This window comes from Haemaphysalis longicornis, unplaced genomic scaffold, assembly GCF_048455015.1.
Source record: "Haemaphysalis longicornis isolate Haplotype H1 unplaced genomic scaffold, Haemaphysalis longicornis Haplotype H1 scaffold_5, whole genome shotgun sequence".
Lineage (NCBI taxonomy): Eukaryota > Metazoa > Arthropoda > Arachnida > Ixodida > Ixodidae > Haemaphysalis > Haemaphysalis longicornis.
In genome coordinates, this window is record NW_027526385.1 from 150,415,758 (window position 1) to 150,487,846 (window position 72,089).

The 72,089-nt window shown below is 46.7% G+C and overlaps 1 protein-coding gene across 1 annotated transcript; it reads left to right on the plus strand.

Annotated features, from left to right (window-relative positions):
• The first annotated feature begins 2,855 nt into the window (after window positions 1-2,855).
• Window positions 2,856-58,747, plus strand: LOC144139447 (uncharacterized). The gene is made up of 12 exons (XM_077671785.1): window positions 2,856-3,009; window positions 7,712-8,015; window positions 12,662-12,766; window positions 14,233-14,394; window positions 19,385-19,459; window positions 21,530-21,607; window positions 23,265-23,360; window positions 29,569-29,640; window positions 34,412-34,489; window positions 50,817-50,876; window positions 53,362-53,417; window positions 58,559-58,747. Exons 2-11 carry the CDS (start codon window positions 7,767-7,769, stop codon window positions 53,386-53,388), a joined length of 1,002 nt encoding a protein of 333 aa, XP_077527911.1. The 5' UTR covers window positions 2,856-3,009; window positions 7,712-7,766; the 3' UTR covers window positions 53,389-53,417; window positions 58,559-58,747.
• Window positions 58,748-72,089: the final 13,342 nt, after the last annotated feature.

Here is a 72,089-nt window from a genome sequence, read left to right on the forward strand (position 1 = left end):
CGTTCACGGGTTCTGGTGGATTGCAGTGAATGAAGGTTACTATTACCTGGCCAGTGGAGTTTGTTGGTTTTTCGGGGGATTACGATTCTTCTACCTGCAGTAAGGACTTACTTGGCAGGCCCTGAGTGCGGTCGAATTAAGGTTTCTTTTCTAATAGAAATTTCAGATGACGCGTTGAGATGTATTCAGACTTAGGTTTTAATTTGCTGTTTTCAAAGATCATGGAGCCGTTCTTCTCAAAATGGTTCTTTCTCCATAGCTGCCATTCATGGTATCAATTTTTTCCTTTTTAACGTATCGTGAAAGATTTAGAGCGCTTGAGTATGTTTGCTTGGGAATGGCAGCATCGCCCCTCACCTTCTCGATGATTGCTGAACGTTCAAAAAAAGCAACTTCGTTGAGAGCAAGGAGGTCCGCGGCATCGCAATATTGTTTCCTGTTAAAAGCAACACTCAAGACGAATTCAGTGGACAAGACACGCACCCACTTTAAACAATTACAGAAATGCGACATATCGCGCAGTTTGCTGTTGTTTCCTTCCCGTGGTGACATCGAGTTAAAGTAAGTGGATCGGTCGCCGACGTCGATGCCCGTAGAGATGGTCCGATGAAACGACGAGTCGCTGGCTCGTTGGCCGATGGCACGTAGCCGACGACGGTCTACTCCAAGTAGACTCAAAATATACAATATGTACATTTTATTTACATTACGTATTTACAATTGATGGCTCATGATCACAAAAAAGGCGTCGGGCAAGGCCCGCGTCAAGCGGGAGCTCGCCGCTCTGCACCTCTCCTCTCTCTTTGTCTCTCTCTGTCCAACCTCTAAAACATCAAACTCTCGGTTTTACCAACAAAACCCCGCCCACAAACGGGACGTCACAACTTGCGAGTGAGGATGACTCATTAATTAGCCCCTACTAGGCCACTGACTGGCCATCGTGACAAACAAAGCTAGGTGGATTCCAAATAGTCACGTGACCCACCTCTCGCACTCTTATACAGAAACCCAAAGGTATTCCGCAAAGCCCAAATATAACAGAAATGAAAACCAACCAACTAAAAGCAGACCCAACTCCGGGAATGGGCTCTCGGGCGACACGTCCCAAAGTATTGTCATACCGTGCACGCATATGTTTGTGCTCCGCGCCGCCAGAATTCCTTTCCTTTGTTAACACGTGGAGCGCCTAACAAAGCCTGGTAGCCTAAATAATTCACGCACCCCAGCCGCCGAGTAACCAGGCTCAGACGCCTGAGGAACTGATACTTCGCCCAGTAACTCTGAGCAGTGCAACTGTCCCAGACTGAACGTCTGGTGATTTCTTCATAAGTCTGACCCAATGTTTGACCCCTTGATCGACCTTCAGCTCCCGTCTGCTTCGGGTACGAATAGCAAGGAAATCCTTCTTAGAAAGCTTACATCGCTTTCAGCTATAATGGAGTTACCGACGCCTTTGTATGCGTCGTCTCCGGACCCGCTCGTGGGATGGAGACAAAAGCGCGGCGAATAACAAAATCCTCTGCGGTTTCTCCTTACGCCCCTCGCGCCTACCTCAGCACGGCAGGCGGGGAAACAAACAGAATCAGGTAAACTCAGCTAACCCTAGCGGAAGATATCTAGTTGCCGAGCGGTTTTAATTATTAAGTGAGGGGCCCAAACTTAATACATGGGTTTGTACGGATGGTACACGTGGGTAAGTCGCGTGTCTGCGTGTCTCTCAGATCGCTTTTCTGCTATTAACACCACACATGAGAAAGCCAAGGAATGACGCCAGGCACAGCAATATCTTGGGTCTGATTCTTTGGAAAACACGAAAAATGGACAAACCGGTTGGCAGCGTAAACACATATATGGTGCAAAAGCAACGTACATTTCTGCTTAGAAAGCATCGTCGAATACCCCACAACTGGTATGTGCTATGGCGTGGGAGTTGCTACCACTTTATTGGCCTTCAGGAAATGGACAACACATTCGCTGAAAAAGTAAAGATTTTGGGGAACCGTCCAAACTAGTCCTACGCTAAAGGCGTTTGTTTGATTGGTGCGTGCCCCGGTATGCATCGACCTTACAAAGCGCTGTATAATAAAACAGTCAAAGTATCTGTTCTCCTTTTGCTGCGCATCTCTTAATAGCAGCAACTTTGATTATTAGCCGGCTTTTGCCTGAAGTAATGACTTGAGGTGTTAGGATATAATCTTTACTGCACCCTTACTTGAAAAGAATCCGTATTACACAGGGTACTGCTGGACGGGGTTACAAGACAAAACCATATTCTGCGACTAATGGGCGGTCTTAGAATAACGTTAGGTCAACTTACAGCTGGGCCTTTTGGCACCCGGAGCAACGTCAAACTCGTACGTAGAATTACGAGTGCCGTTTGCCAATGTCACCTCAAAAAGCTACGTGAGCTTAACATGAGGTTGACGCATGCCCGTGTAGCTCTATCACTACTAAGGTAAAAGCTTTGCGGAAGCGAGTTACAAATTAAAAATCCGCAAGACTTCGCCGGCAGAGGGCAGGTGGCTGTGGTTTCTCGCTAAAATACAGGAGTGAGACGAAAAAAACATGCCGAATGCCACCAGGTGTCGGTCGCGTGCAAGTCGCACGATACACAGCAATATACCATTTATAAGAAAACTTGTACTGTGCTATAACCCTATGTGAAAACTCGCAAAAAATATTACAGCACTCAACATTTTGTTTCGACAGGACGAAACATTTGTTCAACCATCTTATGCCGAAAGGTGTAAGAATGGGGCGTATGCGTTACTCTGGAGTTATCACGGGCGTGCATCACGCGGGTGCGTTTGATAAGAGATTACGCGGTACGACCCACAGGTGTATCTACTGTTCGCAGAAAAACAGTGTGACTTTAGACCCTGTGCGCGTGACCGCTTCGCATAGTAAGGGCCTCTTGTGCACGAGTGCATACATTTCAAACACCTAAACACCACTAATACGGCCGGCGGAGTTTTCGGTTGCCATCATTTCCTTTGCTCCATTTTGAAGGTAAATTGCATTTTATTTCACGTTATTTTTTAGGAGTGCTGATAGGGAAGGTCCGCCCATTGTTTTGTTGTTTCGTTTTTTTTGGGGCGGTTGCAGGTTGCCAACAACCAGATAAAAAAACGCAAAATGTGTTCAAACTTGAGCTTGTCACTCTGCGCGGCACATCAATGTGTTATATTTATACCTTCAGTAACATAAATCGCCGATGCAGTAATAAACGAAAGAGGTGCTGAGCTCATATTGCCTTGCTGTAATTTTTATAAGTTTTCACAATATCTGTGCTACACTATTGTGGTATAAATAGGTCACGGTTTTCGATGCTGTACAGCCACAGGTAAAATGGTGACGCCACTGCATAACATTTCTGCGCAGCAATAAATTAACACAGACCGGTACATTATTTGCTTCTACTAACTATACATGATACGGGTAAATGCGAAAAAATTCACGTCTGAAGAGTTTGAAAAGCTATCAAAGTGCCTGAAAAGGAGCGCGTACAACGTTAATAATGCAGCATATTCAACGGTAAAGCCACTTTGCAACTACTAGCAATAGTATCCGCCCCTGCCCGACTTTTCAATTAAACTGGTTTAGCACATATAAAATATGTAGCAGAAACGTGCACATTGCATTTTACGCATCGGGAAACCTTGCATATATCGGCTAAGACCATAATGACATATTACCGCGCATGCGAGACAATAAGAAAAGAACCTGTAGCCTTCGCCACCTAAACTGTGCATTCAAACATTATATGTGGTAACTCTTACCGGTGTCCATAGACAGAATTGGGCATAGCAAGGTTTACAAAAAAACCAACTTTCTCGGGGAGGCTCTGTAGCTATTGAATTTTAGTAGATGGCCCTGAAAACAATTTTTCTACTGTAGTTAGCTGCTAAAGCGACCGCATCATTTTGCCGAGGTTCATTTAGTTTGCGTACTTAGTTCACCCAAACTTTGTAAACGAGTGATTTTTATTTTCTTTATATGCGTAGGGAGTCTAGCAATATTAAGCTCGCCGTGGAGTTTTAAGCACTTAATAATTCCGGTTATCTATCAAAAGATGGGCTTTCAGGGTAGGAGCATGGTTAGAGGTAAAAAAACTGGGGGACGATTACGATACTCTTTAATGAAAGCTTGGAACGCAGGTGTCCCGGTTGCCTCGCTCATTCTTCACAAAAACCTTGCTGAGACTATAGTGTCTTGTGATTGTATAGGCAGAGGGTTTGTATTAGAAAGAAAATGCTGACTGGTGCCGGAGCGGAGAATCTGTCTCGTGCGAAACGTTTCGCATCTGCTACCGCTAAGAAAGGGGAGGGCGGTGCGACTGCCAGGATAATCAAGTGAGCGTGGTCCACGGCAGTGCAGCAGACCGACCTCCTCTCGTGCGGTGCTTTGTTTCAAAATATGGTAATGGTGGACGCGCTCGCCGCATAACTTAGTGATCAACTCATCGGCTAACACATGATGGCGCACGCTCATCAGGCGCTATCTCATAGCGGGTTCCCGCCGCGGGATACGCCTTCGGCGGCACCCCCGACCCGGTACAGAGAAACAACAGGAGGGGAAGAATAAGTGCTGCGTTAGAAGAGCTGCATATGGAATTTTATTAGAGGTGCTGTGTAATCCCATGCACTTCGATCCATGCGGACGTGTGACGCTCACGGCAATCATCTGGACACAGCACCTGCGCACAAGTCAAGTCGCCGTTTTGGAGTTTGGAATTTGCAAATACCACAGGTCGCTATCCGTACTATTTACACAGGGGCATCCTCCCCGCTCGGGTATGTTTACTATCAGAATGTTGGGGAAGAGAAAACGTTCAGTTTATAACCCAGCACCTGCTGTTGTTAGTTCTCAACGTCAGCTTTGACGCTGTCGCTAGGTCTTCCAGGCGCAGCAACTACGTTTTCTATGCCTTTCACCGCTGACAATATACGTTTAGGTCTCAGGATGTACAATGTGATAGCGTTACTTTGAAACCGAGGGAGCATTTTGGAACGCAGGTCCTTCGTTTACGATGTGTTCCTTCGTAGCACTAAATGTCAGCGAAGAGTGTAAGACAAGCATCAACGGTTTTGAATCTCCATGACGCAAGAAAGAGAGACGCCCCCTAAGATGGTGCGCTTCTATGTGGGCATGCAAGGTTGCGGCTGCTTTGTGTTCGTTATTTTGGGCAAAAAGGCGGCACTCTGAGTGCATCAAAGTGTTCTTCGCTAATGTCGTTGCTGGTCGGAAAGACTTGCTTTCGCTAAGAGGGAGAGGGAGGTAGAAATAGGTGACCTTATGTTCAGCAAGAAATGAACAAGTTTGTATTTAAGGCGCAGCGCAACAGACAGGACAAAACGGAGACAATGCACGCACGCGAGCTTCTTATCGATCAAATCATGTTATTGCGTCGGGGCGCCAAGTTTATACATCCTGGTAGAACACCACAACGCGGAAAAAGGAAAGCAGTAAAGAAGGAAGGAAAGCTTTTTTCATGCCGGCCTGATTCTGCCCCTTCCTCCTCTTCGATTCCCACCCGCCAACCGCCGCTCCACTAGCTCCACCGGGCCAACTTCGCTGCTACCGGCGCACAGCCAGCGCAGTTATGCTGACCATCGTACGCCGCTTGGGCGGAAACGAAGCCAGCACGAAGATCACTCGAAAACTTTAGACCATTTTAATTTAACGTACGTAGAAGTTCCACATACGTAGAACTGTCACGGGTGACCAGCGCGCATCCTTACACAGCAAAGGGCCGACAGGGGCCTTACGGACGTACGTGAGATTCCACTTTTGTAGCGTGAGCTACACTGGCCGTGGTTGAGCAGTTCAGCGTGGCTCCTGGAGAGCCGTGCTGCGCAGGCGCGAGGACCAGTGACGTCACACGGCGCACAGAACGTTGATCGATGCCCGGCGTCTCTCACACACCCCACGCACCCAGCGTCCTCGCCGACCTCGGTTCCGCACGTGGCGGCCCGGTCCACTTAATGATCATGCGACGGGTGGCCGGGTGTGGAACCGATGGCTCGTCCGTCGCCGCAACACCGGCGTGCGCCTGTGGAGCCAGCTTAAGTCTGGGGCGATTGGTGACGCTGCGTAGGAGCCGCTTGACAAATATACATGTGACACATAATGCGCATGCCGTGTGTGTGTGTAATTGAAGCTGCAGTAAGTATTATAATCAAGATAATCCTAGACAACCAGGAAGGCTAAGAATAACCAGCTCAACTTTAGCTCGCACTTCGTATAGCCTGGTTTAGCCGAGCTAAGCCAGTGCAAATTTTTTACGTTGTGGTATTCACGTTGCTTCCGTACGTATAGCTGACAAAAAATGGCGGGGCCATGCCTTCGTGCTACGAAAAGAAAACGGCTTCGTCGATGATCCCTCGGTGCGATGACATGTTCGAAGCAGTTCATTTCGCCTGAATTCAATTTGCCCATTCGTACCTTCACCAGAAGTTTAAATCGAAAACAGGTTTTGTTTTTCAGATAGGAGAGCGATTTTTCACCTCTTAAGCCTGACGAAGTGGCGTTTGTCGTAATCATGGTGAAAGGTTTGGTACACAACGAGAGGCTATGAGGTGAAAAACCCGGGTCTCAAACGACGGGAGAGGGGCCGCCATCTCTGCTGTTTCTTTAGTCTTCCACCACAAGTGCAAGCTGCGCCAATTTGTCGAGAATGATCCTCTTAGCTTGAGCTGAAATAATATATATTCGCTATGCACATACCGAATTATAATGGGAAATGAGGGACTCTTTGAATTAAGACAAAAATAACGGTAGGCCGACAAGAAAGCAGTGCAAAGCAAAAACGTAAATCTGGTAGCTCATGTATACTTCTTGAAACAGATATACTTTTTTTATTTTTTTAAACAAAACAAGAAAATGGAGGAAAAAAATTACCCATTTGCTTTTCATGGCTTTGTGAAACTTCCTACCTATATTTCTGCATTCATTCAACGAGCCCCTCATTTCTCATGATGATTCGCTACATGCATAGAGAGGATTTTTGCTCTGGCAGTCTCGGGGCCATAGGTAGCTTAAGAGGGTTCAATGCTGGTCGACCGCTCGAACATGCTCTACACGCTGGAGTCATGGCCCGGGGCTCAAAAGAAAGGTCTCCTTCACCCCGGGTGGTCGGAGGGGCGCTGGCTACCACCGCCAAGCACAGGAAATAATTACCTTGAGATAAATACCCAAGACAGTGGAGGGGAGAAAAGCTCCGCCGGCGCCGTAGTGGTGATCGCACCAGACGCGTATTCTGGAGGTTGTGGGTTCAGATCCCACCCGGCGAGCACTTTCGCTCCACTTCATTTCTTCCTTTAAAAATATATCTGCCTCAATAAGAATAAAATGACCTGAGAAGTTGGCGGGGGAGAAACGTGGGGCAGTTCAGTGGCAGGGGTGGCAGAAGGCTATCGAATTTCGATTCTATGTGCACTGAAGCGAACAAATAAACGGCCTCATCATGCGGCATCCAGTCCTGCTCCCGGTGCCACGCTGCAAGTGCACGCGCAGCGTGTGTATCACATAGACAGCAGGAAGGTGTAGATTTGGCTCCGGTTACCTTCGTGAGAAACCAGAGCTCTCCTGCACTGTGTTGCGCTTCATAGGACTTCCAAAACGGAGAGCAGAGGATACCTTGGAATATCTCTTTTTTGTATGAACATGTCCTTGACAAACCTGCAACAACATCTGCGTTCCCTTTCTTTAGGACTTCCACGGCTCTGCAGCAGCAAAGGCGAGGAATACATCAGTGCTACGAGGTGATGTTCAAGATGGCTGCTGACATGAAATACCAGCTGAAGGACTTCAAGGGCTTGTCAGACGGTGTTCTTATTCCGTTCGAAGAGAAGGTGAAGCAGGAGCTCCTGTGCTGCACGTGCAATGCTGCTTCACCCATGGGCCTTAAAGACGGCAAAGGCCACACGTTCTGCCTGCGCTGTGCTCGGGTGCACACAGACAGTTCCAACAAGTTTACATGCTCCCTTTGTGGATGGCAAGGTCAACTGAACTACGTGAGTGGCTGGAATGCTTTCGTCTGCTTTATTCATTGAATTAGTAGTAGTTGTACGAAACGTCAGTGAGCTATAAAGTAGGAGTGGCTCCCTTGTCCGGGAATCCAAGTGATGACCAGGCTACCTATGTCCTAGATGCCAGAAGTTGCTGGACATTGAAGTTGTGGCTGGTGATCAGGTTCTCCCACCACTCAGGGAAGGGGAAGTTAGGAAGGAAAGGGTGGGAGGTTGGGTTTCTGCGCACAGGCTAATAAAATGTGGACTGGTGTGCCAGCCTTGGAGCAAATAGTGAATTGGGCGGAAAATTGAGTGGGAAACATGTAGTGTAGCCGAATGGGATGAACGAAGGTATTTGTTTGGATGCGGCTAAGAGTCCTTTCTACTTATCTGGACAGCTTGGAGTGAGGTTGAGGTTAATCTTGTTTGTCGAGCCAATAGTGCTGTGCTATGTCCTGAACTGTGACCAATGGTGTGGAGTCCACATGTTCTTCTAGGGCCTGGGAGATAGCGAAGGCGCGCGACGTGCGCTCACTTCAGGTTGATAAGCCGTAGTAGGCCTAGCAGAAAGTTCCAACTTGGTCCCAGGATATTTCATCACAAGTAATGTCGAGACGAGCTAAATAGCTAAAATGCAGCGTCCACATCTGTCGGGGAATTTGCCGGTTCTGCTGGAGCCAGAGTGAAAAGGGAGGAACCATCTAGTCCAATGATAAAGGCAAAAAATCGGCGAGCCAATGGGAGGAGCGATCAAACTCAGGAGCCCCCTAGCGGCCTCCTTGTGTACTTGAAGCATCTAGACCTCACAACTGCTGTAACAGACAAAGATGTTAGGTGCCACATTTGAATTACTGCAAATGCAATACCTAGCACTGTAAATGCAAGACATAGCACCTTCCTCAACGCGCCAGTAAAATATCCCGCATCAACTACGCGTTGATAGTTCACAAGCATGACATGGGCTGCAAAGTTTGCAATGTATTATGCAAAATAAGGCAGAAATGTAACAGCAAATGTGGGTATTAAAAACAAAGCAGTATATCACTGAACACTCGTTTGGTGTAATGAAATTTGGGGACATAATGCAAAACACTCATAAGAAACGCCGTCGTGACACGGGAACACGCTAACGTTTAAGTGGTAATTATAATGACCCAAATCCCAGAACACATAGCTACGCCAGAAGCATAGTGGCTACAGCGGTTTATTATGTTTCTTTCTGTACATTGAGAGATCAGAAACCGCTGAATTGCGCGAAACCCTGTCGGTTACGAACACATTTACATACTTTTCCATATGTTCTTGTCAGCTTGGAGATTTATCCATAGCCATGTTGGCTGGGTGCTTGAGCCATCAGGTTTATCGTCACTCCAGGCATGAAAATTTGCAAAATAGTCTCAAAGCATAGCCAAACAAGGGTGTTACTTTCCATAACAATATCAAAGTATTGAAGGCTAGCGTATTTTGAATGAGCACGAGGTCGCGGGTTCAATTCCCGGCTGCCGCGGCCGCTTCTCTGATGGAGGCGAAAAGCAAAAACGCCCGTGTGTTCGAGATTTCGGCGCACATTGAAGATCCCCAGGTGGTCAAAATTAATCCGGAGCCCTCCACTACGGCGCGCCTCATCGCCTGCGTTGCGTCGGCGCGTTAAACCGTACAATCAATCAATCAGCGTATCTTGAAGCCTGATGAATAAATTTGTGAATTTTGAACTTCTCACGCGTCTTCCTTTTATGTACGCAAAGATTCAAGCTTGTTAGTAGTGCGGGCTGAGTAATTTGTTAAGGAAACGAAAGCAGGGATGTGCATCGCTGCACTGCGTGGATTACAAACAGAAGAACAGTATACGCTGTTGCAGTGTTCAGTAAACCAAGGATAGTCAGTATCAATAGTATACGATAACAACTGAGAAAGTTTAGCTGCGCATGTATAGCCCCTGTCACGCCAAGGAAAAATAAAAAAGAATGTGTAATTTGCGTTTCAAGTGGTTTCTTGATGGGAAACGTGTGACTCCTCAAGGTGCACTACTGCATATGCACGCCCCCAATGCGGAGAAAAAATCCCGCCATCTCCACGAAGTGAATGATGATGACAGAGGTGAAGCTAAAATGCTTATCGGCGAAACCGTGAAACATTGTTATAGGTCTTCTTGACGGCGCGCACCTTCTAAATGAGTGAAGGACATACGGCGCGTTCGTAGCCATGCTCGCGTCTTGGTTTGTAGCGCAGTGGGAATTGCGCCATGTACCTCCCGTAGCGGCCAGAGAGTCGTGGGATCGCAACCGGGCGCCGCTGCGTCCAGACCACCACTCCTCGTTTGCAAAGCTTGAGATTTCCCATCAAGCCCGTCGACGACGTCGATGTTTGTGGTGATTATGTAGGGCTTGTTTGGGACGATGAGAGTCTCCATGGGTAAGTTGGCGAATTGGGTGTGTGACATTTTAGCCACCTTGGCCGTCACCTTCTGCAGAGCGTCTTGTGTCGCGCAGCCCCGGTACGTGTCTTCAGCTCGCAAGCGACAAACGACCACCTCTTCTTCTTCCTCTCCTCCTTGTTGGGTAGCAACGAACGCGTTGAACGTTTTGACCTCTTCAACCAATCTTTAGTTGGCCAATCCCTAGGGGGATCCTGCAACAATCATCATCGTGGTGCCGTGTACAACAGCAATGAGGGACGGGACAGTGCCCTAGAGAGAGGAGCTTCGCCCCTAAAAACTCAGTGTAGGAACTTGTCGGACGGTTTCAATGGTGGCCAGCGGAGACACCGAGTCAACAAGGCTAGCTAACACCTTCTGCCTAAAGGCGGGACTTGAATTAGACACTTGAATTTAAATTGACAGTCTGAAATCTATTTCACACAAGCTATGTTTTGTGTCTAAGTTCTGTGGCTCTTTTCGCAACTACTCTTGCCTGTTGCAGCTTGGCTGTCGCTCTTTCTCCTATGTTCGCGGGTGCAAATGTCGCTAGATGTGCGGTGACTTTCCTGATGGCTACTTTCAGTAGTTATTAATTTGGCGCCGAATTATATTTGATGCCCGTCACGTCCAGAAATGATGCCCGCACCGCTGGCGAAGATACACCGGTGGACCGACAAATGTTGACCATCGCCTCGGCGGAAAGGGTCAACTAGTGCGCCAATTCACCAAACACCACTGCAGTTGTAAAACAAAGTCTGCCGTATTGTAACCGTACTCATTTGGCCCTACGGTTCCAGTGCCGGCCCGCCCCCTTGGGACCTTTACCGCGGGCCTAGACGTGCTCCAGACACGATGCGATGGTCGTCCAGTGCCTGAATTCCGAACGTGCGGCGGGCACGTGCGACACCACCACCTTGCATTTATGCACTCGCAAACTACCAAAACCCCCGTGGGTCAGCATTGGGGGAGTACATACCGCGGCGACAGGCGTTAAGGCGCGCTTTGCCTCTCAGTCAGCTTCGCTCTTTTAGCAGATATCACAACTGGGTTTAGTTTTTTTTCTGAACAGTCAAGTGTTCATCTAAGCTATTGCAGCATCCAATTATCGCTTATGGGGCAGCCGCTAAAGTGTGGAAGTACTTCTTCAGGTTCTGTTGTTTATGGGGGTGCTTTCGTCTTTAGTATACCGGTGGTATTTAGGAGCAAACGCAAAAAGGCAAAACGTATACCAGAATATTTTGTATTTGGTTAGCTTTTTTTTTACTACCCACCATGGTGGATAATTGGCTAAGGCGTTGTGCTGCTAGCACGAGGGCGCAGGGTCGATTTCCTGTCACGGCAGCCGCTTTTCTGGTGGAGGCGGAAAGGAAAAACGCGCGTGTGTGCAAGATTTCGGCGCATGTTAAAGAACCCCAAGTGATCAACACTAACCCGCCGCCCTCCACTACGGCGCATCTCATCGCCGGCGTCACGTCGGCGCGATAAACCCTACAATAAAGAAACGAAACAATTAGGTTTCTTTACTGAAGGTTTCAAACCTTTGAACGCCAAGGGTATTACAATTACAAACAAAGAGGTTAACTTGGCCTTGTTGTTTGTCCTACATCTAGACAGATTGAACACTGACCATGACGAGTCCCCTGATCCGTTGTCCTTTGAGGAAAATTGTGAGCTCGAGAGCAGTGACAATTTACCAAGCCACAAGCAGCATTTCTCACTTGAACTACTGTAGCCAAAAAGTAATAACAGGTAACTTAACCGAAGTCTTGCTTTCTAGCGCTTACACACATAGGTCTTCGCTACTACGGTGATCGCATTTCAGTGCTATTTGCACGAAATTTCATCTGGAGGCATATCCAGCTACAGTTTACGCACTCTGCCAAACCTATGGTTTTCTGGTATATAACAATGGTGCTAAAGCTTTGACCTCAAAGTTGTATATTAGCTTGAGAGGAGAAACGCAGAAAATATTTCCCGGGCACTCAAGTTTCCATCCGGTTTTTGAACGCAAAAGCCTCGCGACACTTACCAACGTTTCTACTACTGCATGAGAATAACCTAAAAAGGAGCCTCCAAATAGATCAAAGCTCACTGCTTTTAAGGGGCATATGTTGCGGAGCTACAGTCATAACTTGGCATGGTTGTTGCTTCTATTTTACATTATTTACTAGCAAAGCTATAAGGCTTGTGTAGGCAGTTAAGACAACTGTCCTGGTTCGTTTTGATTTTGCAGATGACAACCAACACGGAGGAGTGGGGCACGTTAGAACAACTGGCAGCTGCTTGTCCTAACGTAGACACAGTATGCTCATATAAAGGTGCCTTCAAAGACGTTCTGGTAAGTTGTCGTTTGGTGGTTTTTCTGCAGTAATATTCTTCGTGTGTGATTTTAAAAGGATAAATTGCATACACAAACTTAAACTACATAATACCTACTTCTGAATACCTACCCGAAAAGTACAACAAGCGCCTCAAAATAGTTCACAAAGTTTAGAAGTAAAATATAGATCACTGCTATAGGAACCATAGCCTAAAAGGCCGCTGTAATTGCTTGGTGAGTGTTAGATCTTCTTCGTTCCTCTAGTTCACTGCATATTTATCAGCATAGCATTATTTCTAACCATTCACAAATATCACATTTTTACTATCGCCCTAGAAAAAGGATTACGAAATAGTACGTTGGATGAAAGTTTGATTGGTAAAACGTTTGTATCGACATTAACAACAGGATAATCTTAAACGTCTTTCTTGTTGTAAACAATGAGGGAATATGGTCGTGCCCTCAACCCACAACTACTTTGAGATATTGGCCGTCTGTTTCTTTCGGTGTAAAAAAATAGGACTTTGCTGAGAGGCGGTGTGAATGTCTTAGTTTCGAATAAATTGTGCGACTGGTTGAGCTATTTTTTAAACAGCAGTAGCAATTTACAAAAAGCTGTGCCACAGCTGATGCATTGAAGGAAAGAGGTAACTCCTCGCTTAGTTTCTTGTTCAAAGGTTATGCGTTGTACACCTGTGCGTGGTCACCCCGTTGCTTTTTTAACAAGTAGTGGTGGCTCTTGATGACGACGGGGATGGTGTTGGGCAGCAGACCTCTGCACTTAAATCTACTGGAGAGTAAATCTGCAAGGACTAATCTTGGTGTATCAAATGTTGAGCGATTCTCAAGCTAGTAAAAATGCCCAAGGTCTACCCATTGGAAGAGCTTAGCAATTGAAGATGAAGTTCATGATTTGCAGAATGTCTTGCAGAAAAAAAAATGTCCATGCGAGTTTTGATTTCAGCGTTAATGACTGCTCCAAGCTATAAGCTCGTAGCTACTAAATGTTACTGAAATCAATGGAAGCAAAACCATTATTCGCTTTGAATTTGCTTCAAATCCAAAAATCATCATTCGTTCATTCCCAATTTAAATGTAAAATGAAACAAATGACTTTTTGCCTACATCACGGTTCCTAGGTAAAGAGCACGCAACCGAGCGGCCATGCCTGTATGTACAAAATAATAAACTTTTGATTGTTTGTGAGAGTTTTGTAAATTCGTCATTCTGGAATTACTGAATTGAAATTGCGGACGTTTGCAAGATTTATGAGTCTGAAAATTTTATGACGTGGACAAGTTTTTATAAATTATGTTTTCCTTCAGAGCTACAGAAATAACAGCGTGTTAGGGCTTATGCTAAAACCAGGTAAATTAGTGCAAGTGCTTTTGTTTTCATAGCTACCCTGATGCAGCAATTAAGGTGAAAAAATTCTGCTGGTGTCCCGATTTCCCATTGCGCCTATTTTGCTTTTGCCTGTGCAGCTGCATTACAAGGAGTGCGGTCTGAGAGGCAAAGTGGCGTGCTCGCTTTGCGGATACCTGCATGACCGCAAGGAACTGGCTGATCACATGAGAGACTTGTGCGAAAAAAGGGTGCTGGAATGTATTTTCTGTCACAAGGATGTGGAAGCCTGGGAGAAAGAGGTGAGGTGGACTGAATCAGCAGGGTGATTTTTTGTCAGTGGGAAAGAGTTGAATTGCCTGTTTAAGGCTTTAGGACCTCAAAATGATTCCCCGCAGGCCTAGCTGAGTGGCGTGTTATTGGTTGCTTAAAGGGCTGCATGTCAGCAGTAGTAGTATGACACGCCCGAAGTAACCCATAAAAATGAACCAGGAAAAATTTTTTGCAAGTATGTTTTTTTTCAGATAAAGGAAAACAGGATCACCTAAAACAGTGTACCTCGAAGTGTTTTGTTTGGCAAGGTGGTTAGACTGAATGAACAATAAGTTAGCTCCAGCGACGTTGCTTGGGATACCCAGAAACCAGTATCAATCCTGACAACCATGACCCTAAATCACAATGTAAAGTGCTTTAATGATTTATCCAGCCTAAATAATGTAACCAACGTAAACCAGCTTCAGAATGTAAACACCTTAAATTATGTTTGATATGGTGTTCCGCTTTCTTCATGTGCAAGTGCAAGTAAAGATAAAGGAATGCTATTTTTAGCATCATTCCGGTTCGTGCAGCAACAAGTAGCCTATTTGTAGTGCTTTAGAATGCAACGTTTTCCTTTGAGCTGATACGTGTACTTCGAGTTTATGCCAAAGGAAGGCCCTAACAGCCCATGTTCTGGAAAAACGCGGATTTCGCTAGAAGGACAGTCATTCTGGTTTGACTGACGAAAAAGTTGGTCAAGGCAGTCACCGATGGGATGTCGGATTAGGCACCGCTCTTAATCTTCCTGCAAACGTTCAGCTTTACCTACAATGCTGTTCAGAAAAAAATGGAAATGACTGTGGGGTGGGAGCTAGTAACATATGCGCTTGAGTGCTGAACTTAAAACTTCAATCACAAAGCGTTTGAAGCAAATACATTGCCCATAAACACCCATACAAGAATATGCATGTTCTTTCTTCAGTTCAAACGCTCAGTTCAAGTCATCTGCTGGACCTTGTAATAAAATTCGAGCCATAAATGTCGGCAGCTTTCATTTTTGCTCCTTTGGGACAGAGAATAAGCTTTTCGTTTGTTGATTTAAAGATTCTGCAGATATATGCCCATATGTGCAGGCAGCTTATGCAAATGTGAAGACATGCTAACCAATTTGTGTTTTGGTTCCTGTGAGGGCACAAAATTTGAGTAGTGGCGATCACGTACAGCGTTACTCTTACCCTTACTCTTGGAGTGCTGACACATGTTTCGCCAAAAAGTTCATTTACCACGGTGACGATTGCTGAATGTTAATGACGCAAAACCAGCGAGAGATAAATAGTTATCAAAAAGAGGTGCGAAGATCAGGTAAGGCGATTTTCAACACTGTGTCCCGGGGTACTAGAAAAATGTGCTTGAATTTTTATGCCGTGACCGTGAACAGCAAAAGTGACCGTGTTTGTGCACCAGTTCGTTCAATATAGCACAACGGCTTGCTCAGGGAGACGGGATATACTCATGTTGGGCTGCTTCAATGCCTACAAAGTTGCTGGTCTTCAGGGCTTAAAAGGCCAGGGGCGTTTTGTCTTCGTCGTGTGATTTGTTCATTCGCCGACGGCGAAGTGTCTACCGTTTCGAAGGTTGCAGTGGTGAAAAATTAACTGAAAAGCTTTCATCCAGACAGAAGCTTTATAGCGAAAGTAGGCACACGTTCAGCAGTGGGTTGCTTGCAGAGTTGGGACGGGGACCAGCAGGTAATATTGACAACGGGGGAGTGAAATACTGCGGAAATTTACGAAGGACGGAATTCATCTACACCTGAATTGCTTCACATTTCTTCGCCTACGTGTCCTTATAGTCTGTGTAGCGCGTAAAAGACTGCGCTCGGTTGCCGTGTGGCAAATAATATTGTGTGCCCGGACATTACGTAAAAATGGTCCTGTTTTAACCAAAGTTGGCCGTGTCATCCTTATGCTAGCAGGTACTGTGTATTGTAGTGATGTGGCTGAGTAGCTGAGGTGTTGCACTGCTGAGCCAGAGAACGCGGGTGCGATTCCAGCCGTGGTGGTGGCTTTTCTGATTGAGGCGGAAACCGAAAACGCATGTGTCTCGACTTATCTCACGATAAAAATGACCATGCAGTCAAAAATAATGCGGAAACCTACACTACGCGCACCTTATAGTTTAGGCGCCGCTTTGGCGCGTTAAACTCGACATTCAATCAATTCTACTGATGTGCAGTGTTAAAGTCACTCTGACTCAGGCTTTGGGCATCGCATATAAGCGCGCCCTGTCTGCACACACTATTTGCACAAAAAGAATAGAGACAAATACGTGTGCACTAAAGTGATGACAGTCTTGCTTGAAACCCCACCTGCCTTTGCTCTGCCTATTTCACTTTGGACGCACTTGTAATCTTGGTAGTAACACCAGTGAATTGCTGAAGCAGAATACAAGAAAGACCCTTTTTCATTCCACGGTGCCTTGGTACACGGCCCAAAAGCATTGCTGCTGGACACCAGTTGCGCAGTGTTGTAGTGCCTTTTTAGATGACATGATAATGCTTTCTCGTAGCATTATGGCACTTTTTGATGGAAATATATTTACGATGCGTGCAGCAACATTTTGGACGCAGGATGAAGTGTCTACATCAGGCTAACCCGCAATATACCACTGCAAACAAGGAAAGGTTCCGGTATAGGCAGGAGCAGGAGATTCAAATGACGAAGGAAAGAATACTCAGAGAAGTTCGTGAGGGCTGCGTTGAGACGCAACCGGTGGTAAAGTGCTTCAAGCTTACGTGGAATCCGCTCTAGTAGCCTCATTTTGAGTCAAGGGTCTATATGGTGCAGGAAAGGGTGCCGAGTTTCAGGACAAGACCAGAGGCGGTTTCGCTCCTCTAAGGCAAGCTCCTTCGCTAGCGCTGCATACTCGTGTTTTGTGAAAAAAATCTTTCTTACATTTAGCAGCTGTAAGCCTCTGCGAGCTGCCTCATCCGCTTCTCGTTGCCGAGAATGCCGCAATGTGGAGGCATCCATTGTAGGGTCACTCGGCGACCGGCGACGTAGGCGAGATGGTGCAGGTACGTGACGTCGCGGGATACATGCTCGTGAACGCTGAAGCAGCTGGCACACCGTAGCGTTTCCAACACCGCCTTCGAATCCGTGAATATGGCCCCTTCTCGTGGGTGGCGAAGAATGTAGCGCAGGGCTTGTTTAAGTACAGGGAGCTCGGCAGACGTGGATGAGGTTGTTCGTTCCAGGCGGTAGGACAAGGCTTTGCCGGTCTAGGAAATGGAGACGCCGGAAGAACTACCGTGACGCGTAGTTGGGACGTATAGCCATCGCCTCGGTCTAACTGCAAATCCGAATTGCAATAATTGTGGATTGCCCGAAAAAGTAGAGCACGTCCTTATAGAGTATCCGGCGTACATGCAAGAAAAACGCCTCAACAACGCGTCTGTATTTTTCAAAGGTCTCCTTGTACCCTGGCCCTCTCCATCATCCCAGAGAAAAGTGTTGGTGGCTTTATTTGACCATTTACACTGAATCGGCGTCACAGAGATAATTCAGAACTTTATCTGTCAGATCATGTGGACTTTTACTTCACCAGGCAAAGCTTCGTGCTTACTTTTTCTTTTAACCTCGTCTTTTTTCCCCTTTCTTCTGCCCTACTTCTACTTCTTCTAGGGCCTTTGCTCCCTTCTCCGGATCCCCGCAGACTAGCATGTAGGCGGGAACATGCCGGTACACCTCTCTGCCTTCATCTAATAAAGACCTCTGTCTCTCTCTCTTTCTCCCTCTTTCTCAGAGTAGTTTTAGGTCTTGGAATTCGGCCGACACGCTCTGTCAAAGCAAGGAGACGCAACCTCTTCATAGTAAAAGATGAAGTTTGTGGCCAAGCACGCCAAGCATGCGCAATGGCGCTCCCAGTTCCTATCGGACAGGAGCGGACCGTGAAAAACGATCAGCTAAAACTCGCTATTGACAAAGCTTAGGTCCGCACTTCCGCTGCTGCCTACCTTTACGTCTTTTACATTTTCGTCCCTTGCAAATACTTTCCAAAACATAAGCCCAGTTTCATCCAGTGTGAAATCTGGTGAATTAGAGGGTTTGTTTTCTTCTGTCGCTCGAACGCCAGCGGGCGCCCTGTTAAGAACGGCAGCGCCATCGTCGCGAAAATTCTATGGTTGGCGCAAAAGAATCACGAGCTAAACGTAAGCGCCCGAAGCAGGCACCCGTTCCGTCCCGCTTTGGGAAGGCCAAGTTCCGCCTCCATGAGACCAATCGGTCATCTGTGGGTGGGCTGGAAAACATTTCTGCAAGGCTACCGCCAGGTCTGGTAACGTGCTCCGACCCCCGGATAAAGCACGACGATCTGCAGACGCACAAAAAGGCTCGATATACAACAGTTTCACTCTTATTAGACGCCTCTTTCCCCAGTAACAACAGGAAAGCCTATACACTATTTAGCAGGACCACGTTTCTGGTCATATGATCGACAAATGTTTGTTCTGATTTAATAATGATGTCGGTCTTTTGCATTTAGAAAACTCAAAAAGGACATCCTTGCTCGTTAGTAGAAAGTTCGTATGATGGTATAAAATTATTTGATACAGTGGCGCCGGAGTGGTGACAAAGCTTAGACATGCTTATGGTTCAGCAGTATGAACAGTAGACCTGCACTTTACCCGCGCTTTGAAATTCCGGCATTACAATTTAAGCCTGCTGTGCCTTTGGCCCGATATACCCTCGAAACGTCAGAGCTGAAATATTAGATGTCCCGAGTTGAGCAGGAAGTATTAAGACTAAGTATTCAGCAAAGTTTTGTCTACCAATTGCTTGTTTGACTGTGTAAGATAATATGTAAAGACAGCTGCAAAAGAAATGGGCAAAATATAATTTAGCATTAAAAAAGTGCGGGATTTATGCATTGTAAATGTATGTCAGTGCATCCTTTTCTGCGTCTGCACATTTTATGAGTAAGTGGAATGTTTTCTAAGCCAGCTTTGGTAACTTCAGCAAATTTAATGGCTCGCAGAAACACGAGGCAGACTGCCGCGAACGGCCAGCATCGTGCGAGCATTGCCATCAAAAGTTCAAAACTATTGCTGAGGTAAGCCTATTTCTGTTGAACCTGCTTTTTCAATGGATTGCGTATCCGAAGCTACGGAATATAGGAACGAGAAACACAACGTTCGACTTGCTTTACATCAAAGAGAAAGGTGCGAAAACACCCTTTGTCTGCGTACCTGAAAGCTTGAAAAATCACCTCGGGTGCCGGAGTTTGCCCTGAACTGAAAATAAGTAACCCAGCGCTAAAACGCAAGCAAAATCTATCTTTTGCCACGAGTAAGAATCGGGCACCGCATGTATCACACTTTGAGCATGCACGACCTCTGTCAAGATCTGTCTTCTTCTTGAAAAGCTGAGAAGCTTACACCCGCAATACACTATCTGATGCACAAGAAGGTGCTTTAAGAGCGGATCGTATAACCTTTTACCTGTATCCCCCCTCGTGCGCCTCCCTCCGATCCTGCTAAAATAAATAAGCCTCTGCGGCCCCAGCCAACTCTTTGTAGCGGCTAAAACTGACCTGTGAACTTGAACAGTATCTAGTTTTTTCATCAAACGACTTTAATGAGCTATTTTTTAATCGATAAGAATCATTCATCTTTACAAAGGATACATGAAAGAACGCCAGTTCTCCACCTTTGTGCTATGACGCGCACATAAACCTTTAGGGACACGGAGCCAATAACATCCTAGCACGGGAAAGCTAAGTCGGCAGCGATGGGGATTTAGTATAAAACAAGCACAAATTTTAGTCTCAACACTTCTTATACATTTTATTATGAAGGAAAATCTACACTACTATTTTACCTGACACTGAAGACTCAATTGCATGATTATTACGCATTGTTTTAACCTAAGAATTCCACTTTTCAGAGCTTTGTTCACTCTTGCTTTACAAGAAACGATGCTTTGCTTTAACAAATTGTTCTAGCTGGCGGTTCTCTCTTTTGTGTCCCGTTTATAATTCTCTGGGGTTAGATCAGAAGTTGTTACTGCGAAATGTAGTAAAACCTACACTGTCCCTCAAGCCAGGACTGTTCTGTCTCCAAGGGGAAGGTGAACGAAATACCACTGGGGTTTCATGTTTGTCATACCGCTGCGAAACGGACATGTTTCTTATTTTGGGGCGCCTGTAAAATCGGTTGTTCAGTAATTGTAAACCAGATGAAATCTACACAGTTGTGCATTGTTAAAGTCCGCAAAGCAGGCGTTAACAATCTAACAGAGTAAGGTAAGAGTTAACTAAGTGATGGCAGAACAAAAAAATCGGCAGGGCAGGATGCAGATTGAAATCGTGGGAGCACCATATATAACCATCTAAGGCAAAAACCTATGGTCCTAATGCTTCGTGGAACGTAATAAAATTTAAAATTTTGTACACAAACTCTGTGCTAAAGAAAATCGGGACGGGAGGTTGGAAGCGCATGGCGCGAGAGAAAAACAGCAGGACTGCCGGAGGAATTTGAGAAAGCGCGACGCACCGCGAAGCATGCTGAGCGCATTTTAAACGTTGGCTGGTCGCCTGTCAGCTTCTACACACGTAGCTGCGAGTTATGACGCACGAGGCGTTCGTCGCAGGGGGCTAAGGCTGATAAACTACACCCCGGTTGAGAAGCGAAGGTAGCCCAAAAGCCGCTTGTCTTCACCGCCATCCCAGTGAAAGTGCGTAGAGCTGTTTCAACGTCAGAGCAACCTAATGTAACCACCATTGTAAGTAACCGGGTATAGACGTGTGCAACATGAACGTTCAAGAGCAACTTTTACATCTGGGAAGCATAACTTCCAACTAGGATTTCAGTTTTCGATTGTAAAACTTACATCAGCGTACTTTTTTGGCCTGCAGGAAATTCGAAGCATCGGCTCTAAACATTACTGTCAAGCATTGTTCTAAGACAAGTACCCAGTGATACCCAAAATCACAATTACAAAGAAAAGGTACAACCACATTGCCATGAGGTACGAGGGCGCCCACAAGGGTTTTAAGCTGCTGGCGTAATTTGAAGCTCGTGTTTCTAGTGCAATGGGTTTAGGAAATCACTTCAGTTAGCCAGACAAACGCATTTATTTTGTGTTCACTGAGTGCAATACTAAATCTTCATCTCTGTTTCAGCTGGAGGACCAGCATTACCCACAGTGCGGTCACATGCCAGTCAATTGCTCATTTAAGTCGCTGGGATGTGGCTTTGTGGTGAGTTTTCAGCATTAAACATACTCGTTTCTTCATACATTTTCTTTTCATGTTAGTTTTGGTTGTTTAGTACAACGACGTATTCGTTGTGAAAATGTATGGATTTGAAAACTTTCTTTTTAAGAATGTTTTTGTCTGTTGTGTCAAGTTGGTCTTGACGCAATTCCCATGCAATTCAGCTATATTACCAGATTGAACTGCTAAACCACTTCAGCTCACTAGCGCCACAGGTATTTCTGAGCGTTACCATGCACCAAAATGCTTAAATTACGCCGACTTACTTTGCGTCGGCTTCCTGTACTACAGTGGCCTAATGGCAGTGCCAAATACAAATGCAATGATGGGCCGAGCCTTGAAACGTGGCCGAAAAGTCTACTGTCGGTATGTTCGAGCCATCCATTTCGAATTTCTTTATATGCACCAACCTCCCGATCTCAGTCAGTTGATAAAATTTTTAATTTTGGAGATGACAATAATTTAGAGGTATGGCTAATTTTTCACTAAGTAGTAACGCGCTATGGGTGGCGCATGTTATACATAAATCTTTGTTGGCGCATTCTCGTGTGTTGCTCGTTCTTGTCACTGCGCATCCGCAGATAAAGAAAAAGCAAACAAAAACCTAAACGGTGAGTCACCGCAAGCGCAAAGACGGGCATTCTCGCGAATCCATGTGAACGTAAAATAATTCAAACAATAATGAGAGTTGTACCGTTCATTGAAGAAATATAAATCTGTGAAGTCTTGTGGCCACAAGTGTGGTGGCTACCTGTTGAACCAACTTCTGGACGTATAGACAGGTTTTTATTTGGCTGAGAGCATGAGAGGACCTGGGTTCTGCAGATGGTGTGGTGCAACACTGCCGCGCCTTAGAAAACGTGAGGATGCAGCGGTTTACCTCAAAGTTCGCCTGACTCTGCGTGTGATTTTAATTTCTTCGATCTTCTCTAAGGGGATTATGGCTAATTATGGCAGTATAGGTACGGTTCCATGAACAAAAGCATGTTGAGAGAGCAAAGTTCTGTCTTACATAAATTGCTTAATAGTTTTGTAATGCAGTACCATGCTGGCTGATAATGGTAAACTACATTTCTGTGGCTTTCTTTAAAACATTTGTGCATTTTTTAGATAAAAAAGAAAACAAAGGAGGAGAATGCGGATAGGACAGGCGCTCGACATCACCTCATGCCTGTCCTGTCAGCATTCTTCTCTTTATTTATGTTTTTTTCGCGCTGGGAGTTCGCGAAAATTATCTTAGCACAAACTTGCCGAACTTTCCTCTACAGTTAACAAAATTTGTGAATGAGGGTAACAGGTTGCATGTACACTTTCGCCTAGAGCTCCGTCCAACTAATCACTTAATTTAGTCATTGCAATTCTCGAAAATTCAAGATTCGCAAGTAATATTGTACAGAAGTGCTAAACCATGAGACTAAAAACGTACCTTCTTCTGCTTAATTGCATTCTACAGAATAGATGGCTGAAAGACAGATTGGACAAAAGGGCTTCCTGGCTGTTTTTAAATCCTAACATTGCATAAATCTTCAGATTTTTCCATGGTTTTCCAACACTCATTTGTTTTTGACAAGGCTGCAGATTGAAGGGCTTCCTCTAGTTTTAATGAAGTAAATGCCTAAATGCTGGTATTTTCCGCGTGCAGACGAGACGCATGGATATGCATCGTCATGAAATGGGCAGCCTTTATCATAATGGCATACTGGTTGAAGAAATTGACCGTCTTAGGGAAGAAAACAAGGTACGTGCAACCATCTTGAATGACATGTGCCAGTCATTTTTGAAAATAGGCATGTCGTGATTTGTATTGCATCAACAACCGCACATCCATATTCGCATGGGTGGCCTTAATAGGTTTACAAGCTGGTGGCCACAGAGAAAAGCATGACAGAAATTCGACAAGTGAGAAAATAAGAAGGATATAGGGCAAGAAACAAAATCAACTATGGAAGAAAAGCACATTGAACCGAAAATGTGGTCTTTGGAGAGACCTCTGGTGGGCTAAATTAAGACAAATTTAGCCCCCACCAAAGGGAGGAAATAAATGCGCTGTGCTGAACAATGTGGAAGTGAGTAGAAAGACAAGTTATACGGGAAGAAAATAGGTTGAATGGGATAAAGCCTGCAGGGAGGTGGCGCATATTCCGATCCCACAGTTGTCGAACAGCATTCGAAGTTTGTGCGTCTTTTACACACCGTCTGCTGGAATCTTGCTACACCGTTGCCTTGCATGCAGCACTACTGGCCCCTGCATTGCCGTGCACAGTCCTTGGTGCCCCCAACTGTCACCATGAGCGGAGTAGCTAGCTGGAGCTACCTTGCACCTCTATCTGACTACAAGGGGGGTATACGTTCTATAGTAGAGGGTGGAACTGCTACTGCTCCCGCTACGGGGCACCTTGAATATTCATGGTTTCGGTCGGTTGCGGCTCCGACGACCTCAATTCGCTCTGCACAAGATCTGATCTACCGTGGCAAGGTGTTTTCAGGGGGACAGTCAGAAGCCGCTAACAGTAGCCTTCGGAGTTTAGTCGAGCTGCGTCGGACTGGCTGCCCTCTACCTACCAGGAAGAGAGCTCAGGGACACCTTATTACCCATCATGGTGAAGACAGCGGACTCCGCACTAACGATTCCCTGCTTTGCCATATGCCGCATAATCAATCCTACCCACCCTCCGAGCACAATATGTTCCTGAGAAGGCGCCGAACCGAAGTTACATTTCTACCTTTTTAGTCATCAATTTGCCGGAATTTTGCAACTAGCCCTGTTTTTTTATATTAAATCCATCTAAACATAAGACCATGTTGGCTCAGAATCTGCGTTCCTAATCCCAAAACCTCTGGAGAGCATTATCGGTGAATAACAAAAAGGCAAAAAACAAAAGCGGTGAAATCCTTGTCGACGTACATCGCCAACAGTAAGAAAACAAGCCTCTCATTTCAACCTCCATAATTATTGTGGGCATAAGTGTCACACCCCATCGCATTCTTAGCGGCTCACAGTTTGTGACCTCGCAGCGAGATCTGATAAACTAGACAGAAGCCCATGTGTTTGAAGGCCTGAAAAAATGGGGGCCTGCCGGAAGTGAACACCATCCCCATGTGGGAAGATAATTATTACCTACCAAAAACATCATCCTGACGTTTGACTGCCCCGCTTTTGATGGTGGTGGCGGTGCTGGTGATGGGGGTGGTAACATTGATTATTGGACGGATCTAGCCGTGTGCTGTATTCCGGCAATTGCTCCTCCCAATCAACAACTTTTTACCGCTATGCGCGTGTAATCACCGAGAGTCACAGAGGATTGTGTTTCCCAGAAACCGGAGAATCAAGCGCCAATTGTCCCTCTCGGTGATCCATTGTCATTTAGGGAAAATTAAATCGTCCAAAGTGCCATGAGGAGCCGCTCTCGTTCGGTGTTCTTTAAACAGAGCTGACCGCTCCGGCGCATGCTCTCAGCAGTCTATAAAATAATAAGCAGCTCTAGTTTTGCGTGCGTACAAGCTCCACGTACGTAAAACCTTCACGGAAATTCCGCATCCCACTGAACGCGCGCCTCGCGGGGACCACTGAGCATCCTCGGCACGCGCAGTGGGTCATGCAAAAAATTGTGGTTTGTTCTGCATTCGTACAAATAAGTAAAACACGTAAGTGAAATGTGCCTTCAGAGGAGCGGTTGAATATTTATTTTGCACCGATATGAACTCGCACATACCTTTTTATATTTTGTCGGTATTACACTGTTAGACGCATCAACTTTAGACACTGATTACACGTGCAGGAGCATTGCCTAAATGCGAATGAAACCCCAGGTGCTTGAAAACCGTGCGAACGAAATCGAACGGGTTTTCAGGAAATCGATTGGTGAAGTCACGGTCCGCTGCAGCGAAAGGAGCATGATTTCCGGGTCGGCAGCAGTCTTGTGGGTGTGCTTGGAGAGCGACTTCCTGCTGGCGAGTCGCTTTGGTAAAGGTGCAAACATATTGGTCCTGCTCCGTGGCGTGTACGCCAGACGCTTGCCTTGCGACGAGCTCAGCTTGTGGAACGCGGCGGCGGCGTTCAACCAGCTGAGTGGCGTACTACATAGGCGGCGGACGAATGAATACAGCAGCTTACGCTGCTATACACGGCCATATCGAGGCGCCAACTATCGGCGCTCATTAGCGGCATGACACTCTACTTCGCTTCACCTCTCCTAGAAGGCAACACCGTCTGAATGAAAAAGTTAGAACGTCACACTATCTTCATACAGTTCCCAATAATTACATAAGATACTTTTTCCTTCACCAACCTCTGTTGTTTGGCCGATCGCCTGATTAGGTATGTTCTATACCCCCAGGAACAACAACAATGTGTAGTCTGTGAGGATTGTGTCATGGCCGGTTGTAAATAGAGCGTCTCGTCCTGCCAGTACGTCACCTCATCATCAACCATGGTTCGTCTCATTTCTGCTGCCGCCACGTAACATTTTGATGAAGGGCACTGAATTCATCCCCATCCTGTCCCCGAGCTTCACGCTGTCTCGGCTCATGAAGGACTCTCACCTTGGCTCTCGGGTCGCGTCGGCCCGCCCAATCCACGATGAGCCATGGCCGTGACCTGGCGAATGCACTAATGAGGGGAATCGTAGTTTGTGGTGAACAGACGAATTTACAGGATGTCATGATACATTTACAAACGCCTATCAGGAATTTCGCGAAGACTGCGCGCCCCACAAAGCTTCGTCGTCCAAGGCTGCATTCACACAGCTATGCGCCATGGACCTCTTTATAGTCGTCTCGTGAAAATATTAGGTGACCTCATTCAACATGTTCACTTACATTCCATGCACAAAACTGTTGTGATCGACTATAATAGTGCCGTGTTATCTTTTTCCGTTTGTTTGTCCAGAACCAGCTTACTGTCTACGCCGTCCTGTTTTTTTCGTAATCGTCATTCTGTATATTGTTCAAATCTGGGTTTTACACCTTAGTGCAATTTTTACATATACTGCAAGATAATAATGTTTCAATGACAAGAATCCCCCAAAAATGACAACGAAACTGATGTACCTATAATAGCTTTTCATTTAACCAGGTTTATTCATTGCTAAGAATTTTCATGTGCATTGAATTGCGAGTTCATCGCTCGGCCAGTTTTTGCTTTGTATAGGTTTTCTTTACAATACCACCTTCATTACAATAATGTGCAAGGGTGATATTACCGTTAATACCGTGTAAAACGTTTGAATTATTCTAGTCATTCCGTCCATCCATCCATCCATCCATCCATCCATCCATCCATCCATCCATCCATCCATCCATCCATCCATCCATCCATCCATCCATCCATCCATCCATCCATCCATCCATCCATCTATCCATCCATCCATCCATCCATCCATCCATCCATCCATCCATCCATCCATCCATCCATCCATGCATCCATCCATCCATCCATGCATCCATCCATCCATCCATCCATCCATCCATCCATCCATCCGTCCGTCTGTCCGTCCGTCCTTCCATCCACCATTTATTCAATGAACCAATTTGGCCAGGATACCCCACGCTTGAGTGACATATCCGACCACCAGACAACAGCCTACCACCCAGAGAGAGAGAGAGCAAACATCTTTACTGAGTCCGGCAGCTGGGACGCAGCCTAGTCGTCCTGTCGGGCTGCCACTCTTCGTCGGCTTCCTACTCATGCGTTGCCTCCAGTAGAGGCAGCAGCTTCGGGGCGCTGGCGCCACATTCCAATGAACTGGCTAAGCACCTCAATAGGACCATCACTAATATGATCGCCATGTAAGCCGACATAGAGCGCCGAACGTGGGATGAAGTGCTGCCTTGTGTGATGGTTGCTTAAAGCACAGCCATCCAAGAGACAACGGGGTTCTCTCCCTCCCACCTGGCGCACGACGTTACTATTAGTTGGACGCTAGATGCGATGCTGCTTTATGCGCACCTCACCTCACAGCTAGGGAAAGAACCGCGGCAAGAGGCTTTAAACAACAGCGTGTTGATGCTGGTCGCTGGGGCGTGGACTCCAATTCGCGGCTGGGGTCTGAGCGAGAAACTCCTGAAGCCTAACTCAGTCCCCTAAAAAGTAATTTAGCCGCCTCCGATATTTTTACTATAAAATCTCATTTCCCCAAGTTTTGAGAAAATAGTTGTTATTATCATTGTCATCACTATGAAATTTCTTCTCATGTAGTGCACTTTTTGTCCCGAACACCTAAATAAGAAATAGTGCACGTTATCAAGCATAGATCCAATTACAAATGATAGCAGGGCAGCTACCATCTACAGAACATCAGATCTGTCATTCACGATCGCCATGACCTCAAGTCGATGTCTCTGAAGGGCGGCAGTAATGCCACCATTACTGTACGTCCATTGTATTGTCATCTTGAATGCCCGAAATGCCGCAAGTCATCGCCGATTCTAATCAAGCCAGGTTCCATAACTTCTCAGCTTCGTCATGCCGCAACTGCTGAGATCAAAGAGGACGACTTTGAGGTACTGTGATCGGCGAGCTCACCAGCCATTGTCCCTTCTTCGGCTGATAGCGTCAATTAAAGCTTTTTAACACGGAAATGTTGAATGCCGGGGGACACAAACCTAGCCCACGTTATATCCATCACGAAATTGACATCACCAGAAAAAGTTTCACTAGTGTGGTGGTGCTAGAAGTCGGGCCCATGATCAGTCTTGCCACAACGGGTGGTGTGAAACGCTTTGCCAACCACCCATGACGTCCTGCCCCGATATCTGTACGAAAGCGCCTGATGTCCTTCCCTCTAACTTCCCTATTCAAATGGTGCTGCCGTCTAGGACACATGAAGCGAACTATTGCGTCATGACGCTAATGAAAGCAGATAGTTGGCGCCTCGATAGCACAGCGTATAGCAGCGGAAGCTGCGGTTTTCATCCGTCTGCCGGCAATGCGGAACGTCACTCAGCTTGCGGAACACCGCTGCCCCAGCGTTCCACAAACTGAGCTCATCGGAACGCAAGCGTCTGGCGTACACGTCAAGTTGCATGACAAATGTGGTCGCACTTTTGCCAAAGCGATCAGCCAGCAAGACGTCGCTCGGCAGCAATCCAAAAAGACTGCTGGTGACCCGCAAATCATGCTCATTTCGCTCTGGCAGATTATGACTTCACGGGACGGTTTGCTGACGACCCTTTCGGATTCGTTCGCACGGTTTGGAAGCGCCTGGGGTTGCAATAGGACTTTCCCAATGCTCCTGCGCGTGTTATCTAGTGTCTAATGTTGATGCGTCTAATGGTGCCATACCGACGAAATATAAATGGCGATATGGGAAATTCATGCAGACGAACAATAAACATTAAAATGCTCCTGTGAAGGCAAATTGCGCTTATGTGTTTTGCCTATTCGTATGAAAGAAGGGTCGACCATAATATTTTCACCACCTACCTGACGAGTTGCCAGCATTGTCCGTGCCAATATCGTCGGCAATAAAACCGAAGTTGAAACATCTAGGCTGGAGGAAACTTTATTTTGTATTCGTTGCATATGCTGTCGTGTTTGAATAATAAAACATCAGATTGTCACTGCAGGGTGAGAGACTCTATTTACTATAGCTTTTTTAATTACAGGTGGTATTACGATGCACTGTCGTATGTCGTAAACATGAGCTTGCTAACATATATACAACATCAGTACCCCAGATGTTTAATGGTCGTGTGCTTGAACATAGGCTTGTTTCCTGCCATATGCTGTGAAAAAGTGTTGTATCAGGTTGAAGGCAGTGGTCTAAGAGGGGAATACCACATTACTGTTAGCAATGATGGAGCAACTATGTTGCAGTTGTCGCGCTTCATGGAATGTATCAATAAAGTCAAGTGTAAAGGTAGTACACTGGCTTTCTGATTCCACTTGCTTTCTGTTTAACCGTTGTTCTATTTTCTTCTTCTAAGAATGTAGTTTGATGTTTCAGATGCTTCAGAAAAGCTTGGTAGAGCAAGAGGACAAGTACAAGAACAGCATAGACGACGTGAAGGCCTTAACGGTGAGTTTCCTAGAGGTACAATCACGTGTAAAGAGTTTTTTTACGAATTGAGTCCATTGAACCTGTATATCAGTTGAGAAAAAAAGCGAATATTTCTTACCTGATCTGAATACAACCCTGTTAAAAATTTTTATATACGTTTTACCAGGTACCCACAGAACAAATTTACTGAAAGAAGTATTAGAGACTTTTGTGGCGGATTTGAGAAATATTAAGATGACTACTTTGCATTTGGCTGGTATTCAATTGAAACACTTTATTTGCTGCCGCATTCTTACAAACACATTATAGAAATTGACTTTCAAGAATGGTGCGAAAGAGGTTTGCTGTAAAAAGCCATTAAATACATGCAACAGTGCTTCAGTAGCATTAGAACTTTACAAGAGCAGCAGGGAAGTCTTGGCAGCATAAGTGGCTCTCTTTGAATTCTTCCACAAGATCGCTAGGTTGGGCACCCCTGAAGGCACTTACGAAAATAGCACGTTCTTCGTTGTCTCGACATCAATTCTCAAAAAGCTTCACAAGAAGGCTAATCATTTCTTTCTCAAATTTCGCGGTGCGACGAGTTTCGAGACCACCTGAGTAAGGTCCCTCTACAGAAAATATGCATGCGGAGCACCATCAAGAGTGACGGCTGGCCCTGGCCCTGCCACTTCAAAAGCAGCACCGTTTCAACTCAGAAGTCTGCTACGCTGTTGCGGCGGACTACCCCACAGGACCAGTGGCAGTAGCTGTGGTGGTAAACCAGGAAGGTAATGTGGTCGCATCACACTCTGTCGGAGGCTAATATCGAAAGTACGGAATAGGTAGTCATCACTCTGCCCGTTGCGGGCACGACCGCCATGACCATTACCTCCGACTTCGAGACCACACTATGAAATTGTGCGGATCGCCACGGTGAATATCTAAAACAGCAGCCAAGCCAAGATTGTTCAAGCAAACCAACCTTTGTTGGATATAGACACCATCGCATTCATCTATCCCGTGAAACGAGATGGCACGCGAAGCAGCTTGAATCTTCAGCTACCAGGCTGACTTCGAAGATTGAGTGCCGTCATTGACGGGGTAGGGACAGGCTGGCTACATAGTGATAAATTATCAAGCATTATAGATTGGGCGGACGCAAACTTTCAGCCGCATTGTGCACCTAAAGAAGCCATGAAGATAAAATACAACTTCATTTAATTTGAAAGAACTAGGATTCAGTATCTCACTCAGCTCCATTACAGCCACAAAAGATGCTTTTTAAAGAGACACTGAAGTGATATGTAAATATTGCGGGATTACTAGCGCAAATTGTAGTCCGGAGTCCCCAGGCCATGTTTCGACCACTCTGGGGGCGTTTACGCGATTTTATTTAGTAGAAAAATGAATTCGAAAATGCTGTCCTCCTCTCTTTACGCTCGCCCATTTTCTGTGGCGTTTTCGTGTGACGTCGGGAGGAGCCGAGCTCGCAATTGGCTGCGCTACTGCACGGCTTCCCGGCCTTCAGACAGAGTCAGTCGGCCCAGCGTTTCGTCCGCCGGCCGCCGACGGGTCGTCGCAAACGAAGCCAGGACACGTTTGTGAATGGAAGAATGTGTCTTTCTTTACTTGTTTAGTTTGTACACTGTATCTAGCTCCAAGTCAAGGTCGCTTCACACAAGCGCTGTACAAGCGCACATGCGACGCTTCGCTGACTGGTACGCCAGTAGGAAAATAGAAGGCCTCTTGAAGGCGGGAGAAGAGTCAGCGATGTCAATATAGGTACTAAGGAAATAAAATCAACTGATATTTTTTCCGTACAGCGTAAAACTAGGTTGCGGGAAGCACTTTTTTGCGCTGGGCGAACAAACACAGCGGTCAGCAGCACGACTACGCATCTGCGAACGCTTTTCCGTCTAAGAAATGCAATTGGTAGACGTGATATATTGTGGAAACTTGGGGGATGCTTACTGCACGAGCGCAAAACAACAAATAGTCACCTAGGCTGCTTGAAATGCCAAAACTAAATAAAAGTGTAAACTGGTTATACAATATATAGCTTACCTTACCAAGATCAGCGCAGCCCGCTCCGTAGCCGAGTGGTCTGGAGCGCTAGGTCTGTCATCTCAAGCGTTTTGCAAGTCGCGAGTTCAAATCCGTGCGGGTCCGTGCTTTTTTTTATAAGTTAACTTCTTCGTTTTCCGCCGATGTTTTCTATACTGAGTTCACCTTTTTTTGGGCCGCAACGTTGATTGCTCCACGAACTAGTTCACAGAACGCGCGCAGGCTGGCATTGGCGCGCTAGCGAGTTGTCGTTGGCGTGCTATTGCCATAAGCACCGACTGCTTGCGGGCAGTGGGCACAGGCCAGAATCAACAGACCCTCTCCTGGTGCGAACACGCTTTTTACGATACAGGCATGAGTGTGGCAAGCTCCAAATATGGGGGAAAAGCACATGGCATTTGAGCGTTTGCGGGGACGCGGAGGGCGTTCATGCACTGCGTAGGCCTCGGCTAGTGAATGCTACGATTCCAACCCGACCTGGGAGGCTTATCTTACGCATTTTACAGCCGACAACATGGCAGAAGCGCGGTACGATGATTACTGAGATATTGAGAATGCCCATCCAACAACGCCATCGGTTGTGTTTTACAGAACCGAAACCGAAACTTGTTTGATTGCTAACCTTGGGCATCGTCCAATCACGGTGCTCCCTCCTCCCAACGTCACAGCTTTAGTTGGTGCGGCCGCCGCAAACCACGCATAGTAGTTTTTCTTCTTTCGCGCTGTGTAAAATAATTACCCATTTGTCAACCGGATAAACGATTAAAAGTGCGCTAATTTGAGCCAGTCTACGCAATGCAAGCAAAAACGGGAGCTTGACAAAATCACTTCAGTGTCCCTTTAACGAAAAAAAAGCCAGAAGTATTTAAAAATTTCAAATTTTGCGCCTCAGTGACGTGTTATGAGCAAGAATGACGTCATACGGGCCAACCATAAAATATAATTTTCAGTGCGTTAACTGCACGTTAGAATTCAAGTGATGCGGTCAAATGGAGCTAGAGGCCCCATTACAGACGTCCAGTCATGTGTCGTCGCGACAGGTCAGTTACGCGGCCGCCAATCGCACAAACAAGGTTCCGTGACGTCATAGAAAAGTTGCGGTAAATTGTCTAGGGGGTCGCGACTGCTTCACACGTTTTCTTTAATATCGCCGTTATTTGTTCGAAGATTGCGATGGCATTGGCATCACTGTTATCGGGACTAAGCAGTCTTTCTAATAAACCCAACTTGTATTTTGTCTTCATGGCTCCTTTAACAGAAGGCAGTCTTAACGTACACTAAGCAAAAGGTCGCGGGGCGCAGGGTACAATCTACCACCTTCCCACACCCCGCACTGTGCCCACGAAACTTCCCGTATACATGCAAAGTTCCGTGCAAGTGGTGTGGCACAGCAGCCGCAACACTCCCACACAAGGTTTTTATAAATTCCGGTAAACCAGAAAAACCCAAATCCGATAAACGCATTACAAGACACCAAGGAGCAATGGCAGTCCCCGATGCTTAGCTCTCACCAAGACGTCCGTAGAGCAGTCGTCAAACTAACTGAAGACCTCACAGGACCCATGGATTCCTCACCACCGTCTAAAGGGCCGAGGACACTGCGACTTTCAGGCAGAGACTCCGTCTGAACAGAGACCGTACCGAGAAAGGGTGGCGAGAGCTTGTAAGCGGCGGCTCTTTTATTAATTACTAAAAGGGTACACATGGGAGTACAGAAAAACCATAATTACCATATTTGCACCGTAGGGCGGAACACAGGATGACATGATTGTATCATATCTCTGCTTCATTTCCTTCACTTCTTTCGGTCACTTTCTCGTGCCGCTGCCCGCGATTACATACACCGGGCCGTTTTTCTTACGGGGCAGTCACCACCTCCTTCACCTAATCTGCAACCTCTCTTGCGCTACAAAGATATCTTGGCGGACTACCGACACAAACGGCAAAGTTTCCCCATTCCACACCACCAACTCACAAGGGATGAAGCAACAGCGTTCAGGCGGCGTCAAACTAACACGTATCCACACCGTACCCTTCTTCCTGCCATTTATCCGACAGACTATCCAGCCACCTGCCACTACTGCCCAGCGCCCGGTACCCAATACCATTAGGTGTGGGAGTGCCAAAAGACACCGGACCTGCACCCAATCCCCAACCCCTCTATACAACAGTGGACGGCGCGGTTGACCAGCAAGGACCCTCGTTCCAGCTTGACCTGGTGCAAAGGGCCCGCGCAGCCAGCCGCAGCCAGGGGATCCCGGACAAAGGATAGCCTCCACCGGGCGGGTGCCCTAACAACTGCACCTGTTGTTTTTAATAAAGATTTGTTTCATTCATTCATTCGAGTACGTTGGAGGACATGTATTTCCCCGATAACGCACGTGCCGTGGGAATCTCCAATAAGCCAGCTGCGAAAAGCAAATACAAAACTGATGAAAGCACTCACAAAACTGTTCGAACAGTCACGCTAAAAAGAAGCTTTTTATTGGATCAATGGACTTGGCTAATTTTGAGTCACGACACAGCAGGGCCTGGCTCCTTTACTATATAAAAATGGTATCTGTGTATATTTTTGTCGCGCGTTATCTGACCTACTTCGTTGCAACCTCTTTGCTAGGGGAAAATTGCCGAATTTTTCTTGTCGCGACGGTATTACCTGACTTAGTTTGGGTTTGTAGATTTGGCGCATTTCGGAAAAAGTTTTTCTTGACTTTTATGGCCACACTTCTTTTCTCTTTTCCAGACGCAATTGGAAAACAAGACAAATAAAGCCCTTAGTAACCATACCGAATTCCACGCACGTATTAAAGCACTGGAGGACGTAAGCGTGAAATTTACTTTGGTGATTTGAGCTTGCACAGCCTAACTCTAGGTCATCTCTAATTTTTCTGGTTCACTTGAGGTAAATAAAGCTTTACGGCTCTGGAAAGCAATTTTCGGGCGATACTTTGTTACGCAGTTCCTAGTTACTATTCTCTCTTGTTTTTCCTGTTACAATAATGGGCCATTAAGAAAAAGCTGACTGCTTTGCTCTTAGCACGTTTAAGTGCCGTTAGAGTGGATTGCATTGGTTTTCAGTTTATGGTGTCGGCAAATGTTCGATTGGGCGTCTGTACCTTGTTGGCAGAGCGTACAGTAAAACGTAAAAGATGCCGAATTGGAAGATTAATTTATGCTCACAACCTCGTCGCTAGAGAGAGAGCGAATGGAGTTTATTGAGCTAAAATGCTGGCGCCGTTAGGGGCCACATGGAGTGGGGCCTTCTTCACGGGCTCCATCCGCTATTAGGGCCTCCAGGACCGTGGTCATACAGTACGGTATGGTCCCCCCGGGCGGGGTTGAGCAGCAAAGTCTTCCATCACTGAAGTAAGGCGTTGCTGCTCGGGGGGAGAGGTGGGGACGGTGTGGGAGAAGTCGCACTCTCCAATTACGTAGTGGAGCATGCCGAGTCGTTCGCAGAAAGGGCATTTATTGTCAGATCGTGTGGGGTAAATTTAATTTAGAGGTAGAGGGTGTGGAAAGGGCCTGCCTTGAATTTGCCGATAGGTGTATTGTTCTTGTCAAGTGAGGCACTGAAAAAGGGGGGGAAACGTGCCCTACCCTTCCTGTAGTGTCTGTGTATTTCGCGGTAGCTACTTATGTGTTGTTGTGCAGTCTCCTGTGCCCGTAGGGCAGCGTCGCGGGCATATTGATGGGCCAATTCATTGCCCTCTGCTTCGGAGTGCGCTCGGACCGATATGAGCTAGGTTATGGGATAGGGAGGGTCTGTCTTGTAGCGATTGTGGGTCGATGTGACAGACACGCACCATTTCCTGTAGCTGCTCTATGATCTGTGGAAGGCCATGATGATGGTGTTGGTACTGGGTTAGGGCTATCGCTTTGGCCCCCTCCTCTACCTCTTTGTAGGAGGGTGCCATGAGGGATGCGCAGCAGATGGGCTTGTCAATTGTCGTAACGGCTATCGTTGTCGATGTAGATCCCATCGGCAGTGAGGCATCTGTGTAGAGGATTCTGTTCTTTTGTCCAAGAGATAGACCAGGGCGTTCACTCTGGATTTTCGGTGACTTTTGATGCGATCAGGGTTCACATTTTGGGGGAATTGTTTACCTTCGAAGATCATTTCTCTTGGTAGTGAGCTACCTACCATCCTATTTTTGCTTGAACGGCTCGTCCCGCTGCGGTATGGATGAGTCTGATTCATTGGCTGGAGAGATGAGCCTTGGTTCACGGGTGGTGTTGGGCTTGGCCATGCCCAGGAGAGTTTCGTTGGAGGAAGAGACGCGGATGCCCAGGGCCAGTTTAGTTTGGTAGCTTTTTTATTATTGCAATGAGTTGCTCGATGCAATAAGCAGCTGTAGGTGAGGGGCTCAGTATACTATGCGGGATATTACATAGACTTCAACCAGCCGAAGTGCGCCATTCTCCTTGAGTTGTCTTCGGCGATTGGTTACTCGCCGAATCATGTGGATGATCTGAACCGATGTCGTTTTGACTTAAGTGATCACGGCACCTACCTCACAGTTTTCTTGGATGCGTATGCCTAGGATACGCACTTGATTTACAGGTTTCGTGTCAGTGCTGTCGACGGTGAGGGTTACGAAAGGTCTTTGGCTCTCTCTTCTTCTCGGTGTTTTAAAGAGGAGTTCAGATTTGTAGGGAGAGCAGCTGCGGCTGCATGATTGTGCGTATTCTTGGACCGTGTTGCCTGCGTGTTGGAGGGCTCTTTCATTCATCCCTCGGATCCCGCCCTGTAGGTCCATATAATTATGTCATCTGCGTAGACAGCGTGGTCTATTCCTTCTATAATGTCGAGCATGGCCGGAGGTGTGAGGAGGGCCTGGCTAAAGAGCATAGGTGAAAGGAGGGACCCTCGCGGGGTGTCCCTGTCGCCTAGATCGATCGGCTTGGACGTTTCTTCTCTGATCTTGATCATTGTTGTTCGGCTGCTGAGAAGGTCGTTGGTGTATTTGAAGATTTTCTCGCCGCATCCCCTATTGTTGAGGTGGCGAAGTGTGCTCGCATGAGTGACGTTGTCAAAAGCCCCTTCTAGATTGAGTGCCAGCATGGCTCTTGGTATTTGGTTTTCTGCTTTCTTGATTACAAGCTCGTGCATTTGTACGAGGACATTATGGGTGCTGAGACCTTCGCTGAAACCGTACATGGTTATCGGCATCAGTCTAGTGTCCTCCAGGTGTCGTTGAAGGCGTCTGATAACCATTCCTTCTACGACGTTTTCCCCGAAGATGGTGAGTGATATAGTTTGCATGTTGTCCGTGCGTGGTGTATTTCCCGGTTTGGGTATTAACCGAACGTCGCCTTATTTCAACTCTTTGGGTAGTAACCCTTGTTCCCAGGCATTGTTGATATGGTCTTAGAGGTCTCGACGGCTCTTATCGCTGAGGTTGTTCAGTAACCGGTAGGTGATGGTGTCTCTGCCAGGTGTGCTGCCTTGGTTGGATTCGTCAATTGCCGCAATGAGCTTTTGGTCTGAAAACGGGACTCCAAGGTCTTGGCTAGTCGTTTCCTCGTAGTCGAGTAAAGGCGTGGGGCTCTTTTCTGTTTGTAGATACTTGTTTTTGTGGTCATGGATTAGTTGGCAACTGGCCCCCATGTAGTTGTTTAGCGTGCGCATGAAGTTGCGGTTGCTTACGATTTTGCCATTTAGTGGATAGACCATGTATGATACGCCGCAGGTGCTTTCGTGTTTTTCTAGTTGATAGGGTTCCTCGTAGGCCGTTGCAGAGCTTCACCCGGTTCTCCCTGAGGAGTTAGGACGCGTATCCTATTGCCTGTATGTTGAGCAACGTGAAGTTGAAATCACTCACACAACAGGTACTAAAGTAGAAAAAACAGAGACGACATGGAGCAACTTTCTACTGTTTTTTGTACTTTCGTCCCTGTTGTTTGAGCGCTTCCACCTTCAAGATAGACAGGTACCAACTAGTCCACTTATCCGTTTTAATGTATGATGAGGTTGTGGATGCGTCTGCCTAACTTATTATGGTGTCTTTGTCTCTTCCATCGTTTGTCACAGCGTGTCGCGCGCCCCATATAAGCGCGCGTTTAGTGTTAACGTACCGGGTTTGGACAGGGGTGGCTATCGTTTGGGTATATTTGTCGACCAACTCGAGGTTCTCCTTGGCACAGTCTTGATAACCGCGGCGGCGTTTCAGACGTTCGATCGGGAGTCTCGTTGTCAGTAGAGCGCCCCAGTCTATTATAAGGCTTGTTCCACCTGTTCTGCGAAGTTTGGCCCACTTATTGTTAGGCTGATGATGTCGAGATCACATCCGAGGTTTGTGGCGATGTTATGCCATGTCACGTCCAGGTGTCCTTTTAGCAAGAAGTGCGGGGTGGTGTCCCTGGACGTGCTCGTGCCCGTGCGGGTGGGGGTGCCTGGTTCATTGGTGATTGCTTGCCGTGTTTTATTAGATGCGACGCATCTCTTTAACTCGCCGTGTCCCTCCGGCGTCTTCCGTAGTCCGTAGTCCGCATCCCTCCGTCATTCTCCTCGCCGCGCCTGCTGCGCGCTAACGCCGCACTCACCGCAGCGCCATCTGCGCGTTCGCGCTTGCTCCCGTCGCCGTGCCAGCTGTGAGTCAGCGCGCGTTAGCGCTCGGTTAAATATCTAACACATGCGCATGCTCTGCTATCTCTCATTCCCCTCACCGTTAACGCGCAGTAGACATAAACGCGGTAACTGCGCCGCTCCGCTCAGTCGTTCCGCCACTCCGATGACATCCGATGACCACCGATGATTTGAATGGAGACTAACAGGCCTGCTATCACGATGGTCGGCGCAACCGTACGTAATATAATGGAAACAACAACAGATTGACACGCTAAATGGAGACAACCTAACGGAAACGCAACGGAAACCCCACGATGCATCGCATCTACCCATGGTTCGCCTCGCGGGAAGATGGTGTAAATTTTGATTTGATTGATTCATTGTAGTGTTTAACGCGCCGACACAACGCCGGCGATGAGGTGCGCCATAGTGGAGGGCTCAGGATTACTTTTTACCACCTGGGGATCTTTCAAGTGCGCCCAAATTGTGTGCACACGGACGTTTTTGCTTTTCGCCTGCATCAAAAATGCGGCGGCCATTGCCGGGAATCGAACCAGGGTCCTCATGCTCAGCACCGCTATGTTTTATTGTTTGAATGTTTTGCCTCTCTTTGATTGGTAGCGGTATCCCATGGTGTAAGGGCTGCGTTAAAATCTCCTAAGAATAGTAACGGCCTCATCATCGTCGCTTGTAGGCTGTCATAGAAGGTGTTCTCGAAATCGGGATCCTTTTTTATGTGCGGCAGTAGGCATCGAAGGCAGAAATGTTTTGCTTGTTGCCTATACGTAGCTTGTGGATTTCGATGACGACGTGTTCACAACCGCGTTGGGGAGGGACGTGTTGTGTCTCAGCAGTATTGCTGCGGACTAAGAGCGCTGTATACTTTTCCGTGGGGTCTGTGTACTACTCTATCCAGACAACCGGGGTATGTCGTTAATTTCCTCACGGGCAAAGAAGGAAGGTTTTGGGCCGAGGTTGTCGATGTGGAGGTGAAGCTCTTCGAGTTTGTTTTTGATTCCTCTGCACTAGCATTGCCAAATGAGCGGTGCAGTTTTTTGTTTTGGTTAGTCTTCGTTGGGAGAGGCTCATTGTGAGGAAGGCGCTCGCCTCGGCTGCGTTGAGCTGGGCCCATCGGTGTTCTTTGGCCCGCTTTCTCCTTGTCCAACGTTGATCGCTGCCCTGCCGCGGGCCTTCTGGCTCGTCTCGATGGCCCTTTCAGGCTCTTTGGAGGCTTGAGGGAGGTCCTTTGTTGCGGGACTCTCCGAGAGAGGGGTTGTTAGCTGTGCCGTCGGGTCCACGTTTGGAGAGGTGTCTTCCAGCGGTTGTTCCAGTAGCTGTTCACGGGCTGTCTGCTCCACCTTGTCTTTGCTGTTCTGTCCTCTACTGCGGGAGGTGGGGGTGAAGGAGAAAGAGGTCCCGGCGGGCTTGCTGGGTTAGATTACCTTTCAGCTGAAGTGGTTTCCTCCATATACGTAGTGTTCATCATGGCCGCCGCCATGTCGTCCGTGTCCATAAATTTCTTCAGCTAAGGCCGCCCGCGCGCTCGATGCTTTGTCCTGGCCGCGTGTTGATGATGATGGTTTGATTTTATTGGCGCAAGGCCGACATGGGAAAAGAGCGCCTAACACAAAGTTATTTGATGAGGAAAGAACACGAAATAAAATTGGTTAAAAACTATGAGCACGGCTGGTGTAAATGGCCAGGGTGAAGAACAAGAGTGGTTAAAAGATAAATAACGTGGCTGGTGTATAGGACCAGGGGTAAAACTATGGGTGGTATGAGATGAGTTGTAAAAAGTGAACTTCTGATAGGAACTTAAAGGTGCGCTGAACAAAAAAACATGGCATCGTCTCCTAAGAAGTATGACGGGTGTGGTGGAATATGTCGTGTGTGTACTTGTGGGAAGTGTTTGCGTCGTGTAATGTCGAGTGCTTTTCATTGTATGAGGATGTGGATCACGGATAGGGCCTCTCCGCACCTGCTGCACAGACGTCTTGGAGATCCAGTGAGAAGGTGCGAGTGCGTTGCATGTGTGTGCCTTATCCGTAATCTAGCCAAGGCGACTTCAGTGTATCTATTGCGTGTGTCGGTGGTGTATGGTCCCGAGTGAGGTTTTATTAAGTGTAACTTGTCTGTTTGTTCACTACAGTGTGTTTGCCATCTTTCGCGAAGCCGTTGTCTGATGTCTGGTTTTACGTCGGTGTAGGGTAATGAGGTTGCGTCCACTGTATTTGAGAGTGTAGCAGCAGCGGCCATTCGATCCGCTGCTTCGTTGCCGGCTATACCACAGTGGCCAGGGACCCAGCAGAGGACCAGTTCAAATGTGTGGACATACACAGACATAATACCCTTTACTATCAGATTGACAACATGGGTTTTTGGAAGACTTTGTTGACGACAATGCCCGCACAACACTGAGGGAATCTGTATATATAATGGATTGTGGGATGTGACTTTGAAGTATATGATTAACAACAAGAAGTACACCATACGCCTCTGCCGTAAAGATACTAGTTTAACTATTCAGCGTTTTTGTGGCATTCAGGCCGGGTCCATGCGCAGCGCAGGACACAGAGCTGGCAGTTCTAGAGGCGTCCGTATAACATTTAGAACATTGATACTTCTGCTGCAAATGCAAGAAGTGCTGCAGAATTGCACATGTGGGAGCTCGGTTTTTATCTATATGTGTAAAAGATGTGTCGCATGATACAGGGCGGAGATGCCATGGTGCTATAAAATCTGTTACAGAAGATGGGATGGTGTCTAAAAAGGAGACAGAAAGCTCTGACGCTTCCTCTCTAACTCTGTAAGAAAAGGGTGCGGAGGACGATGGCCGATTTAAAAGGAGTTGAGTCATGGAAGTATCATAAAGAACTCATTTAAAAGAATGGTGAAGCATGGATGAAATTTTAAAAGCATAAAGGAGATCTGTGTATGCTCGCTGACGTTGTAGGTTCTATTTGTTGCACTCTACATAGAGGCTTTCAACGGGACTAGTCCGGAAGGCGCCACACGCCAGGCGGAGCCCAAGATGAAGCACTGGGTCCTGCATTCTGAGGGATGTTTTAGTGGCTGACCCATACACAACGCTACCATAGTCCAATCGTGAACCTGTTAGGCTGTTAAAAACACGTAAAAGAAGTTGTTTGTCAGCACCAAAAGAAATGTGCAAGAAAACCTTCAGGATAGTCAGTGTTTTTAAGCATTTATGTTTTAGTTGTTTTATGTGGGGTATAAATGTGAGGGTTTCCTCAAAGATTATACCTAAAAACTTGTGTTCCTTTTTGACCGGGATAGAGACACCGTGGAATTGAATGTCTGGATCCGGCCTAATGCCACGCCTCTTGAATAAAAGGACACAAGTGCACTTCCCTGGATTAAATTTAAAACCGTTGCTATCAGCCCAGCCAGCTAGCTTGTTAACACCAAGCTGGACTTGGTGCTCGCAGATAGACAAGTTACAAAACTTAAAGAATACTTGTAGGTCGTCTACATAGAGTGAGCAGGAACTCGATGGTTGCAGCGCCTTCCGAAGATAATTCATTTTTACAATAAACAAAGTGCAACTCAGAACTCCACCTTGCAGCACACCGTTTTCCTGCACATGAACCCTAGACAGTGCAGTTCCAACTCGCACGCGAAACGTTCTTTCAGGCAAGTAACTGGCAAGCGTGTTCAACATGTTACCCGACATACCAAAGGACTTCAAATTGCTGAGGATGCCGTACCGCCAAGCAGTGGCGTACGCCTTTTCAAGATCAAAGAATACTATTATACAGTACTGCTTGTGGAGGAAAGCATCTTAATATATGACTCTAACGTAACGAGTTGATCGTTGGGAGATCGCTCCACCCGGACTCTTGCCTGGCAGCTCTCGAGCAGACTGTTGTACTCTAAGTACATGAGTCTACTGGTTATCATCTTCTCGAAGGGCTTACGCAGGCAGCTTGTCAGGGCAATGGGACGATAAGTGGCAGGAGAGGAAGAGTCCTTTCCTTCCTTTAGGAAAGCCACTACTATAGCCTCCCTCCAAGAGCGTGGAATGTGCCCCGAAAGCCATATTTTATTGTATAGGTGTAAGAGTGTTTCAAGAGTGTCTGGGTGTAGGTGCTGTATCATGGTGTATGTAATCTTATCTGCGCCTGGAGCTGAAGGTTTGCACGTTCTAAGGGCAGCCCTCAACTCATACAGAGTGAATTCAGAGTTGTAAGGAGTTTTTGATTTCTCTTTGTCATGTAGAAGTTTTTTTTCTGCAGATGTTTTGTGTTTCATGAAAGTGTTTGTGTAGAGTGCTGAACTGGACACGTGTTCAAAGTGTTGTGCAAGTGTGTTAGCCTGGTCTTCCAGTGTGTCCCCTGTTGTACTAACCCAGGGCAGGCTCTGTGTCTGTTGTCTTTTTAGCTTTCGTATACGTGTCCAGATTTTGTGTGTGTCTGTGTATGAATTGATGGAAATGAGGAAGGTGCGCCAACTCTCCCTTTTCGCCTCACGGCGCACTCGCCTCCCAAAAGCCTTGGCCCGTTTAAAAGAAATGAGATTATCTGATGTGGGGTACCGGCGAAGGATACGCCACGCCTTGTTCTGGGCCTCTCGCGCACGCCTACAGTCCTCATTCCACCAGGGCCTCCTTGGGTTGTGTGGAGCACCAGAGGCCTGGGGAATGGAACTTTTGGCGGCGGCGAGGATGTGCGCCGTGAGGAGTTGGGCTGCTTCTACATTGTGTAGGTGTGTTCTGGATGTGTGGTGTAGTTTGGATGTTTCTGTAAATGTACTCCAGTTCTCTCTAGCTTCATTGAACCTGTTATGGGAAGCTGGACTGTTCGGGCCTTTACTTATGTATGTTAATGTGGTTGGGAAGTGATCACTACCATATGGGTTAGTGCCAACATCCCATTCAAGAGATGGAAAGAGTACTGCAGCGCCAATAGCCAAGTCGAGGTGTGAATAAGTGCTGTGTCCTATATTATGGTACGTAGGCTTGTTTTTATTGAATCGGCATGCTCCCGAAGATGTTAGATATTTTTCGATAAGGCGACCGCGGGCATCCGAGCGGGCAGAGCCCCAGAGAGAGAGATGTGCGTTGAGGTCGCCTAAGACAATGAAAGGTGTGGGTAGCTGATCTACAAGGCCCTCGAAATTCGAACTCGAGAGCTGGAAATCAGGAGGTATGTGAACGGAGGATAGTGTTATTAGCCCATTGAAAATTATGGTACGAATGGCAACAGCCTCAAGTACGGTCTGTAACTGGATGGTGTGACACGCCAAGGACTTTCGGGCAATGATGGCCACACCCTGGGAAGATGTACCACCACCATCCCTGTCATTCCTAAATACCAGGTAACTATTCAAAAAATTTGTATGTTTGGAATTTAAATGTGTTTCTTGTAGGCAAAGGACACTTGGCTGATTGTAGTGCAGTATCTCGTACACTACGTCAAGATTTTTAAGAAGGCCTCTACAGTTCCATTGTATTATGTTTTCACTTCCCATTATATATAGTGAGAGCTACTGGAGTGTATGTTTATGTGTCGTCTTTCGGGGCTGTGACTCTTGGATTGGGCTTTTTGGGCCTTTCTGTAGGCTTGGACGTCGGAGGCCGCTCCTCGCGCTGCATTGCAGGCAAGAACGGCACGACGTCCATCTCGTCGTCCGATGTCCTGGGTGTGCCCGTCCAACCGGGCCCCCCGGACTTGGCCCCCCTTCGGGGGCCCTTCGTTTGAGCCGCCACCGCCGCGGGTGTCGGGGGCACCAGAAGTGGCACGGGTGGTGCGGTGGTGGTGGGAGCCGGTGCGGGGCACGTGGTGTCCATCCCCTCGGCACCCTCCAACGCACTGGAGGACGGGGAGGCAGGGACGGGAGCGCACAGGTCCCGACGGAAGAGGTTGGCACCACAACCGCTGCTGCCTCAGCAAGCGGCGTGGTGGCGGGTTGGGCTGCCTGAGGCAACCCAGGGGGGGTGGGGGCGGGACCAGGTCCGACTCACGGTACTGGGTTCCCGTCAAAACCAGACGCCGCTCCGCCCCCCGGCGAGCTGCGACGGCGTACCTCCCCAGAGGGAAAGAGGCGAACCTTTTTCTCGCCTCTGGAAAGGTGATTTTCTCAGTGACTTTTACATTTATGATTCGTGTTTCCTGCTTAAATTTCTCACAAGTGCGGGACCACGCTGCGTGGGGCCCCTGGCAGTTGGCACAGGTGAAACTCTGGGTGCTGCAGTTTTCGGACAGGAGGTCATGTTGGCCGCATTTTGCACAGGTGAGGCGGCCGCGACAAGAGTTGGTGCCACGCCCAATCCGTTGGCTCTTAAAACAGCGCCGCAGGTTAGGGATGTAAGGCCGGACCGGACATCGAACAAAACCTGCATTGATGTATTCTGGAAGGCTGGACCTGTCAAACGTTAAGATAAGATGCTTTGTACGTATTTGTTTGCCCTCTCTACGTATGTTTATGCGCCCCAACCCTGTTACGCCCTGACCTCGAAGGCCCTCCAGCAGGTCGGCTTCAGTTTCGTTCAGTAGATCGGGATTGGAGATCACGCCATGGGTGCTGTTTAAGCTGCGGTGGGGCGTGACCCTGATGTCAAGATCACCGATTCGGGTCTGGATCAAGAGTTTTTCTGCCTGCTGCTGCTTGGTGACTTCGACCAGCAATTGCCCAGTTCTTTGTTTCTTGGCTTTGTACGCCTCACCAATTATACTTGTCAGGAACTTCGATGCCAAGAAGACAGACAATGAAGCGACAGATATTTCTGTGTCAGTTGACTCAATTACAAGAAAACGGGAATAGTTGTTTACGGTTGTTGGAAAGACAGTTGTCGAAAGAGGTGGAAATGAAACTTCGGTGCGGCCCCTTTTCGGAGGCCGATCACGTTCGGAGGGGGGTTTTGAAAATGCCATATAGCATAGTATAAAAGCAGGGAGACGGGGGTACTTTCTCCTTTGACCTTACACTGGTAGTCAAAGAGGTCCCGGAGCTCCCTGTCTTGTAGACAGGCAAGAAGCCCATCGGCCTGAACTTGACCAAGGCTCCGACGGCCACCGTTTACGGCTTCTACCGTTCACCTTTAAACACCTCGCCACGGTTGGACACGGCTTATGTATGGGAGCTCGGGGTCCGCGGTGTCGCTGCTCACCGTCACCATGAATACTCAAGATGCCCCGTCCGGAGGTCCTGGCCGCGTGTGACATCATGCATTCGGGCCTGGTCGTGACCGGAGGCGCGGCACACTCGCCACCAGGCCATTCTGCGGCTCCTGCGGTAGTGCCCGCAGTAGTGCCGGCCGGCCAGCCACCGCGATGAGTCTTGGGCATCCTTGAACTGTGGCCTGGTTGGACACACCTTCCAGTGCTGTTAAGCTTGACGGGATCATGTGGCAAACCCTGCTAGTTCTGTTCATGTGCGACCGCCCTGGCTTTCGCCAGCCGTCACGCACCACTCGTTGCACTCTGCCGAAGCGCTAAATCTGTCGTTCGATCAGTTCGTCGGGAACATTTTGAAGAAGCCAGTGGACTTTGACGGGGACCTCGCGTTGGTTTGGGTTTGTGACACAGCAACACTTCCTTTTAACGGTTATCCCCGTCCGCGCCGCCAGTATTTTCATTTCGTTCTTCCAGGAAAATGCACCATTCAAACATGTTTGAACTGGAAGGTTACGAGGCATTCGATCATTCTGAAGTTGGTTATTTTATCCAAAGCTGAAGCAAGTCTTCTGCCTCATACGGCCGCGCTGAGGGGTCTCCATGAAGAAACAGGGAGTTTTCACTAAAATTGTCCTTGGGAAGCGCGGAAAAAAGGGTCCTGCAGGCAACCGGGGTCGACGGTGCGGGCGCGTCGCGCAAAATCCGGTCCGCCGCGGCAGTGTTGGTCGCCTGTGGGGAGCTCTCACTCGACATGAGCGGCAACGACGAGATCTGGGGAGTGCGGAGCTGAACAAGGGAGTACAAATTTTAGTACTGTGGCTTTTCTCACTCTGATGCTTTGCTGGCGCAACGTTTGGTGCGGCCATGTTGGAAAATGATCTCTAAGCTTATTAATTGTAACGCCGGTTGACATGGCGGTGAGACCAAACAAACCGCTTAGAGGGATTGGTTTAGTCGTCGGTGGGTCAGTGTCCAGGGAGACATACAGAAGCACGAGCATAATCCCATTATTGCCCGTGAACGGCCGACGAGAACTCCGGAAGAGTTCAACGTGAGGAAAGCAAGAACAGATAATTATGGCGGTGAGCCCATTTTCTGGGGACACTTCATGGTGGTTGGCTACCGAGTGCAAAGTATCAGGAATCTGTTGGATAATAAGTAAGGAAGGCAAATTATTTTGTGCAATCGTGCGGAGCACGAGTTTTTTTAACATGCGTCACTGATTCACTTCACCCTTGCACACCTCTTTGTGTGTAATTTTGCCTAGTGCTACGAATACGCTTGGTGTGAAAGACGCATGCATATACTTACTCCCAGAAGAGTGCAGGCTGACATGCATGCAGCAGTCCGTCTTAAGAAATAGCAGACATCCTTCTGAGTAGCAGCTGCTGATGAGTAATTGACGGCGGCCGGAGAACTTACCAGCGCAGTTTGTTAGCAAAGGACAAGGCGGTATCATATCTTCTGCACCACTGACATGGGGGACTGTTGCCATTTCTCTTTAACGTGAAACGTTTCTAGTCGGTTGTTTCGCGTCAAGGCATGATTTGTCTGCTCCACTGTCCCTGTCACTCGTTTAAGCACCAGTGTACGTAAAATGAATTACACATTGTACCAACAAGTCCCTAAACAACCTTTTCTTAGCCTGTGTTTGAAGCTCTTTCTCAGTAAATCTGCTGCCCGGAATGAAATTCTGTATGTTCTAGTTAGTAAGTACGAGAACCACGTGCTGAAATTTTATCAGTGCTGCCATTTTTTGTATAGTATTCGCTACCGGATTTGTCTCACCTGCACCTCATGCGCTAAAACAGACATTTGTATAATTTCGTTAAAAATATTCAGCACACCGTGAATTAGAATACTGATCCTGTGCGCAGCGTTGCAGTGATGCAGTGATGCACACGTTCAAAATAAACTGAACTATTGTTGTTGCATAGAAGGAATCCCAGGTGGCCTAAATCTGTAGCCTTTTTATTGGATGCGTTCTCACAGGACCGCAGGAAATAAAATGGGTGCCTGTTGTATGGCACCACAATGATTATTTGATTCTTAGCGCCATTCCTTTTCGCAAAGGGGTGATGACGTGTCATCTCACGATATAATCTAATATATCTATGTCGTACCCTCGGTTGATTTCTAGGGCTGCTTGCAGGGGAGGCCCTTACTAAATTTTGTCTGTCAGAGGTGGTATCTGTCCTAGGCAATACTCTTGTCTCTGCTGTTCTTCCACAAAGCATTAAAATCTTTTAGTCACATCCACGGCCTTCACATTTACTCCCTCTCTGCTACCCTTAAATCCTACGCCTTCGGCAAGCTGAATATTTCTTTCATATAGCGTTGGATGGGTGTACTCACATTCCAACGCTAGGCGCCAAATTGCTTCTTTTCCCTTTCCGCAGACCACGCATACCCCACCATCGCGTGCATATTTCCCCACAAAGCTTCAAATTCTCAAGCAACCTGCTCTATCCTCTAGAAGGAAAGCACTGCCTTTGGAATTATCGTACAAATTCTCCTTTGTAGCGACCAATTTCTCGGCCGTGCACATGTCTAACGACGTTGTACCTTTAACGTTTCTTTTCATTTACGTTTTTTATTCTACACCGCTTAAGTTTTGGTTACCTCGGCTGTCTTTGACTCTCCACTGATCTTCCCGTTTTTAATCATTAGCCTTCTAGTCTTCGTTAGCAACTGCGTGTCCGCGATTTTATGCAGCAGGGCCTTAAAACGTCAGCGGTCTGCCTACATTGATCCATTGGTCTCAATTTCCCTCTCAAAATCAATTTTGCTCTAAGCTTCTCCGATTTCAAACGACGCCTACCACATAGCTCCCCGGATGGGTTCGTTTGTAGTTTTACCTTTTGCTGCTTAGGCCAAACGGCCTAGCTTTCTCTGGTTCATTTGAATACATAATAGAGCGTCTTATTTTAGGCTGAGTAATACATTCACAAATGTGAGGGTTGGAACCGTAATTCTTTTTCAACTCCTTCTCTTCTTTTCGTATTTGTTATACCGTCATAGAGCATTATGCTTCATAATAGCTGCGTTTCGCTTTCTTTTATGCTTAAATTGCTCCTTCGGACTTCTTTAGTAGTATTCCCTTGCATATTATACTCTCAAATATATATATATATTTCTCGACTGTGGGTGATTCGTCATGCTGGAGTGACACTGCGTCGGTGCTTATGTTATCCAAAACCAATATTCCCAATTTGTCAGTGCTAAAAGTTAACCCGGGGTGTGTGCTTTCTTCGCCACTAATATTTACGAGACGTTGCGTGTACCTCTGGGTAGCTAAACGAACAACGTCGTCTGCCTATAACATTTCCAATCAGTTCACCAAATCATCGCTTCCGCAAACACCGCCACCCGTGTGCGTGCCGTACTTGTGCGTAGTTCCGCACATCATCCTACATACAGATCGCACTTTTTCAGATTGGTGAATCTGGAGAGAGAGGACAACCTTTACACAGATGCCACATGTAATATTCAAACATTAACAGCAAACTCAAAACAAAGGCGTTGCTCAATGCACCAAGCTAAAATGTCAAGTTGAAATCCCATTTATTCGCTCGGGCAGCGATTGTAGCACACGAAATAAATTTGTCCTGTCATAATGGTTTGGTGTGCATTTTGGCGCATTCAGGGACAGCTTGCAGCATAATGGTCGAAAAAGCCACCAAGGACACCCAATTGAAGTATGCTGCGGCGCTGGCATTCGCAGCTGATGGAGACATGACGTCGTGCACGAATGAAATACAAATTCGGGGTTCGGGGTGCGGGGAAATTTACCACAAAGGGTTGAGGGTGTGCTCAAAGGAGGATGCTACGTAACCAGATTACCTATAGTAGAAACGTGGTTCATTTCACACAGACATGTTTACAACAGCTACAACGATCCCTTCCAGAATAAATACCACATGAACGTTACTTGTTCATGTGCAAATTGAACGCTTTTTGACTGTAATGAGATTTCATTGTTTGCTAGTTACTGCGTGTTTAAACGAGGGCGGAGACAGAAGGGTGCCAAAAACCTGTCTTTAGTGTATCATCTTAGGGCTGATGCCAGATTGCGGGACATTTCTGCCTGCTACACTTAAATAAGCAGCGTTTGCGTCACTTGCACTGCACGTAAGCCACTCGCTCTCCAATTTCGAAGTCCAAGTCAAGCTCTCTGCATAAATCAGATGATAAAATTTAGACGATTTCCATTCATGCGTCACAATTCTTACACCCCTTCTACGTTTCAGAAACCTTGAGTTGGCTTGGCGAGAATGAACACGTAAATTTTCTATGTTCGGGTAACCACTGAGAGCCCGGATTTAGAATACACCTGTGTAACTTAGTCAGTTCATTCTCAGTTCTTCATATAAATTTTTGTTTGTTTTAAGACAAATACGGGAAGCGCGAGATTAGCTCAAGCTTTGTGAGTTCTTTAGTTTGTTTAAAATATTTATGTATTCGTATTATATTTTCTTATAAACGACAGTTGTTCTCAAATGTGGATATAAAAATCCTCATTCGGTGACTTGTTTTTTTGAGCGCTTTATAAATTACACTATTTTGCGATTATCAGATTTCACGAGGTAGCATACGGCTTGTATTGAAGTACATCTCAAAAAATGCTTCAAAGCTTAACAAACTCTCTTGAGTTTTTACAGTTTTGACTGTATATCGGTGCCGCCTTTTACTTCGCACAGGCGTGCATGTGTAAAAATTCGGGTTGTAGCAAAACGAACACCAAATACGCGGAAGTGCAGATTACGTGCCCGCAATCTCGTGCCGTCAATCCTGCGAAACAGAACGCAAAAAGTCTGTGGTTACAAAAAAAAATTGTGAACTGCTACAAAGCTTCCACGGCCACACAGTGTTCCAACTTTTACTAAACGCTTCTCTTTTCAAAGCAACCGCATCCAGCGAACCCACTGTTCAGGCAAGTTATCGAAGCCGGTCGAAATGAATACTAATACTAATACTTTCATTTGTACTCGCGCCTGGCGGAGGCGAGCGTATAGGTTTGCTGAGTGGAAAACTGTTTATATCAGTGAAAACCCAACCTCAAAAGTGCCTGGCTCGTTTTTGCCGCTGTTTGTGCAGCCAGCACCACAACATATCTGACTGGACATTTTTTCGCCCAGCACGTAAGCTCCCAACATTAAAAGTGCCGATGCTGACACTAACAAAACAACTGAAGTCTGCGCACTGCAAAGCGCAGGCTCCATTCATTGGATAGAGCATGCGCACCAGGTAAGCATCGCAGGGTGTCCCCACGCGTCCAGTTCCCCGTTCTCTTGGCTCCTGTGTTGAATATGAAATTTTCAAATGATATTTCAGTATTTGTTCATCGTGTTAGCATTTCTGTTTTGTTTTTTCCCTCTTTCTTGTCTGAGTACATACCGATGGCTTTTCTGAATATTTTTTGTGATGTTTTCCCTCTAAAGGAGTTATCCAGAGCAACCGATGAGTTTGAAAGGAGACTCAACGATGTGAAGAGTGCACTGGTGAGTCATAAATTTAGGTTACAATTGTCAGCAGGTATGTTTTAATTAAAGAGCAAGGGACCGTCATCACATGATGTTACCGCGGAGTTACATGACTTGCAAATGGTCACAAAACTCTGATAAGGTTCTGATACGTTTTTCGCGTGCTAAATTAATACTGGCATGAATTATAAAAGCTGAGCTCAATTTAAATAGATCCTAATGCATGAACACTAATGTTTCAGAAAAGTTGAACCTGGAACCGTTTTGTATACATTATATGCATTTTCCTACCTTAACGGCCTCCGTAGTAGACACATTGAATGACGTTGGATACAAGTGATGCCTTCTTAAAATTATCGGGGGGGGGGGGTGCTACAAGCTTTTTTTTTTCAAGAACAGGAACAGTAATTGCTTCGACAAGAGGCACCAAAGAATAGAGGCACCTATATATACCAGAATGTGATTTTCTCAAAGACCGAATAAAGGGTGAACCAACTCATTTAGAGGACACCCCACAGCCGTACAAACGTATGCACAACAATATGCATATATTCACAAAAGTATTGAAGCGGCTACAGGAAAGCATCAAAATATTATTTTGCATAAAGTAGCACTAAGGCTGAACTGACTGCGAACAAAGTAAAAAGAGAAGAACACAAAAAACAAAGACACTAACACATCATACAGTTGCAAAGATATGGAGACAGGACGTGCAGAGGTCCCAGATTCCCGTTTGTACCTGTTCATCGGGAAGATTTTATTTTTTCTGGTGCGAACACACCTTTGTGTGAATCTATTCATATCGGTCATTCTTTATTTCTTGTACTTCGACAAGACATTTTGGTTTGGCGTAACAAATACCTGAAACTGAGTTTTAAAACGTATAAAATAACAGCCTCACAACATTCTGGACCGCGGTTAAGGAGAGAAAGGCTACGTGCAGTTTGAAGTTTGTGACTCTAGTAAATGATGAGCCATTAGAGAAAGGGACTGTAACTGCACAGTTTGGAATAGAATACTTATGCTGTACTCCCACGGCGGTTTCGCACTCCTGTTGTGTGTGAACTGACGTTGTACAGAAGGTTGTTTTATGTTTTAAGGCGGCATTTTTTATTGTACGTGCATAATCCAAATATCCCACGAGTCTACTGCGCTGGAATTTATGTAGTTGGTGTGGGCAGCTGCGTATGGTGAAAATTAAATGAATACCAAAACACTGGTCCACATTTAGGCATGTTAGGATTGTGCCTGTGAGGGTGAAAGATTATATCCAAAGGCATGCAGGCAAGTAAAATGATGCCACGTTGCATTTACGGAATTTTGAGAATTGCCAATATCTTGAACACTTTTCAACATTCAGCAAACCTGATTGGGGATCACTTGGTTTTATTCTATTTTAATTGTGGCATATGGGAGAGAATCATCTGCAAAGATAAGATAAGGAGTGAGACACTTAGTTTACCCCGTAGATAAATCCAGTTTTTGCATGCGTGAAGACACGTTTATTGGAGTCTTTTTCGATGAAGGAACCTACGTGACCATGGTTTAGGCTTGAAAGCTGAACTCTTAATGTCAGCCCGCACGCCCGACCTGACCTAGTGTGAGCGGCGCACCACTCATGGTACGCTGCGTGGGTAGGCCATGCCTATAATTTGTGTAATTTCTGTGTAATTTGTGTGAAACGTCTGACGTCTGTAGGGGGCCTGGCTGATGCGTATTGCATATAGCTCTAGAATTCCCGTGATGACTTGGCTAAGCTGTACATCGTCTTCAGAAAAATACTGCTCGTGAACGGTCGGCACCAAACACAAGCACTGATCTCATACTAACCAAAATACCCTCTATGTACCACAAGGAAAGGGAACAGATAGCACGTGTCGTAGATTCAATACAAGGGGAGCAGGGTATTGTTGCGGTTTTTTAGGAGGTACTAAAAAAAGCGCCGTGGCTATGAGTACAGAAGAATGATCACGATGTGTTACTGTACTGTTGTACATTATTGTATCTTGTTACTTGATTCGTTAGCTAAGTGAAGTTAGTATCCTTTGTTTCCTGTCCGCTTTCTCAAAATTTGGACTAACATTTGCATACTGCTGCTCATATACTTGACAATTATCCAATTGGTATTTGTAAGATGTTTACACAACATTAGTTAGTCGTTTCTCAGCACTCTGGTCATGGGCTTATTCTCCATCTCACTCCTCGTATCGATTACTTCACCTTCCGTCACAACTCTTTCAGCGGTCCATGTGTTGTAGTAACAAATATTGTCACACAACAAACTCTGACTACTGATTTGTTTCATATAAACAGACTAGGTTATTCATGATTACAATATATTGCAAGTCAAGGGGCACGATCACGTGAGGTTGTCTTATGTGAGCTGTTGCTCTGTGTACTCATGCTTAGTCCTGGTTATTTGTTCTTTGGTGTGCAATGATTATTATGCGTTTTTTTCTCTTTCTAACGATTATCATTGTTTGAATCACTCTCTTTATGGCAGGGCCAACGCGGATGGAATATATATTGATCATGGTGATGAACCCGGCGATTACAAATGTACGTACGGATATGTTTGCACCCATAAAATTACTTTTATTTGTCTTAGAACAGGTTTTTTTCTCCTGTTTTTAATAATTTATTCGTGATACAATACCTTCACTATAATACCAGCGATTCTTACAAACACTATAGAAAACCTACAAGCAGGCATACTATCGAAAAGCACTCCTGCTAACTAAAATTAAGGAAGTATTAGGATTGTTAGCAAAAACAAATGTTTTCACGGTGAAAAACGTTTGGCTAAGGTAATAATTAAAGAAAAAGAACAAGCAGAGTAAAACGGAACAATGGCACTGAATAAATAGTGCCTTCATTAGTATTGAGGCTTGCATAAATGCTTGCCTGGTCCTGGCTTGCCATTTAGAGCTTGTAGTTTGTCAAGACATACAGCTAAGTACCTTCGTGAAGATGACCCCGTACGAAAGTGCATGGTGGACAGCAGGCCGATCTCTGTCAGATAATAAGAAATGCGGCCTTTGGTTTCGAAGAAAACAATGAGGCCAACAGGTCGTGGATTACTCGAAATTCTGGGCACAGTCAGATACGTCCGCTGAAAGCACAAGGCGGCTAATTTGTTTCGAATAAGGCACAAGGAGTGCCACAATTTCCCAGGTGTTTTTTACTTCCCAAGTGCCTTTCAATCGTTTGGCGGAATTATTTATCAGACATGGCACAAAATGCTGAACCGGAAAAACACATAACTTGGCTGTTCGAGTGAACCCTGAAGCAACACCGACTTTTCTACATTCGCTTATCGATGCAGCCCCCGGCACAATAAATGCATAACCACTTACATGAAAGGGAATATTTGTAGGCTGGGGAAATTCTGCTTGCCCATACTGACCGGTTCCATTACTAACTGCACTAGACACTAGACTTGCACGAAGATCGGTTGCCAGCCCTGAAATTTTATGTGAGGCTTTTAAACTGGCTACAATTTAGTGCCTTAAAGGCCAACTGCACTCAAATTTTCGACAACTCAGAAATAATGTCACGAAATAGTACACATAGAAATAGTGCGAAATGCGAAATACTGCGTCTCAAACATGAAAGCGTGCGACGCAAACGGCTGACGACTTTGGCGCTTTCAGAACCGGAAATGAATAGAAAAGGTGACCATTACCGGCGACCAGAATTGACGTACTTGATAGAACGGAAGCGACCGCGCAAGAACCAGCGTCCGCTCAGAGCCCCCTTTAAATACGAGGGGTAGCGTAGCGTTTCGCATTGTTATTTCCACAGAAGATCTGCCGCTAATATTTGCTCAGGGTAATGGAGTTAGACGCAAATTCCGACATCGCGTTGCTGTCAATCGAGGTGAAGTAGACAGTACGACAGTTATTTTTCCGTCAGAATAACTGGCGTTTTAGCAGTCCCTGGCATTGCGAGTAAAAAAGTGGGCCATGATTAACAAAGCTAGTGTCTCGTACAATATCGAAGACCAGCTTTCGAAGCTATCGAAGACGATGTCAAAGATAGCCGGCGCCTTGGATATCCAATCGCGCTCCTTGAAGGGAATGATCCGCACGCGGGCGGACATGAATCACTATATTACTATACATTGCAGGCAAACAACTTTGTGAATATCAGTCCAGTATTTTTAGCATTTGTGCACATCGAGAACCGAATTTTAAAGTGGTCTGAAACTACAAGCTAGCTTCCACAGCTACGTGATGCACTAAAACATGAAAAAAGTTACTTATCTACCGCTCTTTTCACCTTTCACCAGAGGCATGGGCTGTTGAAAAAGTTTGACTGTCACGCAAACCAAACCTAGCCCTCTACAAAATTAAATACTTCACTTGGGAATTGAGAAAAATCTAATTTATTGTTTGCGAGAGCAGAAGTTCCATTGGTTTTTGCATTTGGTGAAGAAGACGGCCGATACTTGTGCGGATGTATTTGGTACCACGAGCAAGGCTAATTTTGGTTCACTTACCGAGTGAGGAAAAAACCACAGAAATGTTTACACCTCTTTGTGCAGCAACTCAAGCTAGGTGGCAAAACTTTCGGAAAGGGCTAAGGAATAAACGGGCCGAATAGGCTCATCCCAACTATGGCAAATATTGTATGCGGAAGTGCAACTGGTCAAGAATTTATAAACGGCCCTTTTGTGTGATAGATGCAATAGCGATAACAAATGTAAGGCAAACGCGCGTGTCGCGTTTTTTTAGTACTAATATTATTTTTAAATTTAAAAAGTTTCGCTAACTACAGAAAGTTCGCAAGGGCGGGAATAGTATGCAGACTGCAAATATCTTCTATTTCACTGAAAGAAGGAAAATAATTGCGGAGATTGCTACCTACGCGGTTAGTTTTAATGATTGTGACGGCGATGGTGGTACAGCGCGGTGGTGTAGAAGAGAAACCCCTGGCGAATGCATCCGTGCGTACGGTGGACCGCCGTGCAAGTCGCCGGAGAAGCGCGAGCTCCAGGGACAGGTTCCCCTACCTCTGTCACAGGCCACTCGGAACTTGTTTCGGCGACTCTCCACCAGGTGCAAACGTCGTCTGCACGGAGCTACTTTGAACGACGGTACCTAGTTTCCTCTGTGCTTTTGAAGCTTAAGATTTCGACATGGTGATTTTAAGACCATATACTACTTATCTGGATCAACTTTCGACAAAGAAAATTTCGAGTGCAGTTAGCCTTTAAGTCGGTTGCAACTTAATGGGACCAAAGTGGTTGCCATTGAAGTTGCATGTTCGGAACGGCTGGTTCTGTAACGGAGCTAAGAAATGGTTTCAAGGGGCTGCACATTACGATCGCGTGTCTGTTGGGGCTTGTGCCGTTCCTTTAAGCATTGAACCTGCAGGCTGCTACTGCTACTCTTCTGTGAAAAATTTTAAAATGTACATATGATCTGATAAAATAAGTGCTGCAGTATATTATAAACAAATTCACTGCAAGCACCTTTTCTTCAAAGGTGATGTGGAGAGAGATCACAGATGTACCGCGAGCAGGTGTGTCATGGGACGTTTTTTGCCAACTTTAGCTGTACGGTAAAATATCGTAACAGCGTTGATGAACTGCAGTGCCACAAGAGATGGTTCATTTGGCTTCGAATAAATGCACGAATAGGTGCACAAATGCAAGCAAATCTAGGCGCCCCATGTATGGTTAGCCCTAAGTTTAACGCCTTGCTATATGCACCTTAAAGCATGCTTGTGTTTCTTAGTGATGCGTTTTACGTTTATGAAACATGTTATTCGCTTTATAAAGTCTTCTCAGCGATTTTGCGGCACTGTATTTTGACTTCGACATAAAATTGGTCAGTAAGGCATTTTGCTTGGCTAGTTGGTTCATCATACTTATACGTAAAACTGCGTATAAAATGTGTATACGTATTTGCGTAGAACAATAAAGTTGGTCCCTTCAGGGGTTTGTAGCATTGGTTTAGAAAGGGAGTTTGCTTGCAAATTTTCAAGCAAAGCACAAATCGTCTTGTTCAGGTCGGACCACGAGAGTGAAGCTTGGAATGGTCAGTGGGAAATGATCATGATTGTGGCGTTTGAAGCAATAAAGCCATTCCTGCCCTTGATGTGCACCGTAGTGAAGGGCTTCGGATTATTTGGACGACATGGGGCCTTTACTGTGTGTCCAACTAGCGAAAAACGGGCGTTTCTGCTTTTTGCCTCCATCAGAAAAGGCGCTTCGTCCTTTATCGAACCGACTTTCTTTGGGTCAGTACCATTGAGCCATTGCGAGAGGTAACCAGTGGTTGAGACAACTTACAAAAAAAATATAGGCACTGGTCTGATATCCGCAAACGCACAAAACTCCTCATCACACAGTTCGTAGTCAGCAATGTAAGTTTCGTGCAACCAGGTACACCGGTGTAAGCGGCTTTCAGCAGCGGTGCTGACCACCCTAGTTTCAGTCGTTTAGACGTGCTGTTAAAATAGAGCGTAGTGTGTTCTTTAGAAATGCACCGTATCCTTAGTCATGTCACCAAGGTAGCTCAATGGCCAACTTTGTTCGTATTTAGTTTATGATTTTCTTCTGTCAGCTCAGTTAATCAAACTTAGTTCTTTTTCAGCCAAACAGCATGCTTTCCCCCAAAACAGCAGTGCTTCAGTGGTGCTTCTATCGAAATTTTCTACTACGTTAAGCACACTGAACACCATTGCAACGAGGCAGCACTATAGTTAATAGACTAAACCTTAAATTCTGTAACAAGTTTTGCTGAAATGGATATATAGTCGCAGGGTAAAATTTGGTCCTCGAAAACTTGCAAGGTTTAGTAACATAAGATCTATAAATATTCCAAGGATCTTTACAAATTTGTAAGAATTTAATGGCGAGGGTTTATTTGGACCATCTGCTAAACTTCTCAAGAGCTCTCACTCTAACGTGTCAAGAGGCCGTTTTCGTCAACACTTGACCAGCCCAATGGACAGCACCTTCTGAAGGTCGTTTCACTCGGTTGCCAGCCCAAGGAACATCCTCTCCGGCAATGTCGGTACCTTCTTCTTTAAAGGCGGCGAAAATCACGCGTGTGGCAGTGGCCTACCCTTCTTCGGTGTGCTGGTTCCGTTTCTCGGTATGCGTTGGTTTGCCCTTCCTGAGACCGTTCCTCCAGCCCTCCTACCGAACTTCTCTTTCCCTCTCTTGGCACACGATCACCAGCTCGTGCTTCCAAGCTCGCCTTGCTCCGACCATAAGTCCAACCTCTCCCTCACGACGTGCATGCTAGAAATATAGTTGTACGGCTTTCATTTTTAAATGCATAGTTTTCGGTTGAACTCATCAACACTGACTCGAACCCAACTGTGCAATGACGCAACAGATGTCCTGAGTAAATTCACTTTGAATGTGCCCAGTGCTCGAGATTAGGTATGAGTCCACATTTGCATAATAGTAGCGCGTTTTGTTCAAAGCTGATAAAAAGAAACAAGGAACGCCACATGCACCTTAATTGGTCATTATTTTTATTCACAATTTTACGAAGAGTTGAGGCATCCTCCAGGTACCCACAGACGAAACCCGCTATGGAGGCTTGAAAATCTGCCAATCATCTGCTCTCTGCTACATTTTTGTGTTCATCTGTAGATTTGCAGCTCATTTTTATTTTCAAACAAGATGCGTGTATGAACATCAGGAAGTAACCTGTAATTTTTACACGTTTTTCTTACAGGTAATCGAAGCTTCAAGTTTTCGCAACTATCAAGCAGCTTCTTTCTTTGTGGCGACTTTTGCAACCAGCCTGTCCTCCGCAAAATGTGACACTCAATTTATGTAAATGTCCAGAAAACTGTAATAAATGTCCTACTAATCGGACTGCGTTATTGTTGCTGAATAAATTACGTAAGCAAGAAATGCTCAATTGTATCGGTTATCAGTCTATGTTTGTGATGCAAAATAAAAGAGGTCACTGCCCTTCGAGCTGTGTCTTGCGATAAATAAACTGGAGTTCGGTGATGATGCACGAGAAAGGAGATTTTGCAGAATTAGCTGAATTTCGCCAAAAACGTGTTTTACTTCCGCAGAGACTGTTTATCTGCAGTGTCGCGAAGGAAGGATACATTCCCATTACAGCACCTCAATTTCAATTTATGTGAAATCCAGCTTCTAGCGAAGGCAACTTGTGGTGACAGCCTCTAGGCGACTTATCCGTCGCTTGTTAAAGGCTGGTGCTTTTGTTACAAGCTTTTCATAAAAATAGGGTTAGGATTGCTAACAGAATATAGTGTTAATGAGGTATACTACGCTGTGCTTTGGGTCGTACGAACACGCTCAATTTAACTCGGCACACGCCAGCAGACGCCGAAAGTGCTCTTCGGTAAAGTCACTGAACGAGGAAAGTGTAGCCACGAGATTTAATTAGCCACGTGGTTTATTTACGTGTATCTTGTTGTCTGTCCGTTCACTCCAGTCGGCTTGCCATGTTTTACGAAGTTGTTGTTATGTGTGGCTTCATGTCAGTGTACGGTACTGTTGTTGTATCAACTGTGCCTTGTAGTGCAGCACCGGCAGCCATTTCATCAGCAACCGCATTCCCAACGATTCCGCAGTGGCCTGCAACCCACCATACAGTAATATCAAGGTTTGCGGTACATGCGGAAAAAAGAGCCCTAAAAATAAGATTAGCTGCGTAACGTTTTGATCGGTTGTTACAGGACAGCGCACGTACAACACTGAGGGTGACGGTGTACGTGATGAACTTCAAAATGTCGTGTTGTACGCTGTAATATAAAACCATTAAGATAAGGCATGCTTCCGCCGAGAAAATACTCTTCCGGATGTTCTAGGCTTTACAGACGCGAACGTTCTGTCCGTAAGCAGCAAAAGGCACTGCAGTAGCAGTCTTTGACGCGTCACTATAAAATCCTGCACACCGGTATTCATCCTGCAGAAACAAGAAATGCAGCAAAATTGCTAATATTGGTGCCCTGTTCTTATCAAGCTGCGTAAAAGACAGGCCACACAACATAAGGCGGAGATTCCAGGGTGGTCTAAAATCAGTGATAGGTGTCTTGTGAATGTCTAAAAACGTTACCGTGAGCTCAGACGCTTTCTCTTTCATCCTATGTCAGAAACGCCGAGAAATGGATGAACGATTGAAAACAAATTGTTTTGAGGATGCACAATTAATGGTGCAATCCAACGGGTGGTTATTCAGGGCCATATTTCTGAGGTATACAACAAGTCCATGTAAATCTTCGGTGGTGTAGGGACCATTTCTAACACTTGTCGTAGAGGCTCTGGACTGGGCTAGAGCGGAAAACGCCACACGCAAGGCGAATCCCTAGATGCAGCACTGGGTCGAGCATTTTTAGGGCCGTTTTTGTTGCAGTCCCATAAACGATACTTTCATCGTCCAATCGAACTCCACCCGACTAATGAAAGTATGTAACAGGAGTTGTTTGTCCGTTCCATAGGACTGAAATGACAGACGTTTAATAAGGTTTCTTGTGTCGCAACCGGCGCAGAATCAACCAGCCGCGACAGCGTCTGGGCTCGAACTGATTTTTATTTTTGCAGCGCGAGTGCACGTGAGCGTGCGCCTCGTGGTTCCGCCTTCGTCGTCGTCGTCATCTCGGCTCGGTGGACCTCCGCCGCTACAGGGCTCCCCCATAGAGCTGGATGCTGTTGTTTAAGCCCACGTGACAGTTTTCAACGGTTGAAGCTGCAAATCCCTGGGCATGGCCGTTGAGACGGGGAAGGTTAGGCTGGGTCGTAGAGAGGCGACGTAAGCGGGCTTTATCCGGTAAGCCGCGATGACGTTTTGCCGGTCGTTGATGTCGAGAAAGGAAGTCTTCGGGTGCCTCTCGATGACGCCGTATGGGCCATTGAAAGCGGAGTGAGGTTTCGACGGGCCGCGTCGCGGCGCACGAAGACGTGAGTGGAGGAAGAAATGTCCTGGCTCACGAAGACGGAGTGGTCGCCGCGCTGTCGAGAAAGCACGGGCCGGATTATTTCGAAAAGGCGACAGAGGTCAGCCACGTAATCGGCGCGGTCCGAAGGTCCATCGGCAGGCGGAGGTGTGAGGAAGTCGCCCGGGAGACGAAGTGCGCAGCGACACACCAGCTCGGCAGTGTGCAACGCAGGTCAGTCTTAAAAGCCGAGCGTAGTCCGAGCAAGACGAGGGGAAGGTGGTCGGTCCAATGTTTCCTTGGCTTGTAGGTCGTGAGAGCAGCCTTGAGTTGGTGGTGTAAACGTTCCACCATCCCGTTGGCAGACGGGTGATAGGAGGTGGTGTGTATGTGGCGTACTCCCAAGATAGCAGCGAGAGCATTGCACAAGGCGGATTGGAATTGCGCCCGCGATCAGCGGTGACAACAGTGGGGCAGCCGAAACCGGACACCCAACCACCAACAAATGCTTTGGCGACTGTTCCCGCAGTAATATCAGGGATCGGGATTGCCTCTGGCCAGCGCGTGAAATGGTCCACGCTCGTCAAAACGTAGGTGTCGCACAAGGAGGTTGTATAAAACTTCTGGAGTGGAGATGGCGCTCGAAAACTGACGCCGAGGGCCACGATCTTGCCGTGAGCAGAAAACTCATCCCGTCGTAGCGGGCTCATTGCACCGGTCGCATCATGTACTTATTTTTGCGCGGGTTACGTTATATTTTTGCTTCCATTCTTTTTTGTTTCATTTTGCCTTGTTTTGCAAGTTGATTCTCTCATGCGGCTAGCTTCAAGCGCACCGAACCTTTCTTGCGCGCTTTCATTTCGATGCATGTGATTTCCGTTATGTTTCCCTCTTCGTGTTTCTAGTTAAGCGCTACACACGTCTCTTGTGCGTGCGCTGGTGGCCGCACACATCTGGTAATTATTATTTACATTCTTGGGCGCAAACAAGTAAAATAAACAGTAGACACAACGACATTTTTTTCTGGCCTTTGTGTCGTTCTTCCGAGTTCTCTCTTGCCAAAGAGCAGAACTCGTGTTCGTTCGATCGTCGTTCGCGGATGGATGCTCCAAAGGTGTATATAAAGCAGAAATGGTCTGCTCATGCGTCACCTTCGGCTGCACTAATCGCGCGACGATGTCGAGGACAGGGAGTTTTATAAAACCTCCTTGGTCGGGGATCACCTCTAATCTGTAAGTACTGAGGGTCTCTGTTTGTTTTGGGTCTCAAGGGCATTACTAGTATTATATTGTTAAAAGTGCACACTTGCCCATCGTTTCTGTGTGATGTTGTAGGGGCGCATCATCATCATCTGCTCGCATCGCCACTATCCTCATCATCATCGGCTGCCTACCATAATCATCAGCGGTGCTTGCCCGGCTACGTCAGCAGTGCCAGGCGCCACGGAGATCGAACACGACCGTGCAGCTGGGCGGCAGCTTGTCCACGCCACTCCCATTCCCGGCTGGGCCTACGCTCCCCAAATAAATGTAGGAGGCCACCGCACACCAGCCCAGTCTGCTTCCTACAAGTGGTGACCCGGACGCTCCCTACAAGCCCGAATGTCTAAGTCACTTCGCCAGTCTCCTATCTCTAGGCGACTACGGACGACACTTTGCCCCTCACATGGGGCACGCAATCGTGCCCCGGGTAACCACAGATGTGGCTACACAACGGAGCCGTCCAACACACGCAAGCCTACTCCACCCCGTTCCTTGGACCGCTTTTCGGACCCCCAGATGCACCCGAGCCCTTCTAGACCACTCCTGTGCCTCTGGGTTCGCCTGCTTGCTTTCGCATCACAAGACATACGTGGTTCTCTGCGTCCGCTACGCGACTCACAGCCAAGTCCACCCGACGGCATCAACTGTCACCGGACGCTTTCACGGAACTAACCACGCCAGCCTAACGACCTCGAACGTGGACATACCTCCATAACTGATTGTGTTGTGCATTCCTGTACATAGTTTTGTTCGCGAACTCTACATCAGACATACAATTATCGTAACGCGCGGGGGGGAGAGGGGGGAGCTCTGTAGTGGCGCATCATTCATATGCTCGCATCGCCACTATCCTCATCATCAACGGCTGCCTAACATCATCATCAGCGGTGCTTGCCCGGCTGCGTCAGCAGTGCCCCGCGCAAAGGAGATGGAAAACGACCGTGCAGCTGGGCGGCAGCTTGTCCACGCTGCTCCCACTCCTGGCTGATCCAACGCTCCCCAAATAAATGTAGAAGGCCACCGCACACCAGCCCACTCTGCTTACTGCAATGTAAAGGGAAAATTCACCGTAGCACCTGCCGTCCGCTTACTGAGCATACTGTACGCGCTTGTTTACGCAGATATGCGAATGTTTTCGCTCGTAGTTTTGGCGGTCCTGCAGTCGCTTGACTGCGCGAAATCACATCTTTGTAAATATGTCGGCCGCAAATTGTTTTTCCGCACCTATTTAAATGCAGCGTATTGCTCAGACAGTTACCGTCAAAAATCAAGGCTCTCTTGTTTAATATATTTCATTAGCATCCGGCCCTACGTGAATACTCTGACGTTTCTCGTTAGCGCGGTTTCGTAGAAGTATTTGATGCACCGCAATGCTCTCCAGGGTTCTTCGTCCGCATGATTTTCTTATCAATAGCACGCTGCTCGCGTATTAACGTGCGTGGTCAACGAGGTAGTAAATGTGATTGAGTAACCTCCTGCGCGCAGTTTTCTTATGAATACCACACTTCAATCGTGCAAATGTGCGCGGTTAATGCTTTCGCGCATCCAATTAAGTAACCTTCTGGATTTGAAAAATAAAGTCAATGCAAGTGAGACATGTACGTGTGATTATCACGCTTTCTGCAAAGTGCACACGAAATAAAAAACCTGCTTTAATGAGCTTCAGTGTGTGCCTAATGCATTTTGCAAAATACGGTTGAAAAGTTGGAAATAGACACACCGCGGTGGCTGAGTGGCTAAGGCATTGTGCTGCTCCTCCCTAGAACGCGAGTTCGTCTCCTGGCCGCGGCGGCCGCTTTTCTGATGAAGGTAAAAAGCGCAAACGCTTGTGTGTGCGAGATTTCGCCACGCGTTAAAGATCCCCATGTGGCCAAAATAATCCGGAGCCCTCCACTATGGCGCACCTCATCGCTTGCGTTGCTTCGGCGCGTTAAACCCAACAATCAATCCATCAATGAATCAATCATTCAATCAATCAAAAGCTCGTGCTTAATTTGGTCTTCTTCGGCAAGGGCAAAACCTGGCATGTTGTTTAAACCAGAAAACGGGAATGTGCAGTACATATGGAGATTGCAATATCCTGATGCATATGAGTCGTTGCAGTACGGCCTAAAAACCATTCGAACCGCTAAACAATGTCTACAGATCTTGCTTTGGTGTGAGAGCTGCAATATTATTCATTCTACAATAATGAATAAGCAATAATTGATCCAAGCAATGCCGCTAAAAGAAACAAGCGTCAAATATTCGCGCTGTCGCGTGTCCCGCACTTTCAGCATGAAATCACGGCCAATAGTAACCTTATAACGCGGCATCTCTTGCCATGGCGTGCAACATGAGGTAATTTTAAGGTTAAGGGGGGCGGTCGGATATACAGAACAAACGTTTATTGAAATAAAAGCAGGGGTGATGTCTTTAGCCAAGCGCTACGCGTTTTCCCACGGCGACACTTCTGTTTACCACCGTAAGATATACACACGCGAACTCGCTGCTTGAACCATATCTTACGTCAATACCTTCCGCGTAAGGCAAAATTCAGGCTGTTCTCAAATATCGTAATCTATAAACCAGCTTACCGATCATTTTCTCCCTTGTAAAGCCAAAAAAAAAAAAAACACGACCGCACTTCAACGTTCCTGCCGCCTCAGCGCCTTTTCTGCCCACGGCAATATGGCCGCCGACGGGTTCGCCCGGCTTCACCTCCCCGCGTTGTCCTCTATGGGCAGCCTCCACTCCAGAAGTTTTATACAATCTACTTGGTGGCGCATCGCGACGCTGGCAGGGGGCCGACAAGGTCAATGTGCACGGGCGCGAAATGGCTGTCCGGTAGATGGAATGGACAGGCAAGAGTGACAGTGTGCCTTGTTAACATGACACGTTGGCACTGGAGGCAGCTGCGTGCCCACCGGCGGACATCGGCATTCATGGAGAGCCAGAACCACCGAGCTGTGACGAGGTGTTGAGTTGCTCGGACGTCGGGGTGACTCTTGCCGTGCAGGGCGTCGAAAACGACTCGACCAAACGCCGGTGGAACATAAGGCCGGGAGACGCCGGTTGATCTCTTGCATGTGATTGCTCCTTCAGTAAACGGCAACGCCACATCTGTGAAACTCCGCATGGAGGAGTCAGAGCCTCGTTGCTGGAGATCAGTGTCTTGTTGCTGTGCAGATGCAAGGTCTTCCATGGAAATCAGTTAGAAGAAGACGGAAGGGCCCCGCCCAAAGCTTCGCTACCATTTATATTTACCTTGGCAAAACTCCGAGTGGTACGTAAGCGAAACTCTCCTACCAACGTACGAACTTGACATCACATACTTTCTGCGCCAACATCCGGCAACAAAAACGAAACCGAAACTGGTTTATAAAGATGTTCTTGTTTCGAAATTTTTAGATAGATCCGAATTGATTCTTGCGTAATATAGAAACCTTTTATTTTTCATCCTAATCAATAATTTTAATTGTACCAGTGAACTGGTGCTCTGCTCAAGGGGCTCTATTCAGCGCACAAAAAGTTCGTCTGCACGGCCTCCAGCGCACGGTTACAGGGCACTGATGTGAAGTTCGCTTTTCGAAGTTACAAGAGCACAGGAGACCAGGAACCTTAGTTCGGGCTAACAGCAGTGTTGATCGGGCGGCTGACATGACGGAGATCGATACTAAACACCGAGACGAAGGAGAGTTGTCGGATCTCCCGCGACGAGTACGAGCCGTGGTTGCGCTTGAAGGCGAACGTGAGGGGCTTGTGATCCGTAAGGATTTCATGTCCCTGCGTTCCAGGAAATGCCGGAAATGTTTGATGGCAAGATAGACCGCTAGTACCTGGCGCCCCAATGTGTGCTTTACCTTGTCTAAGCAGGTTTCACCCTCTTGGAGTAGAAACCATGTGGTTGCCAACCGGAGACGAACTGCTCAACCATAGCACCGACAGCCACGCTGGAGGCGTCGCTGATAAGGCGAAGTTGAGCGTCAGCAACGGGGTATATAAGCATGGTAGCGTCGAAGAGGGCCTTTTTCGCAGCATAAAAGGCGGAAGGTGCTTGCCGGCTCCAGTCGATGTGCTCCGAGGGGCCTTTCTTGGTTGCCAGTAGAGCAGTGAGGGGCTGGAGCAGTTCGGCACATTTGGGAATGAACCGTCCGTAGAAGTTTACATGCCCAAGAATTCTTGCAGCTTCTGAATTTAGGTGGGCTGTGGAAAGTACCAGATGGCCTTCACCTTTGTGTCGAGAGGTCTGATGCCCTGTAGAGTGACCAAGTGGCCCAGGAACTCAATGGTCTGCACGCCGAAGGCGCACTTTTGGGGTTTATGATGAACTCATATTCGTCTAGCCGAGTGAAAAGGGCTCGCAAATTATCTTCGTGCTCGGATGGTGATAACGTTGCGATTAAGAGGTCGTCGAGGTAGGCAAACACAAAATCAAAGCCACGGGTAACCTCGTCGATGGCACGCTGAAAGGTCTGGGCGGCGTTACGCAAGCCGAAGGGCATTCAGACATATTCGAAGAGACCGAATGGTGTAATGATGCCAGTCTTCGGGTGTTTGCTGGCTAGACAGGTATCTGGTAATAGGCTTTGACCAAGTCCACCTTGCTGAATATCTTGCAGCCTGCCAGATTCGCGGTGAAGTCCTGCAAATGCGGGAGCGGGTACCGGTCCGGCACGGTGATCGCATTGAGGGCACGGTAGTCATTGCATGGTCTCAAGTCACCGGGGTCCCTTTTGGGTACCATACGCCAGGCTGACGCGTTGTTACTGGAGAATGGAAGGACAATTCCGAGTTCAAGCATGCCATAACGCGATCCGGCGAGACGACGCGCTCGAGCGAAGACAGGGGGGTGGCTTCGTGGCGATGTGGTGGGTGATGGTGGGCTTCACCGGGGACTCTCCCGTGTGGGGTCTTATGATGGTGGGAAAATCTGCAAGTATGTGCCCGAACACGGAAAATGGCACAAAGGCTCGCGGTCCGTTCGCCGTGGCAGGAGAGATAACGCCATGTACTGAAACGCTCGTCTTCAAGTACACGCGGCGTCGAGCACACGTCCACAGCCACGTTGTAGAAAGCCAGGAAATCAGCAACGAGAATGGGCTGCTTGATGTCGGCAATTGTGAAAAACCACCGGAAGGTGCGACGTCCGCCAAAATTGTCTGTGAGCGACCGGTGGCCGTAGGTGTTGATCGGCGAGTTGTTCACGGCGATTAACGGGGAGGTCATTTCTCGGCGTCGTCGATCTAGCGAAGAGGCCGGTATGACGCTGACCTCTGCTCCGTATCGACCAAGAAGCGGTCGCCGGCAACCTTGTCGGTGACGTAGAATAGACGGCTGACTGCGTGACCAGGCTCACCTGCTGCCGCCAGTGTCCGGCCTCCTAGTTGCCCGTCCATGAGCCAGGTTGGCTGCACTTGCGGGCGGCAGTGCCGAAGGTGCGATGATACAAACAGACGCCCGAAAAGCCAGGCTCACCGCGCGTTACGGAGGAATGATGTTGAGAACGTGACGGGGATGAGGAGTACCGTCGGTCACCAGATGCACGTCGGCGCCGGTGCAAGAGGAATGCGAGGGATAACCGCTGATGGCTCATTTCATCAATGTGGCTCTCAGTCGACCTAGCCTGGAGTCGTCCCTTCAGATGGACGGTGTATCGGCGACTGCGGCGATGCTTGGAAACCGGCAATAGTCCGCGATGCGGTCAGCCAGTTCCGCGAGTTGGTCAAACGTCATGTCAGCGGCTGCAGCAAGCCCCAATACCATGTTCGGTGAGAGGCGTTAAATGAAGAGCTCCCGAAGAAGTGGATTGTTGAGGTCCGGTCCATGATCTTCCTGGAATGTTGCTAATGGTGAAGTCTTTGAGAGCAACAAGCATTTCAACAAATACCGGCGAGACAGGGGTGAAAGATATCGTGGTGGTGTATTAATTGCTGTTGCTGATTACTTGGTTTCCGCCCCTATATTTTCGGTTACGAATTTAGAACTGCTTTTGCAGGAATTGACTTGGGTTTTAAAAGGGTTATCCTGGGAGTTGGTTATCGCCCAGCGTCGTGCGATGCCACGTTTGTCGATCAAATTTATGACGCTCTTAATAAGAACGTTTTTCGTTCCCAGAATGTGCTTATAATTCTAGTTGGTGATTGAATTATCCGAATAGTCAGTGGTCTGGTCTCAACCTCGCCCCACACCTTTTTCAACCTAATGTAGGACTTTTCTAACTATGTGAGCAGATTTGAATTTGTCTCGGCTAGTGAACAAACCAACTAGAGTTACGTTAACAACACGTAGTATTTTGGACCTTATATTAACCACCTCGCCTGATTTTTTTCACCCATTTCTTATATTCCAGCCTGAAACGATCATTCCATGCTCCATTTTTCGGTAAACATGCCTGTCCTTAACCACGGCACGCATCAAAAACAAATAAGGAACTATAAACGGGCTGACTTCGATAGTATTAATCGTGAACTTTCTATATTTCTGTATGATTACTTTCAAGGATACCCAAAAAGCACAGCCAACACAAACTGGATTTTGTACAGGAAGAAGGTAGTTGCTCTTTTCGAAAGGTTTCTGCCCGTCATAACTATCACCTCTTACGAGGAGAGCCCTTGGTCTACTAAGCAGGTAAAAATATTGTCTAACAAAAAACATCGTTTGTTTCGCTCAGCCAAAGCTCAAAACTCAGCCCTAAGATGGGATGCATAGAAATTCGCAGCTGCTAATTTCAGGACTGACATAATCAATGCGGACAATTTATTTTTCATGGAAACTTTGCCGTCCTTATTATTAACAACTCTAAGCAATTTTGGAACATTGTAAACAAACGTGATACTTGTACTATAAACCTTAAGACCCAAGACGGTGTCACAATCACTTCTAATGAGTGTGCTGATTTTTCAACGCTGCATTTTTTACAGACCACTCTACCGGCTCTGCAGCTACTTCTCTAGACAGTATATGGTTCAATTTCTGTCCAGTGAAACCCGAAGCTTTCGACAACCCATAGTCCGTTTCATACATCAAGTGCAACTCTGTGAAGGCTATACAAGTAGTCCGAAAAGAAAGAAGGTGCATAGCTGCGGGCGGTTTTGTAGCACTGTGCTCTAAGGCGTCGCTCTTAGCAGAGGACACGGAATGTTAAAGTGCATGGGTCCGAAACCAGGTGCCCCCGTTTTTTAAATTTTTATCACAACATCTGGGAGTTCAATTCTGTATCATATTTTCTTCTCAGTAACTCAAATAACTATGCGTATGCGGATATGAACTGCACGTATGTGTTTATTTTATGCATGCCGTCTTGATTTGTGTGGGCCGAAACAAGCTCGCACCGATGTTTTACCAGCAATGGTGATTTTGTCGCGATTCTGCAGCATTTTCGAGTTACCTCATTGGTTGGAGCGAGAACTTTGTGTAAGAAGATAACGTTAACTCGTTGATTAGTTAGCATAGCTGCTCCAACCACGCTGGGTTATCAACAGGTGTTCACTTTCAACATTCGTTTTCGCTGTTGCCCTGATGATCCACTTCTTTCTGTGCCTCTCTTAAAACACCGTGTTTTTGATTATACCGGGCCACCAGCGCAACAACGGGTTTAGTTTTTACCTAAACAGTTTGGAACCGACTTTGGCACTGCTTTGTGGAGTAGACCGAAGCCAATAAGGCTTCATTGGTCATTCGTGGGAAGGGCAAGAAAGCAAGATATTCTACCTTGGAATACTGATTTCTCTACTACATATTTTAGATTTGTTTGTCGCCCTTTTCCAGTCCTAATATATGCAACATTTTTTGTGAATTCTTGGGCGTAAATAAATTCTTCATTACACTGGCCACCCCGGAACAAGTTATATTCTTTTCTTATTATTGAAAATATATCTCTTTAGGCTAGCCTCTTATTCGCCAAAAAATTAGTATTTTTATTGATGGGTCAACTGTTTTTACATATGAAACCTTGATATGGACTGTTTTTCTGTGTTAAGAAAATACCTAAGGTATAAGTTAATGGAGCGACGAAAACCGTACCAGCTCTTGAGTTGGAAATTTCTTGCCATACATTAATGGACACAAGGGCAATACAGATCGCGTGCAATACACAAATATTGCAACAGGAGGCAGACTTTCGTTGTTTAAAAAACAAACATCATTTATAGGAGAGTACCTCTGGCCGATTTCCTGGCGGAATCTGACTTCTGCCTTTCATTCCTTCCTTCCACACAGTTTTTGCAGATTCATATGACCGTGCGGCTGTATACGCATCACGACAGAAATGGACAGCACTACAGTGTAGTGTCCTTTATAGCACCGGTCACTTGGTTACGTTAAACCCCACAAACAAAACTACACAACGAGGAAACAGTTTGCTTTGTCGTGGTAACAGATCCTCAGTAAAATATGCTATGCGGCAAAGCCCGAGAAGGCTTTGTTACTTAAGGAAAACGAGCGCTAAAAAACCAGGACCTAAAAAACTAGGAACAACGAGACAGATGCGCTGTTTTTTCTGTTCTGGTTTTGTAGCCCTCGTTTTCCTTAAGTAGCAAAGCCTTCTCGGAAACTCGGCTCATCATGAAGCAGTGCGAGCAGGCTGCATAGAAAGGTGTCCCCGCTCCGCCTCTGCCAGCTGACCCTCGTGAACAAAGCAACCGCTGACAGATCACAGATTCGTGGAAAGTCAAACAAATTCATCAACGTTTCCACCTGCCATGTCTGTGGAATTTCTTGATCCCCCGCAGATTCCTGCGGTGCCAGACCATGATGTCGTTGCGCTCAATCAGTGCAGGGTTCCGTTTTCTCGTATCAAAGGTGAAGTCGATGTCTATCATTAACCTCCAGAAGGTTGTGTTCGTGAATTTCGGCATGCCGTCGTCTTCGTTGACAGCCTTTCGCACACTGTTCAGTGTTGAGATCTCCATCTTGGAGCACATGCTCTGCACTTTCAGACGGATGGCATGGACAGTGGAGCCCCCATGTTTGATGATTCCCGAACTTTAAATCTTCACGTCGGGAGGTCTTTTCTTCAGAGACACCAAAGGCATACGCCGACACTCCGGAGCGCCTTCAATTTCGCCACGGTACGGGGAGATACTACGGTGTCGTCGCTCACAACACTCAGTATTTCCAGCACAGACTTCTCCGGGAAACGCATCCTGGTACAGGCTTACACATTTGCAATTACTTGCTTAGCGTTCTTTGAGAAGTTCGATGTGCGAACCCTCGAAAAAATGCGTACAGGAGCCGGATAGCTGGACGCCATTTCTTCAACGCTGCCCCAAATACTAGAAAAAACACGGCGGCCAAGGTCGCTCGGAGAGCGAAAATCTGATACGAAAGTGACAAACATAAAATACAAATTCTCATATTTCGATTCTTTTTCAGGCAAGACGGGCGCTTTTAGTCAATCTGGTGATACATATTTATGCTTGAAAGTTGCCGGCGAAGTATTTATTGTTTGTGGCTCACCGCAAGCAACGCACTAGTTTGGTCGCGAAATTATATAGCGCAAATAAGAGCGCTAGCCTTGACAGCATTTATCTGCAATGTGAAACGGAGTTTTTTTTTGTAGGTATAACCAGCATAATAGAAAAACTTAAAATTTCTTCGTCATGTGGTGTTGACAATATAAACCCAAAGTCCCTTGTCAACACTAAAAATTACAGTTCTATAGTATTTACAAAACTTTTCACTCAGTCTCTTCAGACTAGTTTCATTGCTGAAGACTGGAATATTGGAAAAATTACACGGCTTTACAAATCTGGTCATCTATGTTCTCCTAGTAACTACAGACCTGTGTCATTAACTAGTATTTGTGTAAAATAATGGAACATGTCATTTATAGCCACATTGTAAATTTTTTGGAGTTTCATTTAGTTTTGAGTCCAGCCTAGCATGGTTTTAGAAAGAAATATTGTCACGAAGCCAAGGACGACGCAGTTTTCTTGAAGGAGAAACAAATTTATTGGAGCGAACTTGTGCTCCCCTAACAACTCAAAAGAATACAGAGGCTGCGAAGCAGCGGTCAACAAAGTGACTTGCGTCGGCGAGCGTCGCAGAATCGAATGCCGAGGCTTCTGCTCTGCAGGCTTTTTATCTTTCGGCGCGAGTGTTTCTGGAA

Excerpts from the sequence above, each read along its gene's own strand:
- LOC144139447 (XM_077671785.1), top strand. The coding sequence starts at position 7,767 with ATGTTCAAGATGGCTGCTGACATGAAATACCAGCTGAAGGACTTCAAG. Across the intron at positions 12,767-14,232 it reads GTGCCTTCAAAGACGTTCTG|CTGCATTACAAGGAGTGCGG; the intron begins GTAAGTTGTCGT and ends TTGCCTGTGCAG. Across the intron at positions 50,877-53,361 it reads ACGATGTGAAGAGTGCACTG|GGCCAACGCGGATGGAATAT; the intron begins GTGAGTCATAAA and ends TCTTTATGGCAG.